Raw genomic sequence first — 66498 nt, 5'->3', positions numbered from 1 at the left:
GGGTTCAGCATGGATGCTCTGACCTCTCTGTGACTACACCCCCATACACAGCGAGCTGCCATGTCCTGTGTCCTGACACCTTTCTATCATAGCCAGCAGTGGTCAGGGGTCAGCATGGGCGCTCTGACCTCTCTGTGACTACACCCCCCATACACAACGAGCTGCCATGTCCTGTGTGTCCTGACACCTTTCTATCATAGCCAGCAGTGGTCAGGGGTCAGCATGGGCGCTCTGACCTCTCTGTGACTACACCCCCCATACACAACGAGCTGCCATGTCCTGTGTGTCCTGACACCTTTCTATCATAGCCAGCAGTGGTCAGGGGTCAGCATGGGCGCTCTGACCCCTCTGTGACTACACCCCCCATACACAGCGAGCTGCCATGTCCTGTGTCCTGACACCTTTCTATCATAGCCAGCAGTGGTCAGGGGTCAGCATGGGTGCTCTGACCCCACTGTGACTACACCCCCCATACACAGCGAGCTGCCATGTCCTGTGTGTCCTGACACCTTTCTATCATAGCAGCAGTGGTCAGGGGTCAGCATGGGTGCTCTGACCCCTCTGTGACTACACCCCCCATACACAGTGAGCTGCCATGTCCTGTGTGTCCTGACACCTTTCTATCATAGCCAGCAGTGGTCAGGGTTCAGCATGGGCGCTCTGACCCCTCTATGACTACATCCTCCATACACAGCGAGCTGCCATGTCCTGTGTGTCCTGACACCTTTCTATCATAGCCAGCAGTGGTCAGGGTTCAGCATGGGCGCTCTGACCTCTCTGTGACTACACCCCCATACACAGCGAGCTGCCATGTCCTGTGTCCTGACACCTTTCTATCATAGCCAGCAGTGGTCAGGGGTCAGCATGGGCGCTCTGACCTCTCTGTGACTACACCCCCCATACACAACGAGCTGCCATGTCCTGTGTGTCCTGACACCTTTCTATCATAGCCAGCAGTGGTCAGGGGTCAGCATGGGCGCTCTGACCTCTCTGTGACTACACCCCCCATACACAACGAGCTGCCATGTCCTGTGTGTCCTGACACCTTTCTATCATAGCCAGCAGTGGTCAGGGGTCAGCATGGGCGCTCTGACCCCTCTGTGACTACACCCCCCATACACAGCGAGCTGCCATGTCCTGTGTCCTGACACCTTTCTATCATAGCCAGCAGTGGTCAGGGGTCAGCATGGGTGCTCTGACCCCACTGTGACTACACCCCCCATACACAGCGAGCTGCCATGTCCTGTGTGTCCTGACACCTTTCTATCATAGCAGCAGTGGTCAGGGGTCAGCATGGGTGCTCTGACCCCTCTGTGACTACACCCCCCATACACAGCGAGCTGCCCTGTCCTGTGTGTCATGACACCTTTCTATCATAGCCAGCAGTGGTCAGGGGTCAGCATGGGCGCTCTGACCTCTCTGTGACTACATCCCCCATACACAGTGAGCTGCCATGTCCTGTGTGTCATGACACCTTTCTATCATAGCCAGCAGTGGTCAGGGGTCAGCATGGGCGCTCTGACCTCTCTGTGACTACATCCCCCATACACAGTGAGCTGCCATGTCTTGTGTGTCCTGACACCTTTCTATCATAGCCAGCAGTTGTCAGGGGTCAGCATGGGCGCTCTGACCCCTCTGTGACTACACCCCTCATACACAGCGAGCTGCCATGTCCTGTGTCCTGACACCTTTCTATCATAGCCAGCAGTGGTCAGGGGTCACCATGGGCGCTCTGACCCCTCTATGACTACTCTCCCCATACACAGCGAGCTGCCATGTCCTGTATGTCCTGACACCTTTCTATCATAGCCAGCAGTGGTCAGGGGTCAGCATGGCGCTCCGACCCCTCTGTGACTACACCCCCCATACACAGCGAGCTGCCATGTCCTGTGTGTCCTGACACCTTTCTATCATAGCCAGCAGTGGTCAGGGGTCAGCATGGGCGCTGTGACCCCTCTGTGACTACACCCCCCCATACACAGCGAGCTGCCATGTCCTGTGTGTCCTGACACCTCTCTATCATAGCCAGCAGTGGTCAGGGGTCAGCATGGGCGCTCTGACCGCTCTGTGACTACACCCCCCAGACACAGCGAGCCGCCATGTCCTGTGTGTCCTGACACCTTTCTATCATAGCCAGCAGTGGTCAGGGGTCAGCATGGGTGCTCTGACCCCTCTGTGACTACACCCCCCCATACACAGCGAGCTGCCATGTCCTGTGTATCCTGACACCTTTCTATCATAGCCAGCAGTGGTCAGGGGTCAGAATGGGCGCTCTGACCCCTCTGTGACTACACCCCCCATACACAGCGAGCTGCCATGTCCTGTGTGTCCTGACACATAGCCAGCAGGGGTCAGCATGGGTGCTCTGACCCCTCTGTGACTACACCCCCCATACACAGCGAGCTGCCATGTCCTGTGTATCCTGACACCTTTCTATCATAGCCAGCAGTGGTCAGGGGTCAGCATGGGCGCTCTGACCCCTCTGTGACTACACCCCCCATACACAGCGAGCTGCCATGTCCTGTGTATCCTGACACCTTTCTATCATAGCCAGCAGTGGTCAGGGGTCAACATGGGCGCTCTGACCCCTCTGTGACTACACCCCCCATACACAGCAAGCTGCCATGTCCTGTGTGTCCTGACACCTTTCTATCATAGCCAGCAGTGGTCAGGGGTCAGCATGGGCGTTCTGACCGCTCTGTGATTACACCCCCCATACACAGCGAGCTGCCATGTCCTGTGTGTCCTGACACCTTTCTATCATAGCCAGCAGTGGTCAGGGGTCAGCATGGGTGCTCTGACCCCTCTGTGACTACACCCCCTATACACAGCGAGCTGCCATGTCCTGTGTGTCCTGACACCGTTCTATCATAGCCAGCAGGGGTCAGGGATAAGCATGGGCGCTCTAACCTCTCTGTGACTACAACCCCATACACAGCGAGCTGCCATGTCCTGTGTGTCCTGACACCTTTCTATCATAGCCAGCAGTGGTCAGGGGTCAGCATGGGTGCTCTGACCCCTCTGTGACTACACCCCCCATACACAGCGAGCTGCCATGTCCTGTGTGTCCTGACACCTCTCTATCATAGCCAGCAGTGGTCAGGGGTCAGCATGGGCGCTCTGACCCCTCTGCGACTACACCCCCCATACACAGCGAGCTGCCATGTCCTGTGTGTCCTGACACCTTTCTATCATAGCCAGCAGTGGTCAGGGGGCAGCATGGGCGCTCTGACCCCTCTGCGACTACACCCCCCATACACAGCGAGCTGCCATGTCCTGTGTGTCCTGACACCTTTCTATCATAGCCAGCAGTGGTCAGGGGTCAGCATGGGCGCTCTGACCCCTCTGTGACTACACCCCCCATACACAGCGAGCTGCCATGTCCTGTGTGTCCTGACACCTTTCTATCATAGCCAGCAGTGGTCAGGGGGCAGCATGGGCGCTCTGACCCCTCTGTGACTACACCCCCCATACACAGCGAGCTGCCATGTCCTGTGTGTCCTGACACCTTTCTATCATAGCCAGCAGTGGTCAGGAGTCAGCATGGGCGCTCTGACCCCTCTGTGACTACACCCCCCATACACAGCGAGCTGCCATGTCCTGTGTGTCCTGACACCTTTCTATCATAGCCAGCAGTGGTCAGGGTTCAGCATGGGCGCTCTGACCCCTCTGTGACTACACCCCCCTTACACAGCGAGCCGCCATGTCCTGTGTGTCCTGACACCTTTCTATCATAGCCAGCAGTGGTCAGGGGTCAGCATGGGTGCACTGACCCCTCTGTGACTATACCCCCCATACACAGCGAGCTGCCATATCCTGTGTGTCCTGACACCTTTCTATCATAGCGAGCAGTGGTCAGTGGTCAGCATGGGCGCTCTGACCCCTCTGTGACTACACCCCCATACACAGCGAGCTGCCATGTCCTGTGTGTCCTGACACCTTTCTATCATAGCGAGCAGTGGTCAGTGGTCAGCATGGGCGCTCTGACCCCTCTGTGACTACACCCCCATACACAGCGAGCTGCCATGTCCTGTGTGTCCTGACACCTTTCTATCATAGCCAGAAGTGGTCAGGGGTCAGCATGGGCGCTCTGACCCCTCTGTGATTACACCCCTCATACACAGCAAGCTGCCATGTCCCATGGGTGCCCATAGATGTCTTCCTGTCTCAGCAGTTGTGCTCTTTATGCCCACTTTTGGTGGGATCAGTGGTGGTTATGTAAGTGCATAAAATATGAGGTTAGTTCCTCCTAGTGGTGAACGTCTGCAAACAAAAGTTTCTCAATTTACTTGCTGTTTAACCTTCCGCACATTGTGGTGATGGATATTTTCCTACTACATTGCATTCAATACCAATAAAAAATGTTTAAAGATTAATAAAATACTGAATTCTCCATTTTTCCTTTAAAAATATATTGACTTGGTTATTATTTCTCCGGTACTAATAAAAATGACAACTCAGCTCAGGGAAAAAACAAGCCTTCAACTGACTCCCTTGATAGAAAAATAAAAAGAATTGCATGACAAGTGTTTTAAGGTAAATAAGACTTCAAAATGGGTCAGAATAGAACTGATTTAGAGATTTAAAAAAACATATTTTTGTTGCACAGTTTTGTAGATCTGCAAAAAATGTGTATTTTTTTTTTAACATCTTCACATTTAAAAGTCTTTTTGTCAATAAGTAAAAGGCACCCCGTCCCATCATGACATCACTACTGACAATAGATGATGTCACAGCTTATCCCCTCCCCCTCCTGTACAATGACCTCTATATAGATAACACTGACTCATCATTACATCACTACTGACAATAGATGATGTAACAGCTTATCTCCTCCCCTCCTGTACAATGACCTCTATATAGATAACACTGACCCATCATTACATCACTACTGACAATAGATGATGTCACAGCTTATCCCCCCCTCCCTGTACAATGACCTCTATATAGATAACACTGACCCATCATTACATCACTACTGACAATAGATGATGTCACAGCTTATCTCCTCCCCCTCCCTGTACAATGACCTCTATATAGATAACACTGACCCATCATTACATCACTGCTGACAATAGATGATGTCACAGCTTATCTCCTCTCCCTCCCTGTACAATGACCTCTATATAGATAACACTGACCCATCATGACATCACTACTGACAATAGATGATGTCACAGCTTATCTCCTCCCCCTCCCTGTACAATGGCCTCTATATAGATAACACTGACCCATCATTACATCACTACTGACAATAGATGATGTCAGAGCTTATCTCCTCCCCTCCGTGTACAATGGCCTCTATATAGATCAGTGATTTTCAACCTTTTTTGAGCCGCGGCACACTTTTTATACTTAGAAAATCCTGGGGCACACCACCAACCAAAATAGCACAAAATGACACTAAAACAGTCATAAAAGGCCTCCCTTTACTAATAAAAAGGCCCTAGCTGCCTCCCTTTACTAATAAAAAGGCCCTAGCTGCCTCCCTTTACTAATAAAAAGGCCCTAGCTGCCTCCCTTTACTAATAAAAAGGCCCTAGCTGCCTCCCTTTACTAATAAAAAGGCCCTAGCTGCCTCCCTTTACTAATAAAAAGGCCCTAGCTGCCTCCCTTTACTAATAAAAAGGCCCTAGCTGCCTCCCTTTACTAATAAAAAGGCCCTAGCTGCCTCCCTTTACTAATAAAAAGGCCCTAGCTGCCTCCCTTTACTAATAAAAAGGCCCTAGCTGCCTCCCTTTACTAATAAAAAGCCCCTGGCTGCCTCCCTTTACTAATAAAAAGCCCCTGGCTGCCTCCCTTTACTAATAAAAAGCCCCTAGATGCCTCCCTTTACTAATAAAAAGCCCCTGGCGGCCTCCCTTTACTAATAAAAAGCCCCTAGCTGCCTCCCTTTACTAATAAAAAGCCCCTACATGCCTCCCTTTACTAATAAAAAGCCCCTGGCGGCCTCCCTTTACTAATAAAAAGCCCCTAGCTGCCTCCCTTTACTAATAAAAAGCCCCTGGCGGCCTCCCTTTACTAATAAAAAGCCCCTAGCTGCCTCCCTTTACTAATAAAAAGCCCCTAGCGGCCTCCCTTTACTAATAAAAAGCCCCTAGATGCCTCCCTTTACTAATAAAAAGCCCCTGGCGGCCTCCCTTTATTAATAAAAAGGCCCTAGCGGTCTCCCATTACAAAGTAAGAGCCCGTAGCGGCCTCCCTTTACAAATTAAGAGCCCGTAGCGGCCTCTCTTTACTAATTAATAGGCCCTAGAGGCCTCCATTTACTATTTAAAAGGCCCTAGAGCCCCCCTTTACTAATTAAAAGGCCCTAGAGCCCCCCCTTTACTAATTAAAAGGCCCTAGAGGCCTCCCTTTACTAATTAAAAGGCCCTAGAGGCCCCCCTTTACTAATTAAAAGGCCCTAGAGGCCCCCCTTTACTAATTAAAAGGCCCTAGAGGCCCCCCTTTACTAATTAAAAGGCCCTAGAGGCCCCCCTTTACTAATTAAAAGGCCCTAGAGGCCCCTCTTTACTAATTAAAAGGCCCTAGAGGCCCCCCTTAACAAATAAAAAGCCCCAGCCTACCTTTACTAATAAAAAATAAAATCCCTTGCTACCTTCCTTATACAAATAATAACCTTATATACTTACCCTTGATGTCTTCTTCCGCGTACCGTCACTCCTAATGGCGATCCGCTCACCTTCTGTAGCTCCTGCACCGCGCGCCTCTGGTCACGTGACTGACGCGACCTGACGTCAGGTCGCGTCAGTCACGTGACATGGGCCGCGCGGTACAGGAGCTACAGAAGATGGGCGGATCGCCGACGCGGGACTTGGAGGTAAGTATGGGGCAGAAATACGGGGGCGCGGCGGCAGCTCGACACCGGGGCAGCCTAGTTCGGGCAACTTTCCCCCGCGGCACACTCAACCTTGTGTCGCGGCACACTAGTGTGCCGCGGCACACAGGTTGAAAATCACTGATATAGATAACACTGACCCATCATTACATCACTACTGACAATAGATGATGTCACAGCTTATCTCCTCCCCCTCCCTGTACAATGACCTCTATATAGATAACACTGACCCATCATTACATCACTACTGACAATAGATGATGTCACAGCTTATCTCCTCCCCCTCCCTGTACAATGACCTCTATATAGATAACACTGACCCATCATTACATCACTACTGACAATAGATGATGTCACATCTTATCTCCTCTAACAGATAACAGGAAGTAAAGGTCAAACCCTGCATGTACACCAATAAAAATGTATTATGTATTAATATATTATATATTTATTTTTATTTGACAATTTAAAATGGCGGCCATTTTGAAGTCAGCCATTTTGGATCCAACTTTAATTTTTTCCAATGAGAAGAGGGTTATGTAACACATAAAACTTATTCAGTTTTAAAGTAACTTTATTATTCCATGAGTTATTTACAAGTGTATGAGCACTTTGGGGTCATCTGAAGGCAATGGTCTATGCTGTGAAGATGTGCAGCATCTGAAACTACGGATACTGGAGAAATCTGCTTACATAAGGTGACAATAAGGTGACAAGGGGTTAATGTACCTAGTCTGCAGCTTCTAGAACTTTATAATTACTTTCTAAAAAATTAGCAGAAACTCAAACAAACGTCACGTGCCAAACACGTGCAGGAGCTCCCGCCTGGCACTATATATACAGCGGCAGCACCCGCTACCGGGTATCCACAGCTGAGGTCGTGTAGTCAACAGCTACATCCCAGCTCCACCATGAAGCCGGTCAGACTTCTCCTCCTCGTGGGCTTCGCCACATTCTTTGGTGAGTTCCGATATCATTGCATGGGTTCTTAAAAGGGTTGTCCACTTTACCTTAAGCTTTTGTAATGTGTGTGTAAGTGTGGGGGCAGGTGACTACCTCATGTTTTGTGCAGTGTGAGGGACAGAATAATAGGTAATTTACCTGGGAGGGTCATGTGATCTCTAACTGTCCATGAGCAATCGCCCTGCCAGGACCTTATGATAGTAGGACAGAAGGTCAGTCAGAGATCACATGACCCTCCATCTGCGGCCATTTTCTGGACAGGAATCTCCGGCTGATGAGGTAAAGGACAGGAGGCTTCACTTTACATATCGAGAAAGAGGAGCAAAACATTTAACCCCTTAATGACAGGACCTAAAACGGCTTCAATGACTGAAGACTATCTACTGGTTTAGGGGCCATTTCTTTTTTTTTTCTTTTTTTTATGCCGTCTACCTTAAAAGTTTTTGCAGTGTTTTTTTTTTTTGTCATGGCATCGGGGCTGTTTAAAATTTCACAAAAGTTGAAGGACGTTTTAAAGAACATTTTTAGTTCTTTTGGGGTTAAATTTACAAAACATAGAGAAAAAGTCTTTTTTTTTTGTAATATATGTATTATATATCATATATATATATATACATACACACCGTATATACTCGTGTATAAGCCTAAATGCAGATGCTATATTCATAAACAAAAGCTTGTCCAATAGTTACTATATAGGTTTATATTTCAGATGACTAGGGGTGCAAGTAGTTGAGCAGAGAGATGAACGCCCCCTGTAAATAAAGCTTTGACGTAAATATGTCAGGGGTGCTGTAAAAGGAAATCTACCATGAAAACTCATAGATTATAAGCTCTTGTGTCACCCCCTCATCCTCATAGACTGTAAGCTCTTGTGTCCCCCCCTCATCCTCATAGACTGTAAGCTCTTGTGTCACCCCCTCACCCTCATAGACTGTAAGCTCTTGTGTCCACCCTCATCCTCATAGATTGTAAGCTCTTGTGTCCCCCCTCATCCTCATAGACTGTAAGCTTTGTGTCACTCCCTCATCCTCATAGACTGTAAGCTCTTGTGTCACCCCCTCATCCTCATAGACTGTAAGCTCTTGTGTCACCCCCTCATCCTCATAGACTGTAAGCTCTTGTGTCAACCCCCTTCATCCTCACAGACTGTAAGCTCTTGTGTCACCCCCTCATCCTCGTAGACTGTAAGCTCTTGTATCAACCCCCTTCATCCTCATAGACTGTAAGCTCTTGTGTCACCTCCTCATCCTCATAGACTGTAAGCTCTTGTATCAACCCCCTTCATCCTCATAGACTGTAAGCTCTTGTGTCACCTCCTCATCCTCATAGACTGTAAGCTCTTGTGTCAACCCCCTTCATCCTCACAGACTGTAAGCTCTTGTGTCACCCCCTCATCCTCGTAGACTGTAAGCTCTTGTGTCACCCCCATCCTCATAGACTGTAAGCTCTTGTGTCACCCCCTCGTCCTCATAGACTGTAAGCTCTTGTGTCACCCCCTCGTCCTCATAGACTGTAAGCTCTTGTGTCACCCCCATCCTCATAGACTGTAAGCTCTTGTGTCACCCCCTCATCCTCATAGACTGTAAGCTCTTGTATCAACCCCCTTCATCCTCATAGACTGTAAGCTCTTGTATCAACCCCCTTCATCCTCATAGACTAAACTCTTGTGTCACCCCCTCATTCTAATAGACTGTAAACTCTTGTGTCACCCCCTCGTCCTCATAGACTGTAAGCTCTTGTGTCACCCCCTCATCCTCACAGACTGTAAGCTCTTGTGTCCACTCGTCCTCAGACTGTAAGCTCGTGTCCACTCGTCCTCATAGACTGCAAGCTCTTGTGTCACCCCTCATCCCCATAGACTGTAAGCCCTTGTGTCCCCCCTCATCCTCATAGACTGTAAGCTCTTGTGTCAACCCCCTTCATCCTCATAGACTGCAAGCTCTTGTGTCAACCCCCTTTATCCTCACAGACTGTAAGCTCTTGTGTCCACTCGTCCTCATAGATTGTAAGCTCTTGTGTCACCTCCTCATCCTCATAGACTGTAAGCTCTTGTGTCACCTCCTCATCCTCATAGACTGCAACCTCCTGTGTCACCCCCTCATCCTCATAGACTAAGCTCTTGTGTCCCCCTCATCCTCATAGACTGTAAGCTCTTGTGTCACCCCCTCATCCTCATAGACTGTAAGCTCTTGTGTCACCTCCTCATCCTCATAGACTGTAAGCTCTTGTGTCACCCCCTCATCCTCATAGACTGTAAGCTCTTGTGTCACCCCCTCATCCTCATAGACTGTAAGCTCTTGTGTCACCCCCTCGTCCTCATAGACTGTAAGCTCTTGTGTCACCCCCTCATCCTCATAGACTGTAAGCTCTTGTGTCACCCCTCATCCTCATAGACTGTAAGCTCTTGTGTCACCTCCTCATCACCATAGACTGTAAGCTCTTGTGTCACCCCCTCATCCTCATAGACTGTAAGCTTTTGTGTCACCCCCTCATCCTCATAGACTGTAAGCTCTTGTGTCCCCCCTCATCCTCATAGACTGTAAGCTCTTGTGTCACCCCCTCATCCTCATAGACTGTAAGCTCTTGTGTCCCCCCTCATCCTCATAGACTGTAAGCTCTTGTGTCACCCCCTCATCCTCATAGACTGTAAGCTCTTGTGTCACCCCCTCATCCTCATAGACTGTAATCTCTTGTGTCACCCCCTCGTCCTCATAGACTGTAAGCTCTTGTGTCACCCCCTCGTCCTCATAGACTGTAAGCTCTTGTGTCTCCGCCTCATCCTCATAGACTGTAAGCTCTTGTGTCACCCCTCATCCTCATAGACTGTAAGCTCTTGTGTCCCCCTTCGTCCTCATAGACTGTAAGCTCTTGTGTCACCCCCTCACCCCCATAGACTGTAAGCCCTTGTGTCCCCCCTCATCCTCATAGACTGTAAGCTCTTGTGTCAACCCCCTTCATCCTCATAGACTGCAAGCTCTTGTGTCAACCACCTTCATCCTCACAGACTGTAAGCTCTTGTGTCCACTCGTCCTCATAGACTGTAAGCTCTTGTGTCCCCCCTCATCCTCATAGACTGTAAGCTCTTGTGTCACCCCCTCATCCTCATAGACTGTAAGCTCTTGTGTCACCTCCTCATCCTCATAGACTGCAACCTCCTGTGTCACCCCCTCATCCTCATAGACTAAGCTCTTGTGTCCCCCTCATCCTCATAGACTGTAATCTCTTGTGTCACCCCCTCATCCTCATAGACTGTAAGCTCTTGTGTCACCTCCTCATCCTCATAGACTGTAAGCTCTTGTGTCATCCCCTCATCCTCATAGACTGTAAGCTCTTGTGTCACCTCCTCATCCTCATAGACTGCAACCTCCTGTGTCACCCCCTCATCCTCATAGACTAAGCTCTTGTGTCCCCCTAGTCCTCATAGACTGTAATCTCTTGTGTCACCCCCTCATCCTCATAGACTGTAAGCTCTTGTGTCACCTCCTCATCACCATAGACTGTAAGCTCTTGTGTCACCCCCCTCATCCTCATAGACTGTAAGCTCTTGTGTCACCCCCTCATCCTCATAGACTGTAAGCTCTTGTGTCCCCCCTCGTCCTCATAGACTGTAAGCTCTTGTGTCACCACCTCATCCTCATAGACTGTAAGCTCTTGTGTCACCTCCTCATCCTCATAGACTGCAACCTCCTGTGTCACCCCCTCATCCTCATAGACTGTAAGCTCTTGTGTCCCCCTCATCCTCATAGACTGCAACCTCCTGTGTCACCCCCTCATCCTCATAGACTGTAAGCTCTTGTGTCACCCCCTCATCCTCATAGACTGTAAGCTCTTGTGTCACCCCCTCATCCTCATGGACTGTAAGCTCTTGTGTCCCCCCTCGTCCTCATAGACTGTAAGCTCTTGTGTCCCCCCTCGTCCTCATAGACTGTAAGCTCTTGTGTCACCTCCTCATCACCATAGGCTGTAAGCTCTTGTGTCACCCCCTCATCACCATAGACTGTAAGCTCTTGTGTCCCCCCTCGTCCTCATAGACTGTAAGCTCTTGTGTCACCCCCTCATCCTCATAGACTGTAAGCTCTTGTGTCACCTCCTCATCACCATAGACTGTAAGCTCTTGTGTCACCCCCTCATCATCATAGACTGTAAACTCTTGTGTCACCCCCTCGTCCTCATAGACTGTAAGCTCTTGTGTCACCCCCTAGTCCTCATAGACTGTAAGCTCTTGTGTCACCTCCTCATCACCATAGACTGTAAGCTCTTGTGTCACCCCCTCGTCCTCATAGACTGTAAGCTCTTGTGTCACCCCCTAGTCCTCATAGACTGTAAGCTCTTGTGTCACCTCCTCATCACCATAGACTGTAAGCTCTTGTGTCACCCCCTCATCCTCATAGACTGTAAGCTCTTGTGTCACCCCCTCATCCTCATAGACTGTAAGCTCTTGTGTCACCCCCTAGTCCTCATAGACTGTAAGCTCTTGTGTCACCTCCTCATCACCATAGACTGTAAGCTCTTGTGTCACCCCCTCATCCTCATAGACTGTAAGCTCTTGTGTAACCCCCTAGTCCTCATAGACTGTAAGCTCTTGTGTCACCCCCTCATCCTCATAGACTGTAAGCTCTGGTGTCACCCCCTCATCCTCATAGACTGTAAGCTCTTGTGTCACGCCTCATCCTCATAGACTGTAAGCTCTTGTGTCACCCCTCTTCCTCATAGACTGTAAGCTCTTGTGTCACCCCTCATCACCATAGACTGTAAGCTCTTGTGTCACCCCTCATCACCATAGACTGTAAGCTCTTGTGTCACCCCCTCGTCCTCATAGACTGTAAGCTCTTGTGTCACCCCCTCATCCTCATAGACTGTAAGCTCTTGTGTCACCCCTCATCCTCATAGACTGTAAGCTCTTGTGTCACCCTCCTCATCCTCATAGACTTTAAGCTCTTGTGTCACCCCTCATCCTCATAGACTGTAAGCTCTTGTGTCACCCCTCTTCCTCATAGACTGTAAGCTCTTGTGTCACCTCCTCATCCTCATAGACTGTAAGCTCTTGTGTCACCCCCTCATCACCATAGACTGTAAGCTCTTGTGTCCCCCCTCGTCCTCATAGACTGTAAGCTCTTGTGTCCCCCCTCGTCCTCATTGACTGTAAGCTCTTGTGTCCCCCCTCGTCCTCATAGACTGTAAGCTCTTGTGTCCCCCCTCGTCCTCATAGACTGTAAAGCTCTTGTGTCATCCCCTCATCACCATAGACTGTAAGCTCTTGTGTCCCCCCTCGTCCTCATAGACTGTAAGCTCTTGTGTCCCCCCTCGTCCTCATAGACTGTAAGCTCTTGTGTCCCCCCTCGTCCTCATTGACTGTAAGCTCTTGTGTCCCCCCTCGTCCTCATAGACTGTAAGCTCTTGTGTCACCCCCTCATCCTCATAGACTGTAAGCTCTTGTGTCACCCCTCATCCTCATAGACTGTAAGCTCTGGTGTCACCTCCTCGTCCTCATAGACTGTAAAGCTCTTGTGTCATCCCCTCATCCTCATAGACTGTAAGCTCTTGTGTCCCCCCTCGTCCTCATAGACTGTAAGCTCTTGTGTCACCCCCTCATCCTCATAGACTGTAAGCTCTTGTGTCACCCCCTCATCACCATAGACTGTAAACTCTTGTGTCACCCCCTCGTCCTCATAGACTGTAAGCTCTTGTGTCACCCCCTAGTTCTCATAGACTGTAAGCTCTTGTGTCACCTCCTCATCACCATAGACTGTAAGCTCTTGTGTCACCCCCTCATCCTCATAGACTGTAAGCTCTTGTGTCACCCCCTAGTCCTCATAGACTGTAAGCTCTTGTGTCACCTCCTCATCACCATAGACTGTAAGCTCTTGTGTCACCCCCTTATCCTCATAGACTGTAAGCTCTTGTGTAACCCCCTAGTCCTCATAGACTGTAAGCTCTTGTGTCACCTCCTCATCACCATAGACTGTAAGCTCTTGTGTCACCCCCTCATCCTCATAGACTGTAAGCTCTTGTGTAATCCCCTAGTCCTCATAGACTGTAAGCTCTTGTGTCACCCCCTAGTCCTCATCACCATAGACTGTAAGCTCTTGTGTCACCCCCTAGTCCTCATCACCATAGACTGTAAGCTCTTGTGTCACCCCCTCGTCCTCATAGACTGTAAGCTCTTGTGTCACCCCCTCATCCTCATAGACTGTAAGCTCTTGTGTCACCCCCTCATCCTCATAGACTGTAAGCTCTTGTGTCACCCCCTCATCCTCATAGACTGTAAGCTCTTGTGTCACCCCCTCATCCTCATAGACTGTAAGCTCTTGTGTCACCCCCCTCATCCTCATAGACTGTAAGCTCTTGTGTCACCCCCTCATCCTCATAGACTGTAAGCTCTTGTGTCACCCCTCATCCTCATAGACTGTAAGCTCTTGTGTCACCCCCCTCATCCTCATAGACTGTAAGCTCTTGTGTCACCCCCTCATCCTCAGACTGTAAGCTCTTGTGTCACCCCCTCATCCTCATAGACTGTAAGCTCTTGTGTCACCCCCTCGTCCTCATAGACTGTAAGCTCTTGTGTCACCCCCTTGTCCTCATAGACTGTAAGCTCTTGTTTCACCTCCTCATCCTCATAGACTGTAAGCTCTTGTGTCACCTCCTCATCCTCATAGACTGTAAGCTCTTGTGTCACCTCCTCATCCTCATAGACTGTAAGCTCTTGTGTCACCTCCTCATCCTCATAGACTGTAAGCTCTTGTGTCACCCCCTCATCCTCATAGACTGTAAGCTCTTGTGTCACCCCTCTTCCTCATAGACTGTAAGCTCTTGTGTCACCTCCTCATCCTCATAGACTGTAAGCTCTTGTGTCACCACCTCATCCTCATAGACTGTAAGCTCTTGTGTCACCCCCTCATCCTCATAGACTGTAAGCTCTTGTGTCACCTCCTCATCCTCATAGACTGTAAGCTCTTGTGTCACCCTCTCATCACCATAGACCAGTGGTGGCGAACCTATGGCACTGGTGCCAGAGGTGGCACTTCATGCACTCTCTGTGGGCACCCAGGCCATCACCCCAGCACAGAGTCTCCAGACAGGACACAAAGCCTCCTCTTGCAGTCCCCGGCCACCCAGGATGTGCTGTGATCAGGGCTATTTTAAAGCTACACATAGTTATCTGCCCAGGACTACAGGAGGAGTAAGGAGGTGCAGGCAAGGCTGCGTTATCATTGGAGCTCCTGCTCTGGGTCCAGCAGTTCTTCCTCTTCAGGGTACCATGGAAGGAAGCTCTTGTGTCACAACCTCTGTATACCTCTGGGGGAGCTGTATACAGTAATTACTGGGGGCTGTATATAGTGATTGAATAAAATGTCCATATAATGAAATGTCCAGCAGCAGTGCCCCCCCAATTATAGAAATGTCTAGAATCAGCAGCCCCCCATTATTGTAATGTTCACAGAAGTCGCCCCAATTATTGAAATGTCCAGCAGCAGCAGCAGCCCCCCATTACTGAAATGTCCAGGTCCAGCAACAGCCCCCCACTATTGAAATATGCAGCAGAAACCCCCCATTATTGAAATGTCCAGATCCAGTAGCAGCCCCCTTTTATTGAAATGTCCAGCAGCATCAGCTCCCCATTATTCAAATGTTGAGGTGCAGCAGCAGCCCCCAATTATTAAAATGTCCAGGTCCAGCAGCAGTATATAGCCAACCTGCCCCCACCTGTATTTAGCCAGCCAGCCATCCATGTATATAGCCAGTCTGTCCCCCTAGTATATGGCCAGCCTGCCCCCCAGTATATAGCCAGCCAGTTCCCCCAAATATATAGCTACCCAGGCCCCTCCTTATACAGACAGCCAGTCCCCCCAGTATATAGCCAGCCAGTCCTCCAAGCATGCAGCCAGCCTGTCCCCCCAGTATACAGCCAGGCTTCCCCCTCAGTGTACAGCCAGCATGTCCTTCCAGTATATAGCCAGTCAGCCCCCCCCCCAGTATATAGCCAGTAAGCCCCTTCAGTATACAGCCAGCCCCACCCTCAGTATACAGCCAGCCTGCCCCCCCTCAGTATACAGCCAGCCTGCCCCCCCTCAGTATACAGCCAGCCTGCCCCCCCTCAGTATACAGCCAGCCTGCCCCCCCCTCAGTATACAGCCAGCCTGCCCCCCCCTCAGTATACAGCCAGCCTGCCCCCCCCTCAGTATACAGCCAGCCTGCCCCCCCCCCTCAGTATACAGCCAGCCTGCCCCCCCTCAGTATACAGCCAGCCTGCCCCCCCCTCAGTATACAGCCAGCCTGCCCCCCCCTCAGTATACAGCCAGCCTGCCCCCCCCCTCAGTATACAGCCAGCCTGCCCCCCCCCCTCAGTATACAGCCAGTCTGCCCCCCCTCAGTATATAGCCGGCATGCCCCTCCAGTATATAGCCGGCATGCCCCTCCAGTATATAGCCAGCTAACCTCCTGGTATACAGTCAGCAAGCCCCTTCAGTATACAGCCAGCCCCACCCCCAGAATAAAGCCAGCCCCCCCCCAGTATACAACTAGCCTGCCCCCCCTCACTATACAACCAGCCTGTCCCCCTCAGTACATAGCCAGCCTGCCTACCTCAGTATACAGCCAGCCTGCCCCCCTCAGTATACAGCCAGCCTGCCCCCCTCAGTATACAGCCAGCCTGCCCCCCTCAGTATACAGCCAGCCTGCCCCCCTCAGTATACAGACAGCCTGCCCCCCTCAGTATACAGACAGCCTGCCCCCCCAGTATACAGACAGCCTGCCCCCCTCAATATACAGACAGCCTGCCCCCCTCAATATACAGACAGCCTGCCCCCCTCAGTATATAGACAGCCTGCCCCCCTCAGTATACAGACAGCCTGCCCCCCTCAGTATACAGACAGCCTGCCCCCCTCAGTATACAGACAGCCTGCCCCACCCTCAGTGTACAGACAGCCTGCCCCACCCTCAGTATACAGACAGCATGCCCCTCCAGTATATAGCCAGCTAACCCCCTGGTATAAAGCCAGCAAGCCCCTTCAGTATACAGCCAGCCCCACCCCCAGCATAAAGCCAGCCTTCCCAGTATACAACCAGCATCAACCTTAAAGATTGTAGAGATGTAATTTAGTTGTAACAAGACAAGGAGGCGGAGAGATTAACACTGAAGTCAAGCTCTCCTCATCTCAGAATGCCGTCTTCACTGTAACCCATGGCCCTGCATCCAGACACATCACTAACCAGATCTCCTGAAGTCTGGTTGATGTTAATCACCGCGAAGGAGGTGTTCAGAAGTGAGGAGAGCTTGACTTCAGTGCTGAGTTCTCCGCCTCCATGACTTTATACAGCCAATTTACATCTCCCTTCCAGGTAGATTTTCTGGATGATGTCACCGCACTGGGCCATGAAAAAAAACTATGTAGAAGGTGATCATCTACTTCACAACATAATGGTGGTGGTCAGGGGCGGACTGGGAATTTAAAATGGCCCTGGAAAAAATTATAAAAGAACCACATCTTATGGGCGGAGTCAAAACAAGTGGGTGTGGTCAGATAATGTGGGCGGAGTTATAACAGACAAATTGTTGGTAGATGGCCTTAATGCAAAACAAGAACATCTTTTGCTAGTAAGTGAATCTAATGTGCAAAGAATGTGACCTGTCGATCAGTAAATTATGCCTTAATTACCTTTCCCCTGTGCCATACATGTAGAATTCAGAGAAAAAATATATTGATACTGCCTCCTATGTACAGGAATAATGCTACAATAACACATTTAGTATAACACATTCAATCTTGCCTTCTATATACAAAATAAAACTACTACAATACCTTCTCCCATTTACAAGCCAACTACTATAATACTGCCCTCTATGTACAGGAATATAACTCCTATAATACTGCCCCTATGTACAGGAATATAACTCCTATAATACTGCCCCTATGTACAGGAATATAACTACTATAATACTGCCCTCTATGTACAGGAATATAACTCCTATAATACTGCCCCTATGTACAGGAATATAACTCCTATAATACTGCCCCCTATGTACAGGAATATAACTACTATAATACTGCCCCCTATGTACAAGAATATAACTACTATAATACTGCCCCCTATGTACAGGAATATAACTACTATAATACTGCCCCCTATGTACAAGAATATAACTACTATAATACTGCCCCCTATGTACAGGAATATAACTACTATAATACTGCCCCCTATGTACAAGAATATAACTACTATAATACTGCCCCCTATGTACAAGAATATAACTACTATAATACTGTCCCCTATGTACAGGAATATAACTACTATAATACTGCCTCCTATGTACAAGAATATAACTACTATAATACTGCCCCCTATGTACAAGAATATAACTACTATAATACTGCTCCCTATGTACAAGAATATAACTACTATAATACTGTCCCCTATGTACAAGAATATAACTACTATAATACTGCCCCCTATGTACAGGAATATAACTACTATAATACTGCCTCCTATGAACAAGAATATAACTACTATAATACTGCCCCCTATGTACAAGAATATAACTACTATAATACTGCCTCCTATGTACAGGAATATAACTACTATAATACTGCCCCCTATATACAAGAATATAACTACTATAATACTGCCCCCTATGTACAGGAATATAACTACTATAATACTGCCCCCTATGTACAGGAATATAACTACTATAACACTGCCCGCTATGTACAGGAATATAACTACTATAATACTGCCCCTATGTACAGGAATATAACTACTATAACACTGCCCGCTATGTACAGGAATATAACTACTATAATACTGCCCCTATGTACAGGAATATAACTACTATAATACTGTCCCCTATGTACAAGAATATAACTACTATAATACTGCCCCTATGTACAGGAATATAACTACTAAAATACTGCCCCTTATGTACAAGACTATAACTACTATAATACTGCACCCTATGTACAGGAATATAACTACTATAATACTGCCCCCTATGTACAGGAATATAACTACTATAACACTGCCCGCTATGTACAGGAATATAACTACTATAATACTGCCCCCTATATACAAGAATATAACTACTATAATACTGCCCCCTATGTACAAGAATATAACTACTATAATACTACCCCCTATGTACAAGAATATAACTACTATAATACTGCTCCCTATGTACAGGAATATAACTACTATAATACTGCCCCCTATGTACAGGAATATAACTACTATAATACTGCCCCCTATGTACAGGAATATAACAACTATAATACTGCCCCTTATGTACAAGACTATAACTACTATAATACTGCACCTTATGTACAGGAATATAACTACTATAATACTGCTCCCTATATACAAGAATATAACTACTATAATACTGTCCCCTATGTACAAGAATATAACTACTATAATACTGCCCCTTATGTACAAGACTATAACTACTATAATACTGCACCTTATGTACAGGAATATAACTACTATAATACTGCTCCCTATATACAAGAATATAACTACTATAATACTGCCCCCTATGTACAAGAAAATAACTACTATAATACTACCCCCTATGTACAAGAATATAACTACTATAATACTGCTCCCTATGTACAGGAATATAACTACTATAATACTGCCCCCTATGTACAGGAATATAACTACTATAATACTGTCCCCTATGTACAAGAATATAACTACTATAATACTGCCCCTTATGTACAAGAATATAACTACTATAATACTGTCCCCTATGTACAGGAATATAACTACTATAATACTGCCCCCTATGTACAGGAATATAACTACTATAATACTGTCCCCTATGTACAGGAATATAACTACTATAATACTGTCCCTTATGTACAAGACTATAACTACTATAATACTGCACCCTATGTACAGGAATATAACTGCTATAATACTGCCCCCTATGTACAAGAATATAACTACTATAATACTGCCCCTATGTACAGGAATATAACTACTATAATACTGTCCCCTATGTACAAGAATATAGCTACTATAATACTGCCCCTATGTACAGGAATATAACTACTATAATACTGCCCCTTATGTACAAGACTATAACTACTATAATACTGCACCCTATGTACAGGAATATAACTACTATAATACTGCCCCTATGTACAGGAATATAACTACTAAAATACTGCCCCTTTTGTACAAGACTATAACTACTATAATACTGCCCCCTATGTACAGGAATATAACTACTATAATACTGCCCCCTATGTACAGGAATATAACTACTATAACACTGCCCGCTATGTACAGGAATATAACTACTATAATACTGCCCCCTATATACAAGAATATAACTACTATAATACTACCCCCTATGTACAAGAATATAACTACTATAATACTGCTCCCTATGTACAGGAATATAACTACTATAATACTGCCCCCCATGACAAGGAATATAACTACTATAATACTGTCCCCTATGTACAAGAATATAACTACTATAATACTGCCCCTGTGTACAGGAATATAACTACTATAATACTGCCCCTTATGTACAAGACTATAACTACTATAATACTGCACCCTATGTACAGGAATATAACTACTATAATACTGCCCCCTATATACAAGAATATAACTACTATAATACTGCCCCCTATGTACAAGAATATAACTACTATAATACTACCCCCTATGTACAAGAATATAACTACTATAATACTGCACCCTATGTACAGGAATATAACTACTATAATACTGCCCCCTATGTACAGGAATATAACTACTATAATACTGTCCCCTTTGTACAAGAATATAACTACTATAATACTGCCCCTATGTACAGGAATATAACTACTATAATACTGCCCCTTATGTACAAGACTATAACTACTATAATACTGCACCCTATGTACAGGAATATAACTACTATAATACTGCCCCTTATGTACAAGACTATAACTACTATAATACTGCACCCTATGTACAGGAATATAACTACTATAATACTGCCCCCTATGTACAAGAATATAACTACTATAATACTGCCCCTATGTACAGGAATATAACTACTATAATACTGTCCCCTATGTACAAGAATATAACTACTATAATACTGCCCCTATGTACAAGAATATAACTACTATAATACTGCCCCTTATGTACAGGAATATAACTACTATAATACTGCCCCTTATGTACAAGACTATAACTACTATAATACTGTCCCCTATGTACAAGAATATAACTACTATAATACTGCCCCTATGTACAGGAATATAACTACTAAAATACTGCCCCTTATGTACAAGACTATAACTACTATAATACTACCCCCTATGTACAGGAATATAACTACTACAATACTGTCCCCTATGTACAAGAATATAACTACTATAATACTACCCCCTATGTACAAGAATATAACTACTATAATACTGCTCCCTATGTACAGGAATATAACTACTATAATACTGCCCCCCATGTACAGGAATATAACTACTATAATACTGTCCCCTATGTACAAGAATATAACTACTATAATACTGCCCCTATGTACAGGAATATAACTACTATAATACTGCCCCTTATGTACAAGACTATAACTACTATAATACTGCACCCTATGTACAGGAATATAACTACTATAATACTGCCCCCTATATACAAGAATATAACTACTATAATACTGCCCCCTATGTACAAGAATATAACTACTATAATACTACCCCCTATGTACAAGAATATAACTACTATAATACTGCACCCTATGTACAGGAATAAAACTACTATAATACTGCCCCCTATGTACAGGAATATAACTACTATAATACTGTCCCCTATGTACAAGAATATAACTACTATAATACTGCCCCTATGTACAGGAATATAACTACTATAATACTGCCCCTTATGTACAAGACTATAACTACTATAATACTGCACCCTATGTACAGGAATATAACTACTATAATACTGCCCCCTATGTACAAGAATATAACTACTATAATACTGCCCCTATGTACAGGAATATAACTACTATAATACTGTCCCCTATGTACAAGAATATAACTACTATAATACTGCCCCTATGTACAAGAATATAACTACTATAATACTGCCCCTTATGTACAGGAATATAACTACTATAATACTACCCCCTATGTACAAGAATATAACTACTATAATACTGCTCCCTATGTTCAGGAATATAACTACTATAATACTGCCCCCTATGTACAGGAATATAACTACTATAATACTGTCCCCTATGTACAAGAATATAACTACTATAATACTGCCCCTATGTACAGGAATATAACTACTATAATACTGCCCCTTATGTACAAGACTATAACTACTATAATACTGCACCCTATGTACAGGAATATAACTACTATAATACTGCCCCCTATGTACAGGAATATAACTACTATAATACTACCCCCTATGTACAAGAATATAACTACTATAATACTGCTCCCTATGTTCAGGAATATAACTACTATAATACTGCCCCCTATGTACAGGAATATAACTACTATAATACTGTCCCCTATGTATAAGAATATAACTACTATAATACTGCCCCTATGTACAGGAATATAACTACTATAATACTGCCCCTTATGTACAAGACTATAACTACTATAATACTGCACCCTATGTACAGGAATATAACTACTATAATACTGCCCCTATGTACAAGAATATAACTACTATAATACTGCCCCCTATGTACAGGAATATAACTACTATAATACTGTCCCCTATGTACAAGAATATAACTACTATAATACTGCCCCTATGTACAGGAATATAACTACTATAATACTGCCCCTTATGTACAAGACTATAACTACTATAATACTGCACCCTATGTACAAGAATATAACTACTATAATACTGCCCCCTATGTACAGGAATATAACTACTATAATACTGCCCCCTATGTACAAGAATATAACTACTATAATACTGCCCCCTATGTACAGGAATATAACTACTATAATACTGCCCCCTATGTACAGGAATATAACTACTATAATACTGCCCCCTATGTACAAGAATATAACTACTATAATACGGATGGAGCGGTGGGACATAGGTGAACACGCACCGAACGCGTTTTCAAGAGCTACTGCTCTCTTCCTTAGGGCGCTGTCCCACGTTGCGTTTGCAAACTCAGACGGAGACAAAACCACGCCCACCAGGGCGGTCCGCGGTCCGATCGCATCGGCGTTTCTATGGAAACGCCTGCGATCGGGAACGAGCCGCCGGTGTAGTGCATTAATTTAACGCAAAACACCGGCGGCTCGTACCCGATCGCAGGCGTTTCCATAGAAACGCCGATGCGATCGGACCGCCCTGGTGGGCGCGGTTTTGTCTCCGTCTGCGTTTGCAAACGCAACGTGGGACAGCGCCCTCAGGGTAGAGTTCAACCTTCTGGGTGCGGTCACACGTCGCGTTTACCGCATGCGTTCAGCTATAGCTGAAGGGAGATTTGCCTAATTAAACAGCTGTTAACGCTTGCGTTTACTAAACGCAAGTGTTAACGCATGCGTTAACATCGCGGTTAACGCATGCGGTTGTTAACGCATTGTTAACACATGCATAGCATCGCGGTTAACGCATGCGTTTTGTAAACGCAGGTGTTAACAGCTGTTTAATTAGGCAAATCTCCCTTCAGCTATAGCAATGCGTTTTTAAACGCATGCGGTAAACGCGACGTGTGACAGCACCCTCTCTGCCACTGCTGTAATTTATCAACTTCCAATAGAGCTCCGCCCACTTGTTCTGCCTTCAGTCTTCTAAGTGCGGTCAGTGAAACATTCATCTGGATGTTGGTTGATATTTATTTGCAAATATCTTTGCGGGGTCTATTCAAGCAATCTATAAGCTATACTTCTGTTTGTGTCAAAAATATCGATGTTTACATAGACTGTGATTAAATAGATTTACACCCATTATTTAATCCCAATCTATGTAAACATCGATATTTTTGACACAAACAGAAGTATAGCTTATAGATTGCTTGAATAGACCCCGCAAAGATATTTGCAAATAAATATCAACCAACATCCAGATGAATGTTTCACTGACCGCACTTAGGCCGCGGTCACACGTACCGCTAGACGTCCGTTCATAACGCGACGCTAGCGCACAGGGGGAGGTCCTCGGCCCGAACGCACATGCGTTTTCAGAGAAACGCATGCGATCGTCTTAACAATCGCATGTGCGTTCGGGCCGAGGACCTCCCCCTGTGCGCTAGCGTCGCGTTATGACGGACGCCTAGCGGTACGTGTGACCGCGGCCTTAGAAGATTGAAGGCAGAACAAGTGGGCGGAGCTCTATTGGAAGTTGATAAATTACAGCAGTGGCAGAGAAGGTTGAACTCTACCCTGAGGAAGAGCCGTAGCTCTTGAAAACGGGTTCGGTGCGTGTTCACCTATGTCCCACCGCTCCATCCGTAACTTAAAGTGATGTCACTATTCACTTCGGACTCATCGTGTGGTCGAGCCACCGGCCGGGGCTCCCGCACTGAATCGCTCTGCTCTTGGACTGACTTCAAACTTGACTCACAGAAAAAGGCATCTACTACATTGGACACCTACTATCCTTGTGGGACTATTCACACTGCGGAGAAACTTCCTGACCATTACCACCTCCTCAATTGAAGACTGTTTTTTAAATCAGGTCAGTTCCCCACTCAGCCAATCCATCTCTGCACTTCATATATCATTGTTTGCATCAGTAGTCACAGTCAGCGCAGGTATATTGTTATTTGTCTTCTATTGTGTTGTACACTTATATGAGCTCGGGCGGCTCATATTATACCAGCAGCGACACCTATGCCATACCATTCATTCATATACCATTCATTCATATAGACCCCCGACTTTGCGCCAACGTCTCCCCTTTGTTTAATTAGTAATAGCAATAGCAATGGTCATGGTGTGGGGTATTATGTGGTAATAGCAGTGGTCATGGTGTGTGGGTATTATGTGGTAATAGCAGTGGTCATGGTGTGGGGGTATTATGTGGTAATAGCAGTGGTCATGGTGTGGGGGTATTATGTGGTAATAGCAGTGGCCATGTTGTGGGGGTATTATGTAGTAATAGCAGTGGTCATGGTGTGGGGGTAGTATGTGGTAATAGCAGTGGTCACGGTGTGGGGGTATTATGTGGTAATAGCAGTGGTCACGGTGTGGGGGTATTATGTGGTAATAGCAGTGGTCACGGTGTGGGGGTATTATGTGGTAACAGCAGTGGCCATGGTGTGGGGGTATTATGTGGTAGTAGCAGTGGTCATGGTGTGGTGGGGTATTATGTATTAATAGCAGTGGTCATGGTGTGGTGGGGTATTATGTAGTAATAGCAGTGGTCATGGTGTGGGGTATTATGTGGTAATAGCAGTGGTCATGGTGTGGGGGTATTATGTGGTAATAGCAGTGGTCATGGTGTGGGGGTATTATGTGGTAATAGCAGTGGGCACGGTGTGGGGGTATTATGTGGTAATAGCAGTGGTCACGGTGTGGGGGTATTATGTGGTAATAGCAGTGGTCACGGTGTGGGGGTATTATGTGGTTATAGCAGTGGTCACGGTGTGGGGGTATTATGTGGTAATAGCAGTGGTCACGGTGTGGGGGTATTATGTGGTAGTAGCAGTGGTCACGGTGTGGGGGTATTATGTGGTAATAGCAGTGGTCATGGTGTGAGGGTAGTATGTGGTAATAGCAGTGGTCATGGTGTGGGGGTAGTATGTGGTAATAGCAGTGGTCATGGTGTGGGGGTAGTATGTGGTAATACCAGTGGTCATGGTGTGGGGGTATTATGTGGTAATGTGGCACACTCTTTATATTTTGCAGTTGCTGTTTGGGGATTTCCTGTCGACGATGAAGAAAATGACGAACAAACTGGCGGAGGTGGACCGGGACAAGGAGGAGGCGTAGGCGGACCGGATCAAGGAGGAGGTGGAGGCGGACCGGGACAAGGAGGAGGCGTAGGCGGACCGGGACAAGGAGGAGGCGTAGGCGGACCGGGACAAGGAGGAGGCGTAGGCGGACCGGGACAAGGAGGAGGCGTAGGCGGACCGGGACAAGGAGGAGGCGTAGGCGGACCGGGACAAGGAGGAGGCGTAGGCGGACCGGGACAAGGAGGAGGCGTAGGCGGACCGGGACAAGGAGGAGGCGTAGGCGGACCGGGACAAGGAGGAGGCGTAGGCGGACCGGGACAAGGAGGAGGCGTAGGCGGACCGGGACAAGGAGGAGGCGTAGGCGGACCGGGACAAGGAGGAGGCGTAGGCGGACCGGGACAAGGAGGAGGCGGAGGCGGGCCTGGACAAGGAGGAGGCGGAGGCGGGCCTGGACAAGGAGGAGGCGGAGGCGGGCCTGGACAAGGAGGAGGCGGAGGCGGGCCTGGACAAGGAGGAGGCGGAGGCGGGCCTGGACAAGGAGGAGGCGGAGGCGGGCCTGGACAAGGAGGAGGCGGAGGCGGGCCTGGACAAGGAGGAGGCGGAGGCGGGCCTGGACAAGGAGGAGGCGGAGGCGGGCCTGGACAAGGAGGAGGCGGAGGCAATGATAACTCTGGTTACCCCTACACATATAACCCTTATGTAAGTGTCCACACTGTAGTGTTGCTATAGTCACTATTATCGGGATATATTCGGACCACCTGCTGACTGAGAATTTGTGGACTATGTCTCATGGATCCAGTCATTTCATGAAGAGAATTGGGTCAGTGAAAACAGGACAGATATGTGACATTATCCCCTAATGTGTGACAATGTCCGCCATTGTCACTTGTGTGTATTAGCCCTTAGGGTGATGCCACACGTGGCGTTTTGAACCCGTTTTTAAGCAGTCCATTAAAAATGCATCAATTTTTCACCATTTTTAATTAAGATAATTGTTAAAACCTGTCAAAAACGGATGCATTTTTTAACGGACTGCTTAAAAACGGACCAAAAACAGGTTCAAAATGCCACGTGTGGCATCGCCCTTATTCTGATTGCTGCTCCTGTGGTGGCGGCGCAGAATCATATATATATATATATAGAGATCCCTGGAATGAATTATATATAAGGTACAACCTCCCAATGTTCACATGTGGCTCAGGAAATGCGATACAAGCGGAGGGGTTTGGGGGGGGGTGCGTTTTTATCTAACGAAACACGTGTCGTCCGTTCCCAGGCGTAAGCGTTAATGTGTGAACGTATCAGTGATCGGGGCGAGTTCCTTCTCTCTGGGTTTGAGTTGGTTCTATACACAATTCGAATCATGTGAACACAGACTGAAGCCCCTGCTATTAGGGATGGATCCAAACTAGTGCGCACGTGCAGTTTTTGAAGCCAAAAGCGGGCGAGGATCATAATGAGGTTGAAAACTTATCACTGAGAGATTCTTCTCCTCCCCTTTTTGACTCCACTCCTGGTTTGGACATCAAAAACTTTATGTGTTACAGCACCCTAAGGGTGGTGACACACGTGGTGTTTTTAGGCCGTTTTTAGTGCGTTTTTAGATCATAAAAAAAGCATCCTTTTTCTGAAAAGCGAATGCTTTTTTGTCAGTTTTTAATTGCGCAAATTCGGAAAACCGGACAAAAACGCCATGTGTGACATCACCTTTAGCTTTGGACTCCTCTGTTTGGCAGTTTCACATAACACGGACATGTTGCTTGAGGCCTTACACCCCTTGCAACTTGGCATGGCTGTGATTGGTTACTTGTGTCTACCAGGTGTCCACCTGGCCAATCACAGCCATGACTAGTTGCTAGGGGCGTACAGCTCCTCAAGCAACATGCAGGATTAGGCGGAGCTTCCAAACAAATAATGCCACAGGGCGCGTTCACACGTTGCGCTTTGGTCGCGTTTCCGTTGCGTTTGAAACGCATTACAACAGCTGAGGAGAGGTGATTTGCCTAATTACATTACTAGTTACATTTGTTAACGTATATGTTAACAAAACACATGCATTAACGTATTGTTAACGCATGCGTTAACATCATGTTTACAATGCGTTTTGTAAACACAAATGTTAACAGTAATGTAATTAGGCAAATCCTCAGCTGTTGTAATGCGCTTTAAAACGCAATGAAAACGCAACCAAAGCGTAACGTGTGAAGGCGCTCTCACGCATGGCATTTTTAGGCCGTTTTTGGTTAGTGCGTTTTCAGATCGTAAAAAATGCATCCGTTTTTAATTGCGCAAATTCGGAAAACCGGACAAAAATGCATGCGGTTTCAAACGCATTGGCGTTTCTATGGTGACGCCTGCGATCGGGAACGAGCGGCCGGTGTTTTGCATTAAATTAACGCAAAACAACGGTGGCTCGTTCCCGATCGCAGGTGTTTCCATAGAAACACCGATGCGATTGGGCCGCGGCCCGCCCTGGTGGGTGTGGCTTCGTCTGTGCTTGCGTTTGCAAACGCAGACAAAGCGTCAGGTGTGGCACCAGCCTCAGGGTGATGTCACACATGGCGTTTTTGATCCGTTTTTAATCAAACCTTTTCATTCCGTTTAAAAACGCATTTGTTTTTCATGCGTGTGGCTGCTTACATCCTGTTTATTAAGATAATTGGGAAAAACTGTTAAAAACGAATGCGTTTTTACACGGGCTGAAAGCGTATGCTTAAGAAAATGACCAAAAATGGCCGTTGCCCGTCCATACCATACCGTAGCGGGCAACGGCAGTGCACGGGGAGAGGAGGAGGAGGTAAGTGCAGCTCACCCCCGCCCCTCTCCATAGGAAGTAATGGCGCACGGCGCCGTATTACGAGTAAAGATAGGACAGGTCCTATCTTTTTCCCGGGTACGGAGCGGTACGGTGCCGCACGTGTGCGCCCATTGCCGTCTATGGAGGACGTATATCGGCCGTATATATGTCCTCCATACGTTAGTGTTAATGCAGCCTTAGGGTGAAGACACGTGATGTTTTTAGGCCGTTTTTACTAAGTACGTTTTCAGATCTTAAAAACCGCATCCGTTTTTTGAAAACGCATGTGTTTTTGTCCGTTTTTAATTGCGCAAATTCGGAAAAGCAGACAAACGGATGCGTTTTCAAAAAACGGATGTGTTTTTTACGATCTGAAAAAACGGCCCAAAACGGCCTAAAAACGCCACGTGTGTCTTCACCCTCAGGGTGATGTCAGACTTGCCGTTCGTTTGCAAGCCGCACCCACCGGGGCGGGCCGCGGCCCGATCGCATCGGCGTTTCTATGGAAACGCCTGCGATCGGGAACGAACTGGCGGTGTTTTCCATTAAATTAACGCCGATGCGATCGGGCTTTGTCTGCGCTTGCGTTTGCACGTGTGCCACCACCCTCTATGTAGCGTCCACAGCAGGGATTCCCCCTCCCCCATTAATGTAATGTCCATAGCAGGGATTCCCCCTCCCCCATTAATGTAACTATTCCCCCTCCCCCATTAATGTAACAATTCCCCCTCCCCCATTAATGTAACGTCCATAGCAGGGATTCCCCCTCCCCCATTAATGTAACGTCCATAGCAGGGATTCCCCCTCCCCCATTAATGTAACGTCCACAGCAGGGATTCCCCCTCCCCCATTAATGTAACGTCCATAGCAGGGATTCCCCCTCCCCCATTAATGTAATATACACAGCAGGGATTCCCCCTCCCCCATTAATGTAATATACACAGCAGGGATTCCCCCTCACCCATTAATGTAACGTCCACAGCAGGGATTCCCCCTCCCCCATTAATGTAACGTCCATAGCAGGGATTCCCCCTCCCCCATTAATGTAATGTCCATAGCAGGGATTCCCCCTCCCCCATTAATGTAATATACACAGCAGGGATTCCCCCTCCCCCATTAATGTAACGTCCATAGCAGGGATTCCCCCTCCCCCATTAATGTAATGTCCACAGCAGGGATTCCCCCTCCCCCATTAATGTAACGTCCATAGCAGGGATTCCCCCTCCCCCATTAATGTAATGTCCACAGCAGGGATTCCCCCTCCCCCATTAATGTAACGTCCATAGCAGGGATTCCCCCTCCCCCATTAATGTAATGTCCACAGCAGGGATTCCCCCTCCCCCATTAATGTAACGTCCATAGCAGGGATTCCCCCTCCCCCATTAATGTAATGTCCATAGCAGGGATTCCCCCTCCCCCATTAATATAATGTCCATAGCAGGGATTCCCCCTCCCCCATTAATGTAATGTCCATAGCAGGGATTCCCCCTCCCCATTAATGTAATGTCCACAGCAGGGATTCCCCCTCCCCCATTAATGTAACGTCCATAGCAGGGATTCCCCCTCCCCCATTAATGTAATGTCCATAGCAGGGATTCCTCCTCCCCCATTAATATAATGTCCATAGCAGGGAGTCCCCCTCCCCCATTAATGTAATGTCCACAGCAGGGATTCCCCCTCCCCCATTAATGTAACGTCCATAGCAGGGATTCCCCCTCCCCCATTAATGTAATGTCCATAGCAGGGATTCCCCCTCCCCCATTAATATAATGTCCATAGCAGGGATTCCCCCTCCCCCATTAATATAATGTCCATAGCAGGGATTCCCCCTCCCCCATTAATGTAATGTCCATAGCAGGGATTCCCCCTCCCCCATTAATGTAATGTCCACAGCAGGGATTCCCCCTCCCCCATTAATGTAACGTCCACAGCAGGGATTACCCCTCCCCCATTAATGTAACAGTTCCCCCTCCCCCATTAATGTAATGTCTGATTTTTGTTGTATGTTTTTATAAAGGAAAGGGAGACAATGAGAACTTTTAGGGATCTTTTTTAGTTACAGTTTTTAGACTCCCTATGTACTTTAGCCCTAGGGGGTCTGATCAGTTCTGGTGTTCTGCCCTTGATCTGTTATGATATGACAAATCTGCAGCAATGGCAAGTCCTGGGGTCTTATAAAGACCCTGTGATGGTCCCTGATGATGTCACAGGGAGTGGCGATCACAGCCAAGATGGCGGCGCCCATGTGCTGCCGGCTGTTACATGCTACGGTGGCACGTTAAGAGTTCACACCCGTGTTCCCCCTTCATACACCCCTTGCGGCACACCAGCGGACTATCATGTTGGTTTGCGACAAGGGGTTAATAACAGAAAAGTGGCAGCAATCATCGCTAACGGCGGTGGAAGTGGTTTTACACCCAGTTCACACCAGTTTTGTGGAGTCTGTTGATATTTTGTTGATATTCCATAAAATAGCGGTTATAGAAAATGGAAGTGACTCCTACACCAAAATCTATAGGGACGGGCGGTAAAAGGAGAGGCTTCCGTGTCCCAGCAGTTTTAGGCACCACTAGCGGTTGTGTGAATGTCGCATCCCACATGGCGAATACACAAGGAAGGCCGATGATTGGGCAGATGGAGGTTACACACGTTAAAAACACATCCCGCACATAAAAACACTCATTAAAGGGACGAATTACAGAAAACGGCAAATCAAAGGAAATCAACCACCAAGATGAAGAATTGTAAACCCAGCACACTGACATACTAGTGTGCGCCCCCTTTGGCAGGATCCGCTCTTCTTTTACCTTGTTATGACCTTGATTTTAAAAAAAGGCTTTAAAATTATGCAAATGAGCCCAAGGGACTCCAAACTCCATAGGTGGTAATGAAGCCTGGAGCCCCTCGGGCTCATTTGCATAATTTTAAAACCTTTTTTTTTTTTGTAAAAACAAGGGCACCAGAAACTAAAAGAAGAGCGGATCCTGCCAAAGGGGGCACACACTGGTATGTCAGTGTGCTGGGTTTACAATCCTTCATCCTGGTGGTTGATTTCCTTTAACATTGTCTTTCTTCAATGAGATGAAGTTCCCACCAAAGACGTCCTGAGCTGAGGCGTCCTCAGGTTTCGCGCTGTAGGTGGCCGGACATTATAATGTCACCGGAGGTTGTGCCAGATGCCAACCTCAGCTCTCGGCCTACAACTAGTGTATATATATATATATGTATACAGTGAGGCTTCCGCCATAGGAGACTAACACCTCATATTGTACCTACAGGTGGGTCCACGCTATGCTCCTCCTCCTAATCTTTATGCCAAGTAGGAGAAACTGGCGACTGTCTTCCTGTAGAGACCCAGGTAAGAGGAGAAGATGTATTTGCAGTTATTATATGAAGAGATATTATATATAGTGATAATAACAGACGTATAATGTAATGATGGGGCTGGTAACAGGTGGAGACCGCGTCCTGGTCCTACTCCAGCATCTACATGGGGTCTGAGGCACGAGGGTCCTACTAACGGGGAGGGCTGCTCCTGGGGGGTCTGGTCCTCAGTCTGGATTACTTTATGTCTTTATATAAAGGGTCCGGAGTTTGTATTAGTTTGGGGGATCTGTTCCAGGAACAGTTTATATTCTGGGAGACTTCTTTGGAGGGTCCGTATTCAGGAGATCTGGTCCGGGGTCTGAGTTTAAGGTTTTTAATAATGAACCTGTATTTATTGAATGGAAAGCATTAGCCACGCCCATTTACATCACCTCCCCTGTAAGCCACACCCACAATATGGCTTCACTGGTGACCCACAAGTCCTATTTTTGTCTTCTAGGTACAGAAAAGAACTATGGACCAGAACCAGATGATTCTTCATTAGTGATTTCTTCTCCAGTGATTTTGTTTCCTCTTTTTCGATGATTTCATGATTTCTGTCAATGAATTTCTCTTCTTTCCTGTCTCATAATCAATAAAGTAGAATTTAGCAGCAAATCTCATCGTGGTCACTGACCCCTGCGCCTCATCTATAACATCTCCAGCTCCAGGCACCAAACCCTAAGATGTCCCCTATAGAGACCTCCATGTCCCCCCATAACAGTGTCACCTACACATCCCCCATAACAGTGTCACCTACACATCCCCCATAACAGTGTCACCTACACATCCCCCCATAACAGTGTCACCTACACATCCCCCCCATAACAGTGTCACCTACACATCCCCCCATAACAGTGTCACCTACACATCCCCCATAACAGTGTCACCTACACATCCCCCCATAACAGTGTCATCTACACATCCCCCATAACAGTGTCACCTACACATCCCCCATAACAGTGTCACCTACACATCCCCCCATAACAGTGTCATCTACACATCCCCCCATAACAGTGTCACCTACACATCCCCCATAACAGTGTCATCTACACATCCCCCATAACAGTGTCACCTCCACATCCCCCCCATAACAGTGTCATCTACACATCCCCCATAACAGTGTCACCTCCACATCCCCCCCATAACAGTGTCATCTACACATCCCCCATAACAGTGTCACCTACACATCCCCCATAACAGTGTCATCTACACATCCCCCATAACAGTGTCATCTACACATCCCCCATAACAGTGTCATCTACACATCCCCCCATAACAGTGTCACCTACACATCCCCCCATAACAGTGTCACCTACACATCCCCCCATAACAGTGTCACCTACACATCCCCCATAACAGTGTCATCTACACATCCCCCATAACAGTGTCACCTACACATCCCCCCATAACAGTGTCATCTACACATCCCCCCATAACAGTGTCATCTACACATCCCCCCATAACAGTGTCATCTACACATCCCCCATAACAGTGTCATCTACACATCCCCCATAACAGCGTCATCTACACATCCCCCCATAACAGCGTCATCTACACATCCCCCATAACAGTGTCACCTACACATCCCCCCATAACAGTGTCACATACACATTGTTACAAAAAAAAGGGTTTTGTATAGAGTATGAGTATATGCAAGTAAAGGAATAGATGGTACCACACTGCGCACCTAAATCACAAGATAAGCAAGTGCAACATCCCTGCCAATGCAAGGCAGAGGAGTTGTTGCGAATAAGCCCCTTATATGTGTGTAAGTAAACAAACCAGAAACTGGTGCACTAAATGCACAAACCGGGGATGCGGGGGATGAAGTAAAAACCTACATTGCAAATAAATAGATTACAAAAGTGGTATCTATAAAAATGTGCAGATCATGTGTATAAAAAAAGCACAAAATTGTATAGAATATACATGAAAAAAGGGGAAAGTACATAGAAAGGTTGTAGAGTGAAAATAGTGTAAGATAACAACATAAAAATCAGTGTATGTCACCCACATTATTGAAAAAAAACTCTATGCCAAAAAATTTTTGGGAATACAAAAAAATTCAGAAACAAGTAAAAAATTATTAGAAAATGGGACATCAAAAAAATAGTGAACTAACCCATAGCATGTAATATACTTAAAATACTATAGAACATATAATATATCCAGGGCCAGATCAAGGTTGGTGGGGGCCCCTGGGCGCAAAATATGGTGGGGCCCCCCAATGAATGTAGTCCAGAGAACAGCAATAACTATATACAGCATCCCCAATAATCACTATATACAGCTCCCCCAGCAATCACTATATACAGCTCCACCAGAAATCACTGTATACAGCTTCCCCGGCAATCACTGTATACAGCTCCCCCGGCAATCACTGTATAGAGCTCCCCCGGCAATCACTGTATACAGCTCCCCCGGCAATCACTGTATACAGCTCCCCCGGCAATCACTGTATACAGCTCCCCCGGCAATCACTATATACAGCTCCCCCAGCAATCACTATATACAGCTCCCCCAGCAATCACTATATACAGCTCCCCCAGCAATCACTATATACACCTCCCCCAGCAATCACTATATACAGCTTCCCCAGCAATCACTGTATACAGCTCCCCCAGTAATCACTGTATACAGCTCCCCCAGTAATCACTATATACAGCTCCTCCAGCAATCACTATATACAGCTCCCCAGCAATCACTATATACAGCTCCCCCCAGCAATTACTATATACAGCTCCCCCAGCAATCACTATATACAGCTCCCCCAGTAATCACTATATACAGCTCCCCCAGCAATCACTATATACAGCTCCCCCAGTAATCACTGTATACAGCTCCCCCAGCAATCACTGTATACAGCTCCCCCAGCAATCACTATATACAGCTCCCCCAGCAATCACTATATACAGCTCCCCCGGCAATCACTATATACAGCTCCCCCAGCAATCACGGTATACAGCTCCCCCAGCAATCACGGTATACAGCTCCCCAGCAATCACTATATACAGCTCCACCAGCAATCACTATATACAGCACCCCCAGACATCACTATATACAGCTCCCCCGGCAATCACTATATACAGCTCCCCCAGCAATCACGGTATACAGCTCCCCCAGCAATCACGGTATACAGCTCCCCCAGCAATCACTATATACAGCTCCCCTAGCAATCACTATATACAGCTCCCCAGCAATCACTATATACAGCTCCCCCAGCAATCACGGTATACAGCTCCCCCAGCAATCACTATATACAGCTCCCCCAGCAATCACTATATACAGCTCCAGCAGCAATCGCTATATACAATGTGTTCATGCCCAAGTGTAACACACATTCGGCTTTAGAGGCGGACGGATTAACACAGCTCGCCCCTCCCCTTTCCATAGGGACACCTTGCAGTAACCTGGGAGCAATGGGCTTGCTGGGTGTTGTGGTGTCACGTGGCAGTATGCAGCCCTAGAGTTCCCAAGTACCACACGGACCGCTTCAGTTCTTCTGAACACCTTTGTGCAGGGTAAATAACTTCTATCACAAAGTTCAGGTGAACCAGGTACTTTTTACTGAATGCAGTGCCAGAAATCTATCACAGTCATGTGCAGTATAACAGTTGTTTAGCAGTGTACAGCGGATAGATTCACCAGTAATCTCCTTCACTCTCTCTCTCTCTTGGGATGGGTAGGCAAGGATTAAGGCCGCGGTCACACGTACCGCAAGGCGTCCGTTCATAACGCGACGCTAGCGCACAGGGGGTGGTACTCGGCCCGAACGCACATGCGTTTCCAGAGAAACGCATGCGATCGGCTTAACAATCGCATGCGTTTCCCTGGAAACGCATGTGCGTTCGGGCCGAGGACCTCCCCCTGTGCGCTAGCATCGCGTAATGACGGATGCCTAGAGGTACGTGTGACCGCGGCCTAAGGAAACAGTCTCTTGTGCAGGTTAGGAAAATGGAGGCTCCTAGCTCAATGACTTTACTGCAACCCAGGGGACTTCCACAGCTTGGCTTACCGTGGGTAATGAGGCGGTCCAGCTCGATTAACGGATCCGTTTTCTTAAGCGTATTGCACTGGGGAACCCATTAAAGGCAACAATACTCGGCAGAGAAGCCCTTGACTTACTGTTATCTTCTCTAACGAATAACTGCAGGAATGTCTTCAAGAAAATTACCAAAATTTCCTCCTGGTTGCGGAGCTGGGCTCAAAAGTGCATGTGGTGTGCTTTGAATCAAAATAGCAAACCTGAGTCTTTGACTCTAGCCACCAGGGCAGCGGCTTAAGGTAGGTTATGGATGGAGAGAGCAGGATCAGGCCTCTGGCCTGGCTGAGGCCCAGCACACACTACTGAGTAGGCCCAGGGAAAACTAACCAAACACACCTCCTAGGGGGTGTTGACCTTGCACAGGGTCTCCCCAGCCAAACAGCAGGGAGCCCTGTGTAAACACACTGGGGGTCATTTACTAAGGGCCCGATTTGCGTTTCCTGACGTGTTTTACCCGAATATTTCCGATTTGCGCCTATTTTCCCTGAATTGCCCCGGGATTTTGGCGCACACAATCGGATTGTGGTGCATCGGCGCCGGCATGCACGCGCCGGAAATCTGGGGGCATGGTCGAACGAAAACCCAGCGGATTCGGAAAAACCGCCGCATTTTTTTTAAAAAAAAATGTGCGTTCCAGTGCTCTTCAGCACAGCGCCACCTGGTGGACATCGGAGGAACTGCATTAATGAATCCCGACCCGAATCCACCGCAAAGAACGCGCCGCTGGATCGCGAATGGACCGGGTAAGTAAATCTGCCCCACTATGTAAGGTCTTCACACAGGGACTTCCGGAGGGTTCCAGAATATTCTGAGTGAATCCAAGAGTGAGAGAAGAGGAGAGAAGATCCCTACAGTGACCTATCAGCTCTTACATAACTGTAGCAATCACATTTCAATCACAATGTCAAGTCAGTATAGGAAGTATAAAACAATATCAATCGGAAAATAGGTGTTTTTGTGCAAACCTGTAAAACCACACAGTGCAATACATCACCTATACAGTGCAACTATAACACCTGCCATCAAAGGTACAGGAAAACCCTAAAACATACCAAAGTGGCCCCTCTGGGTCACTGCAACCTGACCATACTTAGGGTGATGGCACACGCGGCATTTTGAATGTGTTTTTGGCCCATTTTTAAGCAGTCTGTCAAAAACCACATGTGTTTTTGACCAGTTTGAATTAAATTAATTGGTCAAACCTGTCAAAAACGCATGCGTTTTTTGAAGGACTGGTTCAAAATGGGCCAAAAACGCCACGTGTGCCATCACCCTCACAGGAAAAGACAGAGCAAGCTCTTTTTCCGTAGACATTATGGGACAGAGACACACCTTGTGTTCACTGTACTGTTGCCATAGGCGTCTATGGGGAAACATATCCTGCTGCAAAATGTGCGGCCAAATATACACTCACCGGCCACTTTATTAGGTCCACCATGCTAGTAACGGGTTGGACCCCCTTTTGCCTTCAGAACTGCCTCAATTCTTCGTGGCATAGATACAACAAGGTGCTGGAAGCTCCTCAGAGATTTTGGTCCATATTGACATGATGGCATCACACAGTTGCCGCAGATTTGTCGGCTGCACATCCATGATGCGAATCTCCCGTTCCACCACATCCCAAAGATGCTCTATTGGATTGAGATCTGGTGACTGTGGAGGCCATTTGTGTCCAGTGACCTCATTGTCATGTTCAAGAAACCAGTCTGCCCAGCTCGCAGGCTGTTTAAGCCTGGGGGCTACAGGACTGGCTGTGCTCCATACACTAGGAGCGCAGCCCCTCCTGCTGCCCTTTAACCCGGGCCACCGATTGGTTGCCTTTTTTGGCCACTTGGGGGCAGTGGCCTGCTGGGTATTAAAAGCTTGAGCGCGGAGCCAGCCCTTCCTCTCTGGACTGCTCCGCGATCAAGAGATTTGGCCCCGCAAGTATGGCGGACCCTGTTTTAATGTCCCTACTGGAGGAAAAGCTGAGGAGAGAGGGATCCGGCTGGCTGACCCCCTTGTTGGTCCAGCCGGAGCCCTCTGCTCCTGTGTTGGCTGCTCCGCTTACGCCCCCGTCAGCTGCCCGTCCTGCACGGCGCGGTCGTGCGCCGTGCAGGCTTAGCCCATCCCCCATAAAGACGCGGAGCCGTGCGCGGGGTCCGTCGCGGACCTCTGCCTCGGTGCCGCCGGCAGCAGAGCGCACGCTGCGCTCTGCTAAGTCTGGGAGAAGAGCCTCCGCTGCGGCTGGCATCCCCGTACAAGGCGGGGAGGGGATGCGGAGCACTGCTGCTCCCACATCCTCTCATCCGGACAACCTGGCTGTGCCTCTGAGCACAGTGCAGGTTTCAACTGCTCCCCCTGCTGGCCCGCCGCCCAAACAGCCTGGCAGGTTAGCTAGGTGGTTTGGGCTGGGGGCCAGTTCTTCTACTGTAGTATCACCTGCCCCTGCGCAGGAGACAGCCCAGCCCCAGCAAGTCTTAGTGGCGTCACAGTCGCCTACACATAACACCACACTGCCCGTGTTACAGTCATTCACCTTGCCCCCCCCCCCGCCACTTCCCCCCGGGTTATGTGCCGCTGGGGCAAGTGATAGAGATGTTAGTAGTGGGCCCGCGGGTGGCCGGTATGCTGGGGCCGGCGATCCGCGGGGCCGTTCTGAAAGGAGTTGTAGCCGCTCTAGCGTCGCCTGCAGCTGCGCGATATTCCCGCAGCGCGAGGGTCGCTCGAGGGCTGGATCTCGTGCGAGCAGCTCAGGGGAACGGTGTAGACACCGGTCCCGCTCGGCTCGTTCTTTTTCCCGCTCATCCGTTGCAAGCAGGAGGCGGTCCAGGTCTCGGGGTAGAGACAGTAGGTGTTCTGGTAGATCCAGTTGGGGCCGGACATATTCCAGGCGCTCTTCGTCCTCGTCCAGTGGTGGTTACACCCGCTCCAAAGACAGGCGGTCAAGGAGACGGCAGCGCACGTCTTCCCCTCGTGGGGTGGATGAAGCAAGGGTGGCTCCCACGGCTCCTCCGGCTGCGCAACCCAGCGCTCCAATGGCGCCTCCTCCTGTTCCGGTGTCTCAGGTCCCTGCTACGGCTGGTGAGTTACCTTGTGATAATGCATGGCGTAAATCTTCTGTTGAAGGCGATGATGTTGTTGGTGCATTAAGAGCGGTTTTAAATAAGATGGAAGCTGGTTCTGCTGGTGTTGCTCCAGGGGCGACGACGTTGCCGCCTGATGTGGCGGGGTCAGCTGGTGTTCTGTTCAGAGACTCTTATTTTTGTGGTGTAGCCCCATTGGGCACACGGGTAGCGGCTGACCTCAGAGAGAAAATTGTTAAGTTTGACTATGTTGATATTTGGACGCTGATTTGACGGTTGATAAGGAGAGACTTTTGGTAAAGGGTGAGGATAAGAGGCCAAAGGTGGCCAAGACGTTTGGTAACTGGCTGCAGGCTTTTGCGGTGATGGCCAGTGTTATAGTTCGGCAGAAGCCTGAATGTGCACAAGACCTGTTTGTGTACCTGGATACTATATATACTGCCCAGAAGTTACATGGAGGTTCGGCCTGGTGGAGATATGATGAGGAGTTTAGACGCCGGTTGGCAGACAGGCCGGAGGTGGGTTGGGCGACTAAGGCGACTGACGTGTGGATACAATTTATGATGTCGCAAAAGCAGCAGGCTCCCTTTCTTTCGGGAGCCGTCTCGGGCAATCAGTCAGGGGCGGCTTCAAAACGTCCGGGATCCTGCTGGCTTTTCAATGAAGGCCACTGTCGCTTCTTTGCATCTTGTAAATTCAAGCATGAATGCTCCATATGTGGAGGGGCGCATTCCGCCCTCAGATGCTTCAAGCGCCAAAGACCTCCCTCAAAACCGGCTGCGGGTGGCAAAGGGGAGGACGCCGGTGCTGGTGCAAAGGATGCGACCGTGGTTAGACAGCTACCATCTGAGGCAGGAGGCAAAGGTGTTGCTTGATGGTTTTACGCACGGTTTTGTTATTCCATTTGTGCCGAACACGGTTTTGCAGTTGTTGGATAATTTGAAATCGGTTAGGGATAATGAGTCGTTGGTTTTAGAGAAGTTGTTGAAGGAGGTGGAAATGGGCAGAATGTCTGGCCCGTTTTCTACACCACCTTTTGAGAACCTGCGGGTTTCTCCTTTGGGTTTGGTCCCGAAAAAGGAGTCGGGAAAATTCAGGCTAATTCACCATCTTTCTTACCCAGCAGGTGACTCGGTCAATGACGGCATTCCCAGGGAGGAGGTAGCGGTTTCTTACACCTCGTTTGACAAGGCGGTCCTGTTGGTCAATAGGGCTGGCCCTGGGGCTCTTATGGCCAAATCGGACATAGAGGCGGCCTTCCGCCTTCTCCCTGTGCATCCGTCCTGCTTTCATCTGTTGGGGTGCAAGTTGAATGGGTCCTTTTTTGTTGATATGTGCCTACCGATGGGTTGTTCAATATCTTGCAAATTGTTTGAAATGTTCAGCAGTTTTCTAGAATGGGTGGTTCGTTGGGAGTCTGGTTCGAACTGGGTCATCCATTATTTGGATGATTTCCTATTTGTGGGGGCGAAGGATGCGCCTGACTGTTTGCGGTTGTTGAATTTGTTCCGGCATTTGGCAGGATATTTTGGCGTCCCCTTGTCGGCAGAGAAGACTGAGGGTCCTACCCACCAGTTAACCTTTTTAGGCATCTTGATAAATTCTAGGGATATGACCCTCAGTCTTCCGGCCGATAAGTTGGAGCGTTTACGAGTTGACATTGATTTTTGTCTGGTTTCTGACAAGGTGACTTTGCAGCTGGCCTTTGCTTGTAGGATTTTTCCTATGGGCAGGGTGTTTGCAAGGAGGTTGTCTATGGCCACTGCGGGGACGACCAAGCCTTATCATCATATTCGTTTGACGGTAGTGATGAAAGACGATTTGAAGGTGTGGAGGTCTTTTCTTACAGATTACAGAGGCGTGTCGGCTTTTCTTGAACCGGAGATGGATAATGCGGATTTACAGTTGTATACTGATGCAGCTGGGTCCGTTGGTTATGGGGCCATCTTCGGCAAAAGGTGGTCGGCGGAACGTTGGCCGCCGCAGTGGTTGGAGACGGGTCTTAATAAAAATCTGACACTGTTGGAATTATTTCCTATTGTGGTTGCGGTGGAACTGTGGGGTTGTGAGATGGAGAATAAGAGAATTTGTTTTTGGTCTGACAATGAGAGTACAGTACAAGCATTGAACAGCCTCACGTCAAGTTCTTTGCAGGTTTTAGCACTGCTGCGGCATCTGGTGTTGCGTTGTTTACAGCTCAATATTGTCTTCAGGGCCAGGCATGTTCCGGGTGAGGTTAATGTGGTTGCTGACGCTTTGTCTCGTTTTCAGCTGCAGCGTTTCAGGGATTTCCACCCCCTGGCGGACCTGGAGGGGTCCCCCTGCCCCCTTTTCCTGTGGGACCTAGTGGTGAGCTGTTGACTCCTTTGATTCAGACCTCGCTGGCGGAAAGCACGTGGCACAGCCATGGTAAGGCGTGGGGAGAGTGGTATAGCATGCTGTCAGAGGAGCGGGGGGAGCGGGTATCAGTGGCCAAGGTCAATACTTTACGTTATATAGCTCATCTGCGCGCTGAAGGTGTGTCTATCGCAGCAGTTAAGAAACGGCTGGCCGGGGTGTCATTTATTTTTAAATTGTGGGGGATCCCAGATGTTACAAAGGACTTACAGATAAAATTGCTGTTGAGGGGGTGGGAGAAGGAGCCAGTTCGCAGGGACGCTCGCAGGCCGGTTTCGTTTGCTTTACTGCAGCGCTTGTGCATAGCAGCGGGGGATGTGTGCTCTTCTGCATTCGAGGCGTTGTTGTTGCAATGCAGTTTTGCGCTGGCTTTCTTTTGCGCCCTGCGGGTGAGCGAGTTGGTGGCTTCATCGGGCCGCGCTACCGCTAGTTTAGGTGAAGATGACGTTCTTTTGGTGGGGGATTTCATTAAGGTGCATGTCAAGAAGTCAAAAACTGACATATATGGCACCGGGTGTTGGCTTTCAGTGGGTAGGCTGGGGGGCCCCTTTTGCCCTTTTCAGCTCTTGGGCCGTTTTATTGCGCAGCGCCCAAAAGCGCCAGCTTTCCTGTGCCATCTAGATGGTTCTCCCCTCACAAAATTTCAGTTTATTTCGCTTTTTCGGAAGGCGCTGGCGGCGGTAGGTGTCCCAGCGTCGGAATACGGGTCACATTCTTTTCGCATTTGCGCGGCAACAACAGCTGATGCGGCCGGACTTTCGGACGGCGATATCATGCGGATTGGCAGGTGGAAGTCAGATTGTTTCAAACGTTATGTCCGTCCGAATTTGCTGTTGGATTAATTCTTCTTTCTTTTAGGTGGCGGTCGGCCGAAGGTGTGTTTGGTCGGCCATTCATATATTTTTTGGGCAGCGAGAAGGGCAGCCGTGCGTCCAGGAGGTTTGAACCTGGGCTTTACCAACGCTGATTTGTCATGGAGGGGAGTCAGAGGCTTGAAATGGCTTCAGGTCCTGCCGGAGGTCGTGGCGATCAGCAGGTCCTCACCGGGCCCCACGGTGCTGGTGATACATGCCGGGGGAAATGATATGTGCTCCACGCGCCTGGCCGAGTTGATTTCGGTTATAAAATCGGACATTGAGCGTTTCTCAGCTTTCTTTTCAGACTTGGTGGTAGTGTGGTCCGAAATTGTGCCCAGAGTTATCTGGAATGGCGCCCGCAATCCCGATTCCATTGAGAGGGCGCGTCGCATGTTGAACATGCGGGTTGCCCGATTTGTGCGGTCGAGATGCGGGGTAGTCATTCGCCATAGGCAGTTAGAAGGGGACAATAGGGGCCTTATGCGGGAAGATGGGGTCCATCTCAATGAGATCGGCCTTGATATTTTTCTATCAGGGCTCCAGGATGCCATTGAGAGGGCCTTATTCCTTTTGTGTGGGGGTCGGAGCACAGTGTAGGGGTACACTGTTCTCCTAGTGGCCTGTGGTGGAATTTTGACCCTCTCGGTTTAGCCCAAATCACATGACAGACCAACTAGGACATGCCCCCGCGGAGGCGGGGCCCGGCATGCAAGGAGAATTTGGGCAAAAAGGGTCTGGGTTTCATCACAGGTCTGGGATTTGATTTTCTGTTAACAATAAAGCTGTGGCCGACCCCCACCTTTTTTCTTCCAATACGGTGTCTGGTTCTTTTTTGGGTTTGTGGGACAGGCTGATTTTAAGTTGGGGTTTAGTCATTAATACAGCCAGTCTGAGATGATTCCAGCTTTATGACATGGCGCATTATCCTGCTGAAAGTAGCCATCAGATGTTACAGGGGACATTGTGCTCATAAAGGGATGGACATGGGCAGCAGCAATACTCAGGTAGGCTGTGGCGTTGTACCAAGGGGCCCAAAGACACCATACCACCACCACCAGCCTGAACCGCTGATACAAGGTAGGATGGATCCATGCTTTCATGTTGTTGACGCCAAATTCTGACCCTACCATCCGAATGTCGCAGCAGAAATCGAGACTCATCAGACCAGACAACGTTTTTCCAATCTTCTACTGTCCAATTTCGATGAGCTTGTGCAAATTGTAGCCTCAGTTTCCTGTTCTTAGCTGAAAGGAGTGGCACCCAGTGTGGTCTTCTGCTGCTGTAGCCCATCTGCCTCAAAGTTCGCCGTACTGTGCGTTCAGAGATGCTCTTCTGCCTACCTTGGTTGTAACGGGTGGCGATTTGAGTCACTGTTGCCTTTCTATCAGCTCAAACCAGTCTGCCCATTCTCCTCTGACCTCTGGCATCAACAAGGCATTTCCGCCCACAGAACTGCCGCTCACTGGATGTTTTTTCTTTTTCGGACCATTCTCTGTAAACCCTAGAGATGGTTGTGCGTGAAAATCCCAGTAGATCAGCAGTTTCTGAAATACTCAGACCAGCCCTTCTGGCACCAACAACCATGCCACGTTCAAAGGCCACAAATCACCTTTCTTCCCCATACTGATGCTCGGTTTGAACTGCAGGAGATTGTCTTGACCATGTCTACATGCCTAAATGCACTGAGTTGCCGCCATGTGATTGGCTGATTAGAAATTAATTGTTAACGAGCAGTTGGACAGGTGTACCTAATAAAGTGGCCGGTGAGTGTACATCCCCATAATGTTTGTGTAAAAGGGGCTTATTATCTAAGGCCACCCATAACTGAGCACCTTCTTTATTTTGGTGAGATGAGACCTTCAGTTATAGGTGGCATGGGGAGGGTGTCTTTTTACTCAAAGTTTTTTTTGTACTTACAGTTACTAAAAGAAGGACTTCACACTGCTACTTCTCCTCTTTTAGTGAGAGCCCGAATCGCGTTACCCAAATATTTCCGATTTGCGCCGATTCTCCCTGAATTGCCCCGGGATTTTGGCGCACGCGATCGGATTGTGGCGCATCAGTGCTGGCATGCACTCGATGGAAATCGAGGGGGCGTGGCCGTAAGAAAACCCAACGGATTCTGAAAAACCGCCGCATTTGAAAAAAAAAAGTGTCGCTTGACTCGTGCTTACCTGCACCCAGCGTAGGACGGTGAACTTCAGTGAACTCCGACGGAATTCAGCGCAGCAGCGACACCTAGTGGACATCGGGCGCACTACCTTAGTGAATCGCCGGAAGACCCGAATACTCCACAGAGAACACACCGCTGGATCGCGACAGGACCGAGTAAGTAAATCTGCCCCTCTATGTTTGGAGAAGGCGGGCCAAGTGATCTGTGAAGCAACCTAACACGGATTGGCAGTGGCGTAACTAGGAGAGGCTGGTCCCCGTCCCTCTCCTTAGCGATGTATGGCGCATTACGGGAAAAGATAGGACATTAGGACATGTCCTATCTTTTCTCCGGGTACGGAACGGTACAGTGCCGCACGTGTCCTGCATCGTACCACTCTGTACCCTGCCGTGCGCCCATTGCCAGCAAATGGGGGACATATATACATCCCCTAGTGGCTGAGTGAATGTAGCCTTAAAAAATATATATACATACATATTTGTACACGTTTATACATATACACACATTTATACACTTTCATATACACACATTTCTATACTTGTACACACAGACATGCATGTATACACTTATACCTACACATTTATCTACACACGTACATACAGGATATAAAAGACATGCTGCATACACATAAACATAAAACATATACATACAATATACACAGCATATACACACATACCATATTCATACACTCACAGTGCACCCGCACACCCCATACACTCACACAGCACAAATCCATTTCGATTCTGCCTGTAGAAGGGCCGGTATAACATCTCCACCTTGTTAGTATTTTCTCAAGTCAGGGGTAGTCCACCTGAAGACCACGTGGACTACCTCGGTGTCGAGACTACAAATGTTTTGCCACTGAATCTTCCCTTGTCTGGAGTCTTGCTCTGCATTCATAATGGTGGAAACGTGTTTCGGAACCCGTTTCCTGAGTTCTTGTGTCGTTTGGCCCACAAATGGCCATTGTAAGCAGTAAACTCCATTTCTGGAGCGGCAGTTAATGTGGGAGTATAGTCCATGTCCTTCCTGATTGGAAGGATTGAGAAAAATTCTGACCTCGCAAAATCATTTTTTTTTACTTGTTTATGAATTTTTTGTATTCCAAAACATTTTTTGTACTTCATCATTTTTTTCATATTTTGGCATAGAGTTTTTTTTATACAATAATGTGGGTCACATACACAGATTTTTATGTTGTTATCTTACACTATTTTCACTCTACAACCTTTCTATGTACCTCCCCTTTTTTCATGTATATTCTATACAATTTTGTGCTTTTTTTTTATACACATGATCTGCACATTTTTATAGATACCACTTTGGTAATCTATTTATTTGCAATGTAGGTTTTTACTCCATCCCCCGCATCCCCGGTTTGTGCGTTGCATTTAGTGCACCAGTTTCTGGTTTGTTTACTTTTTAGAAGACGGGGACACATTTCTCTGTTGCACCACATTGAGTGTTTGATGCTGGAAGTGAGCTAATTTAGCCCCCTACCAACAAATGGGATCTTCCTTTATAAATGGGCGCACCACACCGTACAGATACGCATGAGGAAGCCTCAGCAGGTGGTGATACTCATGGGGCGGTTATCCCCAGCTCCCATTTGTGTGTATGTTTGCCGCACAGGTAATACTTGCTTATCTTGTGATTTAGGTGCGCAGTGTGGTACCATCTATTCATTTACTTTGGCTTGCATGTACTCATACTCTATACAAAAAAAACCTTTTTTTGTAAAAAAAAACAAAACATTTTTTTGGTAACTTTTTTGCAATCCTCTTGCATTATATATTGGTACCGCATTGGTGCCCTCTGTGTAATTCCTTATGGGATAATATTGTTGTATCTTTCTGTGTTACATAAGGCTTTAGTCTCTAGGGCAGTGATGGCTAACCTATGACACGCGTGTCAGTGCTGACACGCGTAGCCATTTTCTCTGACACACGGCTGCCTGAGAGTTAAGTTTCATCCTACATGACCAGGTGCAGTAGCCGGGAGGCTGAGAGATTGCACTGAGCTTCCGGCACTCTCCCCTCCTCCTCCTCCCCCGGGCCGGCCCCTCCCCATGTGTGAGCTGTGCCTAGTGTCTCCAGCCAGCACAGGTATCAGCATGGGGCACAGCAGAAGAGGTGACCCGGCCATATACCCAGGAGGCTCCTCTGCAGCTCCTGATAGTTGTGGTGGGGGTAGGATGGCAGCACAGTCAGAGGTCACATCGCTGCTGCCTTGTGTGATGTCCCAGCAGCTGCCACCTCTACACTGACCATCTCCACAGCAGGGGCAAGGGAGGACAACCACTCTCATCATATAGTAAGTGAGGTCAGTGCACTGTATGATAGAAGACAGTCATCAGGGCTTGTGTGTCAGTTTTGTGATGTACAAGCCCAGACATTGCGAATCTTTTGCTCCTCACACCTTCTCCATGCCAAGAGGGCATGAGGGAGATGCAGACAGCGGCGCCTGCGCCCTCGCTATAACCTGTGAACTTTCATGACAGAAAGTTCACAGGTTACTAAGCATTTCCACACCTGTCTGATTGTAACCGATCGGTTACAAATGTGCGATTTGCACATAGTAATAGATGATTGGGAAAATCCCCATATACTACCATAATGTAGTATGGCAGTACATGGTAGGATCAATCAGACAACCTACGGTTAAAGTACCCCAGAAGTTAAATAGTTATACTTATTTGTTATTTAAACTATAAATATCACAAAATTATGTTTTTTTTGTCAAGGTGACACACCACCCGAGTTATGCTCGGTTTTTTGGCGAATTTTGACACACCAAGCTCAAAAGGTTGCCCATCACTGATCTAGGGGGCGCTGGTGGTCCCAGGATCACTATCGCCATCACATGTTTGGTTTTCCTGTGGTAGATTATTTTGTAACTCTGTTCACATTTTTTTTAATGGATTTTATTCTCTTGGTGTGTTGTGGTGTTTTTTGATATATGAATAAAGAATGTATTGTCTTGATCACTTGGCATGTATCTTTTCTTTTTCTGGTGGTTTAAGCAATTTTTACATGCATTGACCCTTAGACTTTTTTTACCTGACTTCCTTTTGTGCAGTGCTGGTGCCATTTTTTTTTGTATTCTGTGTCTGCTTCATAACACTTCAGGTGCGGCGGTGAACCTGACAGAGCACCAAAACTAAGCACCAGACCTTCAAAATAAAACCCAACAAAAAAAATATATAAAATAAAAATATAGTTGTATAGATTACTGTAAACAAACATGCAAAATTGTTGAATTTGCTTGTTTCAGTCAGAGTAAGGCCCCTTCCACACTCGCGCTGCAGATCATGTCAGAGTCTGATCAGGGAGCGATCAGGGTTTGGTCAGTGAAAAACACACAATCAGAGTGCAATCAGTTTTCAGTCAGTTTGTTCAGTGTCTCAGTTTTTCACGCGCGTTTTCAATGCAATTTCAATGCGTTTTTCATGCGCAGGTAATGTGTGTGAAATGGACTCAGGACTGAGCTCTATCTTTTCTATGGCAATTGATGCGTGAAAAACGCATTGCACTTGCATTGCACTTGCAAGTGTCTCAGAGTGCGATGCGTTTTTGATGCGTCTCCATAGACTTGTATGGTGCGTTTTTCACGCGCGTGACTTGCAAAAGTAGAGCATGTCGAGATTTAAACACGCGTTAAAAAAAAACGCGCGCGTGTGCGTTAAAAAAAATGCAAGTCTGAAAAGACCCATTGATTACAATAGGTCAGAGTGCAATGCAAGTTCTGCGCGTCAAAAGCACGCGCAGAAAAAACGCGTGAAAAACACAAGTGTGAAAGAGGCCTAAGAAACAAATAATTGCTGAAATGCTTGAAGATTAATCCATGAAGCCTATCATCATGTATCTAACTATTACAGGGAACCTGTCACCACAGAGCAATTTTTTATATCAGGGGACAGGTTGCTATAAACAGTGTACTGTACTTGTTAAATATGTTTTTGTATAATGTCTGTATTATATGGTGTTTGAAACAGTCTGTGAAACTTTACCCGGCTCCCTGCCAGACGCCTCAACCTGAGTCCCAGAGAGGGAAATTTCAAGTGACAAATTCTGTCTGATCTATAATATATTCACTGCTCTGCTCATCACTACTGACTACCGTCCCTCCGTTTCCTGATGGAGTGTCAGCTCACTTCCGACAAGGAGAAGATGTCGGACAGGAAGGGATGAGCAGGAACCTGGAGTGACAAGCAGTAAATACATTGGGGCAAATTTACTTACCCGGTCCATTCGCGATCCAGCGGCGCATTCTCTGCGGTGGATTCGGGTCCGGCTGGGATTCATTAAGGCAGTTCCTCCGACTTCCACCAGGTGGCGCTGCTGCGCTGAAGTTTCCCGGAATGCACTGAATTACACTGGCCTATTCCTAGTGAAGGTAAGCGCGAGCCCTGCGACACTATTTTTTTTTAAATGCGACGCTTTTTTTCCCAATCCGGCGGGTTTTCGCTCGGCCACGCCCCCCCCCCCCCCCCCCCCCGATTTCCGTTCCGTGCATGCCAGCGCCGATGCGCCACAATCCGATCGCGTGCGCCAAAATCCCGGGGCAATTCAGGGAAAATCGCCGCAAATCGGAAATATTCGGGTAACATGTCGGGAAAACTCGAATTGGGCCCTTAGTAAATGACCCCCAATATATGTTATAAAAATAGAACAAAACACTTATTTCAGGTCAGAGCGAAATTCTTGTCAAACTGGTCCCGGGCCGACACGAAAGTGAAAAGAAAATATGATTAACCAAAAATAAACTACTTTTCCCAGAAAACCAGATTATACCAGGTCTTTCCAGTAGATGGAGACAAATAAATCTCAAGGAAATCTGCAGTGTATATACTTCAGAGCAGAATCTCCGAGAACTCAGAATCAGGAATCATCTACCACCTCTATATCTTACATCTATATATAAGTATATACAGGAGATCCCCAGGTTATACCGGCTGTACATATATCATTATATACAGGAGATCCCCAGGTTATACCGGCTGTACATATATCATTATATACAGGAGATCCCCAGGTTATACCGGCTGTACATATATCATTATATACAGGAGATCCCCAGGTTATACCGGCTGTACATATATCATATACAGGAGATCCCCAGGTTATACCGGCTGTACATATATCATTATATACAGGAGATCCCCAGGTTATACCAGCTGTACATATATCATTATATACAGGAGATCCCCAGGTTATACCAGCTGTACATATATCATTATATACAGGAGATCCCCAGGTTATACCGGCTGTACATATATCATTATATACAGGAGATCCCCAGGTTATACCGGCTGTACATATATCATTATATACAGGAGATCCCCAGGTTATACCGGCTGTACATATATCATTATATACAGGAGATCCCCAGGTTATACCGGCTGTACATATATCATTATATACAGGAGATCCCCAGGTTATACCGGCTGTACATATATCATTATATACAGGAGATCCCCAGGTTATACCGGCTGTACATATATCATATACAGGAGATCCCCAGGTTATACCGGCTGTACATATATCATTATATACAGGAGATCCCCAGGTTATACCAGCTGTACATATATCATTATATACAGGAGATCCCCAGGTTATACCGGCTGTACATATATCATTATATACAGGAGATCCCCAGGTTATACCGGCTGTACATATATCATTATATACAGGAGATCCCCAGGTTATACCGGCTGTACATATATCATTATATACAGGAGATCCCCAGGTTATACCGGCTGTACATATATCATTATATACAGGAGATCCCCAGGTTATACCGGCTGTACATATATCATTATATACAGGAGATCCCCAGGTTATACCGGCTGTACATATATCATTATATACAGGAGATCCCCAGGTTATACCGGCTGTACATATATCATTATATACAGGAGATCCCCAGGTTATACCAGCTGTACATATATCATTATATACAGGAGATCCCCAGGTTATACCAGCTGTACATATATCATTATGTACAGGAGATCCCCAGGTTATACCGGCTGTACATATATCATATACAGGAGATCCCCAGGTTATACCGGCTGTACATATATCATTATATACAGGAGATCCCCAGGTTATACCAGCTGTACATATATCATTATATACAGGAGATCCCCAGGTTATAGCAGCTGTACATATATCATTATATACAGGAGATCCCCAGGTTATACCGGCTGTACATATATCATTATATACAGGAGATCCCCAGGTTATACCGGCTGTACATATATCATTATATACAGGAGATCCCCAGGTTATACCGGCTGTACATATATCATATACAGGAGATCCCCAGGTTATACCGGCTGTACATATATCATTATATACAGGAGATCCCCGGGTTATACCGGCTGTACATATATCATTATATACAGGAGATCCCCAGGTTATACCTGCTGTACATATATCATTATATACAGGAGATCCCCAGGTTATACCGGCTGTACATATATCATTATATACAGGAGATCCCCAGGTTATACCGGCTGTACATATATCATTATATACAGGAGATCCCCAGGTTATACCGGCTGTACATATATCATTATATACAGGAGATCCCCGGGTTATACCGGCTGTACATATATCATTATATACAGGAGATCCCAGGTTATACCGGCTGTACATATATCATTATATACAGGAGATCCCCAGGTTATACTGGCTGTACATATATCATTATATACAGGAGATCCCCAGGTTATACCAGCTGTACATATATCATTATATACAGGAGATCCCCAGGTTATACCAGCTGTACATATATCATTATATACAGGAGAGCCCCAGGTTATACCAGCTGTACATATATTATTATATACAGGAGATCCCCAGGTTATACCGGCTGTACATATATCATTATATACAGAAGATCCCCAGGTTATACCGGCTGTACATATATTATTATATACAGGAGATCCCCAGGTTATACCGGCTGTACATATATCATTATATACAGAAGATCCCCAGGTTATACCAGCTGTACATATATCATTATATACAGGAGATCCCCAGGTTATACCGGCTGTACATATATCATTATATACAGGAGATCCCCAGGTTATACCGGCTGTACATATATCATTATATACAGAAGATCCCCAGGTTATACCGGCTGTACATATATCATTATATACAGGAGATCCCCAGGTTATACCGGCTGTACATATATCATTATATACAGGAGATCCCCAGGTTATACCAGCTGTACATATATCATTATATACAGGAGATCCCCAGGTTATACCACCTGTACATATATCATTATATACAGGAGATCCCCAGGTTATACCAGCTGTACATATATCATTATATACAGGAGATCCCCAGGTTATACCGGCTGTACATATATCATTATATACAGGAGATCCCCAGGTTATACCAGCTGTACATATATCATTATATACAGGAGATCCCCAGGTTATACCGGCTGTACATATATCATTATATACAGGAGATCCCCAGGTTATACCAGCTGTACATATATCATTATATACAGGAGATCCCCAGGTTATACCGGCTGTACATATATCATTATATACAGGAGATCTCCAGGTTATACCGGCTGTACATATATCATTATATACAGGAGATCCCCAGGTTATACCGGCTGTACATATATCATTATATACAGGAGATCCCCAGGTTATACCGGCTGTACATATATCATTATATACAGGAGATCCCCAGGTTATACCGGCTGTACATATATCATTATATACAGGAGATCCCCAGGTTATACCGGCTGTACATATATCATTATATACAGGAGATCCCCAGGTTATACCAGCTGTACATATATCATTATATACAGGAGATCCCCAGGTTATACCGGCTGTACATATATCATTATATACACGAGATCCCCAGGTTATACCGGCTGTACATACTATAGATGTAGCTATATGTAACTAGATGTATGTGAACAATAAGACCCCCGTGATGCGGTTACTTCCTATGGATGATCAGTGATCGCTCTTGGTCTGCAGGGGTATTTTCCATTGTCTTTGAATCACTTTCACTGTTACTCTGAGAAATCTTTCAGGATTGTTATAATACACTGGGGCTCATTTACTAAGGGTCTGCGGACCGCAATTCTGTCAGGTTTCCCGAATATTTCCTTTTTGCGCCAAATTGCCCTGTTTTCTGGCGCACGCTATCTGATTTTGCTGCTAGGGCGCCGGCTTGCACATGACAGAAATCGGGGGACGGGCCGCCAGACAACCCAACAAATTCAGACAAACCGCAGAATTTAAAAACTAAATTGTGTCGCAAAATCAAGCACTCACATCCAGCGGGAAGAAAAAGATGAACTCTGGCAGATCTCAGCGCGGAAGCGACACATGCAGGAAATTGGACGCACGAACTTAGTGAATGGCGGCAGCTCCGAATCCTCGTCGGACAACACAGTGCAAGATTGCGACAGGACCGGGTAAGTAAATCTGCCTCAATGGGGGTCATTTACTAAGGGCGTGATTCGCGTTTTCCCGACGGGTTACCCGAATATTTCCGATTTGCGCCGATTTCCCCTGAATTGCCCCGGGATTTTGGCGCACGCGATCGGATTTTGGCGCATCGGTCCCGGCGTGCACGCGACAGAAATCGTGGCCGAACAAAAACCCGACGGATTCGGAAAAACCGCCGCATTTAAAAAAAAAATCTGTCGCGGAGCTTGCACTTACCTTCACTCAGCCCGGCTCGGTGAACTCCAGCGCGTTCAAATGCTTTTCAGCGCAGCAGCGCCTGGTGGACGGCGGAGGAACTACCTTTATAAATCCCGGCCAGACCCGAATCCAGCGCAGAAAACGCGCCGCTGGATCGCGAATGGACCGGGTAAGTAAATCTGCCCCAATGTGTCTGTGATTGTGTTTATGTTCTTGTTAAGTAAAATAATTGATATTTTTTTTTATCAACTGTAGTAACAACATCTGAGCCCGGGGCAGGGATTATCGATGTCCAACCAGACAGGGCCAAATATAAGCCACCCCACCCCAGTCCTACATAGTATCATAGTTTATACGGTTGAAAAAAGACACTTGTCCATCAAGTATAACCAAGGAAGGGAAGGGATTGGATGAGGAAGGGATTTGGGGGAAACAATTCGATATAACATAACAATCGATGTTATTTAGGTATTTTTAGGCATCTAGACCCTTCTTGAAGCTCTCTCCTCTCCCTGCTGTGACCAGCGCCTGAGCTCGGCTATTCCACTATTGACAGTTCTCATAGTAAAAAAGTCCTGTCACCTCTGGTGATTAAACCTTGTTTTCTCCAGACGGAGACAGTGCCCCCTCGTCTTTTGATTTGATTACATCTGGAATAACTTACCACCAGATTTTTTTGTATGGACCATTCATATATTTAGTCGTCTCTTTTCCAGACTAAATAAATCAAATCTTTCCTCATATCTAAGACCCTCCATACCCCTTATCATTTTTGTGGCTCTATGCTGAACCCTCTCCAGCTCCTGGAGCTGTACCATGCAATTAAACTTGTGGCGGAACATTTTCAGGACCTTCAGATTTGTAGATGCAATTTTCATCTGAAGTTAAGGACTTTGGATGATGTCATGAGTTGTAGGTCCTTTAGCCACTGTGAGGGAGACCTGAAAAAAGTGATTAAGATTTGTTGTGGGGTTTACAATTATCTAGGGTTGTTTTGAGTGGGTTAAATGTGGAATTAGGAGTTTATGTATAGGTAGAATTGGAGGGTCTTCTTAACCTATTCTGGAGTCCATATTCAATTACCGATAGGTGTCGGAGCTTAGGGTTATTTATAGACCAAATAATTTGGGACCTGCATTTATTTAGGTGGTCTAGTCTGCAGTCTGAATTGAGGTGGACCTTGGCGATTGGTCTAGGTCAGTGATGGCGAACCTTTTAGAGACCGAGTGCCCAAACTACAACCAAAATCCACTTATTCACCGTGAAGTGCCAACATGGCATTTTAAGGAGTAACTTATTGCTACCTGTCCTTCCACATCATTCAATACAGTTGAAAGAAGGTGGGCAAATTCAGACCATCATTGTAGCTTCTCTTCAGGAAGAATGGTGGGTCCAGCAGGAGGACCTCCTTAGATAATGCAGTTCTGTCAACACCTTCTCACTTTTCGCGCAGTTTTAAACAGCCAATGAATTGTCGCTTTAAAATAACGCTGAGAGCAGCATCCCTTAAATTGCTTGGGACTGCAGGAAGATTTGGTCCTATTTGGTGAAATTGGGGCGATGGCCTGAGTGCCCACAGAAAGGGCTCTGAGTGCCACCTCTGGCACCCGTGCCAAAGGTTCGCCACCACTGGTCTAGGGTCGGTATTGAGGGCATCTGCTTCTGGTTGTCTGGTCTGATGATTGAATTGGAGGGAACTCCAGGATCCAAATTCATTCAGTGGATCAGAGGTATGTTATTATTTTTGGGTATCATTGGTTCTTCTGGAATCTGGGCTCTGATGTGAGATATCATCCTTTGAAATTTAGTCCCAGGTTGACCTCTCTGAATTTGGGTCTGAGAGAGACAGTTAATTCAAACATTAATCAAACCAAGACTTATCTATACTATCTATACTCGCTAGGGTCCTTCATGCCGCCGCCGATGCGCCACAACCCGATCGCGTGCGCAAAAGTCCCGGGGCAATTTGGCGCAAAGAGGAAATATTCGGAAAACCCCAAGTACGGCGTTCGGACCCTTAGTAAATGAGCGCCATCATGTCTCAAGCCTTGAAGGTTACTAGTTCCATGTAAGAGTTATGTGGGCTTCATGTCCACATTACAAGTTTTATGTTAAGATCTAGACTTCTTTCAGTCTTTCGATCCACAACAAACTCTTGGATTCCTTTTTGGCAGTCTGGAATTTTGACAGCATGGTGGTCCCAGGATGTTTCCTGTTAGAGCAGACAGTCAAGACTATGACAGGGTCCTCCATGATCTACCTAGGAAATTACTTGCCGAAAGCCACCAAGATCATTTTATCAATCCCATTAGGTTATTTAAACAGTAACTTAGAGGTGGTAAACCTATTGGATAGTTATGGAAGACTCTTCCTATTACACCACAGTAGAATGACATTTACTATACTGAAGTTCTGAAGATCTATGAACCAAACTCATTCATGGATGGTCTTCGTATCATGAGTCTGAGATGTCAAAGATCAAGTTTCCCCAATGAACCAACAACAACATTATGGATGTCTATCTAAGTAGACAAAGTCCTCTAGTTCCTGTTGTGATTTAAAAGCTGTTCCTCAACTACTCCTCAAGCTGGACAATGAGTGCAGTAGCATCTTCTTACTCCTTCTCTTCTCTGTCACTTGTCTATAGTTTTACAATAAATTGATTTCTTAACCGGTTAAGGACCGGGCCCTTTCCTGTTTTTTCATTTCCATTTTTCACTCCTCACCTTCAAAATTCTATAACTTTTTTATTTTTCCATGTAAAGAGCTGTGTGGCGGCTTGTTTTCTGCGTAACAAATTACACTTCATAGTAATGGTATTGAATATTCCATGCCATGTACTGGGAAGCGGGAAAAAAATTCCAAATGCAGTGAAAATGGTGAAAACGCATTTGCGCCATTTTCTTGTGGGCTTGGATATTACGTCTTTCACTGTGCGCCCCAAATAACATGTCTACTTTATTCTTTGGGTCAATATGATTACGGGGATACCAAATTTGTATAGGTTTTATAATGTTTTCTTACATTCACAAAAATTAAAACCTCCTGTACAAATTTTTTTTTTTTATTTTGCCGTCTCCTGGCGCTAATAACTTTTTTTATACTTTGGTGTACGGAGCTGTGGGTGGTGTAATTTTTTTGCGACATTTGATATTATTTTCAATGATATCATTTTTAGGACTGTACGACCTTTTGATCACTTTTTGTTGATTTTTTTTTAAATATTTTTCAAAATGGCAAAAAGGTGGCATTTTCGACTTTAAGCGATATCTTCCGTTACGGGGTTAAACGCATTGAAAAACCGTTAATATATTTTGATCAGGCATTTTCGGACACGGCGATATCAAATGTGTTTATGATTTATACTGACCATTTATATTTATGTAAGTTCTAGGGAAAGGGGGGTGATTTGAATTTTTAGGGTTTTTTAATTATAATTTTTTTAAAACTTTTTTTATTTTTACTATATTTCGGACTCCCTAGGGTACTTTAACCCTAGGTAGTCTGATTCATCCTATCATATACTGCCATACTACAGTATGGCAGTATATGGGGATTTTCCTCCTCATTCATTACAATGTGCTGATAGCACATTGTAATAAAGGGGTTAAAACGAAATAGCCTTGGGTCTTCAGAAGACCCGGGGCTACCATTGGAGACGGAACGCCACTCCCCGATGATGTCAGGCGCCGCCATCTTTTTGAGGCTGTCGGCAGCGATCGCTATGATAACTGTATCTGTCGCTTCTGCCCCGAGGTCCGCTGGAGTTCACCTTCTTCTTCCTGGTGCTTGTAAGTGCTGATCTTGGGACACATTTCCTTTTTTAAATTCCGCAGTTTGTCCGGATCCGTCGGGCTGTCCAACAGTCTGCCCCCCGATTTCTGTTGCGTGCAAGCCGGCGCTGAGGCGCCAAAATCCGATCGCGTGCGCCGAAAATCCAGGGCAAAACGAAAATCGTCAGGAAACCCGACGAAAATGCGTCTGATGGACCCTTAGTAAATGACCCCCAATAGTTTTATCACGTCTGTAATGTAAGAGATGTTGCGGACTTGCTTTCTCCATAAAGTGACTATCGTCTGCAGCCAGGAAGACATTAGGGCTCATTTACTAAAGGTCCGAGAAGCACATTTTCGTCTGGTTTCCCGACAATTTCCGTTTTGCGACGCATTTAACAGGGGATTTTGGCGCATGCGATTGGATTCTGGTGCATCGGCGCCAGCTTGCATGCGACACAAATCGGGGGTGGGCCATTGGACAACCCGGCGGATTCGGACTACGCGTGGGATTTAACATTTCAAATTGTGTCGCAAAACAATGCACTTAAAGGCACCGGGAAGAAAAAGGTGAACTCCGGCGGACCTGACCGGGGAAGTGACAGATGCAGGAAATTGGGTGCATGAGCTACGTGAATTGCGCCGGACTTGATCTTTGTCAGACCGTCCGAATCGGGGATCGTGACAGGACCAGGTAAGTAAATTTGCCCCATTGTGCTATAGTTGTGTCTAAAATTCTTGTGGAAGCTCATGTCTCAACGACAAGGAAGAACCTCCATTTTTGGTGACACTACACTCTGTGGAGATGACATCATGTATGGAGCATTTCCCCCGATACCTGGGAATAGACCAGATCTATGACCACCGCTTCCCAGCGGGCTCTGCCACCAGCCCCGCCTCTCATTTATGGTTGGGCAGGAGGAAGTTTCTGAACATTTACAGACAATAAAAGAGGAACAACAAGCGGTTATAAAAGTATGTCACGTTCTGTCCATGCAGTCCTTGACCCTAGCCCTGCATCTAGAAGGAATGTTATGTGCATATCTTGATGTAATGATGATATATGAAAGATGTCTACTGGGGAGAACTGTACGGTAGAAGGGAAGCTCTAGGATGTTGGTGCCTCTAGTCATGATACCAGATGTGGATGACCATGGAGAATATAGGTCATGTATGGTATCCACATTTACCACACATCATACAGCTGAGCCTTTAGATAAAGTAGGTTGATGAAGATGACATCCAGGCCAGAGCCTAAAAGCTGGAATTGTGATACATCTATTGACTGGCTGCCCAGGGAAGTGCTGTAATATAGGGGAGACTTCTCTTGGAAATCGAAGGTATCTTGCCGAGACCAGACCATGAGAGGAGACACATGTGGCCTACAGCCTGTCCTGTACATATCAATACTAGGAGTGACTGACTGTAATATGCCATGACTCCACCACATCATCAAATCAGCAGGGGGCAGTGTGTCTTCCTATGACTATTAGGGGTGACTGACGGTCCTATGCCATGGCTCCCCACAACATTACACCAGCAGAAGGCAGTGTATTCTCCTATCACTGCTAGGGGTAATGAAAGTCTTACACCATGGCTCCCCACATCATTACAGCAACGGGGGGTGTGGGGAATTGTATCCTCCTATGACTTCCAGCGGTGATGCAGGTCTTCTACAATGGTTCCCCACAACATCATGCCAGCAGTTGGCATTGTGTCCTCTTATCACTGCTAGGGATGACTGTCCTATGCCATGGCTCCCACATCATCACACCAGCAGGGGGCAGTGTGTCCTCCAGTTACTTCTTCTAGGGATTACTGACGGTCCTATGTAGAGACTCCCCACATCATAACATCAGCAGGGGCAGTGTGTCCCATGTACAAAATTATAACTACTATAAAATTGCCCCTATGTAGAAGAATATAACTACTATAATACTGCCCCCTATGTACAGGAATATAATTACTATAATACTGCCCCCTATGTACAAGAATATAACTACTATAATACTACCCCCTATGTACAAGAATATAACTACTGTAATACTGCCCCCTATGTACAGGAATATAACTACTATAATACTGCCCCCTATGTACAAGAATATAACTACTATAATACTGCCCCCTATGTACAGGAATATAACTACTATAATACTACCCCCTATGTACAGGAATATAACTACTATAATACTGCCCCCTATGTACAAGAATATAACTACTATAATACTGCCCCCTATGTACAAGTATATAACTACTATAATACTGCCCCCTATGTACAGGAATATAACTACTATAATACTGCCCCCTATGTACAGGAATATAACTACTATAATACTGCCCCATATGTACAAGAATATAACTATTATAATACTGCCCCCTATGTACAGGAATATAACTACTATAATACTGCCCCCTATGTACAGAAATATAACTCCTATAATACTGCTCCCTATGTACAAGAATATAACTACTATAATACTGCCCCCTATGTACAAGAATATAACTACTATAATACTGCTCCCTATGTACAGGACTATAACTACTATAATACTGTCCCCTATGTACAAGAATATAACTACTATAATACTCCCCCCTATGTACAGTAATATAACTACTATAATACTGTCCCCTATGTACAAGAATATAACTACTATAATACTGCCCCCTATGTACAAGAATATAACTACTATAATACTGTTCCCTATGTACAAGAATATAACTACTATAATACTGCCCCCTATGTACAAAAATATAACTACTATAATACTGCCCCCCTATGTACAGGAATATAACTACTATAATACTACCCCCTATGTACAGGAATATAACTACTATAATACTGCCCCCTATGTACAAGTATATAACTACTATAATACTGCCCCATATGTACAAGAATATAACTACTATAATACTGCCCCCCTATGTACAGGAATATAACTACTATAATACTGTTCCCTATGTACAAGAATATACCTACTATAATACTGCCCCCTATGTACAAGAATATAACTACTATAATACTGCCCCCTATGTACAAGAATATAACTACTATAATACTGCCCCCAATGTACAGGAATATAACTGCTATAATACTGCCCCCTATGTACAAGAATATAACTACTATAATACTGCCCCCTATGTACAAGAATATAACTACTATAATACTGCCCCCTATGTACAGGAATATAACTACTATAATACTGCCCCCTATGTACAAGAATATAACTACTATAATACTGTTCCCTATGTACAAGAATATAACTACTATAATACTGCCCCCTGTGTACAAGAATATAACTACTATAATACTGCCCCTTATGTACAGGAATATAACTACTATAATACTGCTCCCTATGTACAAGAATATAACTACTATAATACTGCCCCCTTGCTGAGAGGTTGTGTGCAGTGTGAGCTCCTGAGGTCTCCTCATGTCTGGAGCTAGCCCAGGGCGGGGCCACCCTGGGTGGGGAAGGTTCCTATGCAAGGCCCAGGCTTCCAGGCCTTCTCTGGGAACTAATTCCCAGCCACCAAAACCTATGGATGTAAATCCTAAAATCTCCAGTGCAGTGAGTTCTGTGCAGAGTGTCAGCAGTTCTGGTGTAGTCAGAGTTTGTGAAGAGAAGAACATGAATGCAGTAAAGAAAGCAGCAGCAGTAAGTACCTCTATGGTGAATCCATCTGCCAGTGTGAGTGTGAAGCAGGAACCTGTGAGTGAGAGCAGAGTGTTGGGAAATCCGCTGGGGAAAGGTGTGCAAGAGCAGAGGCAGCCTCCATCACAGGCCTCAGCTGTGCCCTCTACACCTCCATCATCCAGGCACAGGAGGACATCTCTAGAGCGCCAAACAATCCTGGAGAACCTGCAGAAGCCTGTCCTGATCCGGACTGAGAGAACCAGGTCTGGGAGTGGAGGAAACAAGACTGTGAGGTCCATGGAGGCTGAGGTGAGACCAGCAGGGAGGCCTCAAGCTGCTACCAGCGCTGTCACTGACAGGAAAGTGGGACCCAGTCCCCAACATGGACAATGTACCCCCTAGTAGTGACAGCCGCAGCGCCCCAGAGCCCACCAGCGGCACAGAGGCCTGGACCCAGCAGCAAGTCATTACCCTCAGCACGTAACCAACCTGCAGCCTCTCCCAGTCTTGCGGCTGAGCGTGCACCTGCAGCCTCTCCCAGTCCTGTGGCTGAGCGTGCACCTGAGCTCCTCCTGGCTGATCAGATCCCAGCGCTCGTAAAAACACTGGAGAAGCTAAAAGAAGAAAAACTGCTGCTGCAGAAAAAAATAGACTGCGCATATAAAATGAAAACCGCGAACCCTGAACGACATGAACTGCTCGACAAAAAGCTGGCTACATTGGCTAAAGACCTCGCTGATAACGTCACCAAGACAGAGGCCATACTGGAGCAAATGGGACCCCTGGCCGAGACATACAGGAACCAGGAGCGCTTCCAGGCTCAAAAACATCATGGAGGATCATCATATCCTGTACCGGAGACCAGCGCTAATGGCGTCCAGCAGTCCTGTGCAAAACCTGTACTGCAGCCGGTGACTTTCCCCTATAAGGAAGGAGAACTATACAGGAAAGACTTTTCCAGGAATCAGCAGCCACTTACAGAGGCACCACAAGTCCCAGCAACCTGCAATCTGCAGAAGGATCACAGCCGTCCCTCTGATGTTACCAGAGCAGAGCAAGCACCACATGTCCCAGCATTCAGCGTGCAACGTGGATATCTGCCTGATGCTAGTGGTGGAGAACAAGCACCACAAGTCCCAGGTGACGGCTCACTGCAGCAGGACTGTGCACCTGATCCTGAAGGTAACACTGTGGCATCTAAGCAGGATCATCAGGAATCTGCAGGGACTGATTGTACTGACATTGATGGGACTTCAGTGCCTGATACTGCTCATACATCAGTGCCTGATGCCTATGCCCCTAATGTGTGTGATACTGCTGCCCCCAATGTGTGTGATACTGCTGCCCCCAATGTGTGTGATACTGCTGCCCCCAATGTGTGTGATACTGCTGCCCCCAATGTGTGTGATAATGTTCCAACAGGGGAAGGGCAGTCTGTGTGGGATGTTGCCATAGAGCAGGCAGAGCAGTGTATGGAGGCTGATGGTGGGGAGGGGGTAGTACAGTCTGATGCTCAGGACTTCCCCCCTCTAGTTGCTGAGGTAGTAGACCCTCAGAGTGCAGGAGCCCAGCAGCCCCCGCAGCGCCCCCAGACACAGCAGGGTACTGGCCCTCACCAGTCTTCTGGCAACGTCTGGAGCCGGGGTGCACCATCTTTTTCATCTGGCTCTCATTACACCGGTCAGGCGTTTAAGAGGAGAAATGTGGTGAGATTTAGGCACAGAGGGGCCAAGGAGAACCTACCTGACAGGCGGTTTGTGGTCAGATCGCTATTGTGTGACCAGATGGGTTTTTCGCCAAGTGACATTTTGGCAGTAATTAACCTCCCCGATCGCCAGGGATATGACGTGAGCTTTAAGCTGATGTGCAACCTGGACCGCTTTTGGGCCATCTTCCCCAGGTTTAGAGATGCAGAGGGGTGGAATAATTTCAGCTTCATCCCCATCTCTAAACTTGATACAGTCACTGTCACAGTCATCTTCTGGAATGAGTCTGTTCCCCAGCAGGATATTGTCATTTGGCTCAAGAGGCACTGTGACCTTATGTCAGAGCTCACCAAGACCCGGGATGAGGACGGGATCTGGACAGGAGGGTGGAAGGTCCTGGTGAAATTAAGACAATATAATAACATAACCCAGCACCTGCCCAACTCCTTCTTCATTGGCCGGGAGAAGGGGGTATGTTTCTATCCGGGTCAGCCCCGTAGATGCTTCAAATGTGGTAAAGTCGGTCACATCGCCAGTAATTGCTCTGTGGTCAAGTGCAGCCTGTGTGGGGATATCGGCCATGTGAGTGCGGACTGCCAAAACATCAGGTGTAACCTGTGCGGTAAGATCGGGCATGCCCACAGGGATTGTCCCAATGCCTGGCACAACATATGTAAGACCTTCCCTGATGAAGACCTATTGGCAGGGGCAGATGACCTGGGGGAGGAGGAGGCATTGTTATTTGGGTCAGATCAGGCTACGCCAGAACCTCAGCAGGTCCTAGAATCAAGTGATGCTATACCAACACCAGACCAGCCTCAGACCCAAACCACAGAGGGAGATATGGAAGTTGTCCAGCAGGTTGCACCACCCTCAGTGCTCATTCCCTCTCCAGCCACAACATCTGCCAATAAGAGGAGAAAAAAAGATAAGTCCACCCGGAAGCCGGAGGGTGAGTGGACCACAGTACGCAAGTCATCTAAGATCAGAGTGGACAGTGGAACAGACACGACCATGACTGTGAATAGATTCAGTGTCCTCTCAGAGTCAGACGCAGAGGAGGAACTAGAAAAGGAATTGCAGAGGATGGTGGCAGAGTATGATGAGGATCCCGATGGTGACCCCCCCTCAAAACGGAGACCCCATAGGGTGGGGCCAGAGTCTGAATCAGACATGGAGACGGGTGGTGAAGGGGAGGGATCTGATCCAGATTTATGATGATGGGGACACTCTCTCTGCTTCTTGTTATAGCTCTAATGGCGAACTTCAACCTGAAAATAATATCTAGCAATGTCAACAGCATTAGGGCAAGAAGGACAAGACATGCGGTGTATGAACATCTACATTATCTCGATGCCGATGTCTTTTTCCTACAGGAGACTCATCTTAATAGTCTTAGTTTGTTAAAAGAAGCAGAGAGAGAATGGCGCTCCGGGCCGTCCATCTGGTCACTGTCTGTGGAGCCATGTGCCGGGGTCTCCATACTGTTTAATACCCACGATGTCACCATTCACAGACTAACCGAGGTGTCGATGGGAAGATGTTTGGTGCTGGAGGTTACTATCCGAGGTAGAAGGCTCCGGCTTATCAATATCTATGGTCCACAGACAGTGACTGAGAGAGTCAATCTATTTAATGACGTGAAGCCCTATTTATTTACATCTCTCCCAGTCATCATGGCCACTAGGACATTGAGTGACAGACCCACTGGTAGACCTCTTGCTAGGGACTCTAAAGTCTTAAATGATATTATCACACAGTCAGGTTTATCTGATGTTTTTGTGCAGGGTGGTAGGAAACCCAAATTTACCAACTCCTGTGCTGGGAGGTATAGCAGAATAGACTTGGCACTGGTGAGTCCCATGGAGGTCATTGGGGATAGAAGTGAGAAGTCTGTCCCATACTCGGATCACCTGGCCCTATACTTCTACTTGGGTAATACAGAACTGCCAGATATAGGAAGAGGCTTGTGGAGACTAAATTCTACCCTATTAGAAGAGGTCCACTCTCTTATACAGGGGGAATTGGAAAGATTGTATTTCTATAATCATACATCTGACTGGTGGGAGGACGTCATGGAGTAGATCCGGTCCCTCTTAAAGAGACTGTCAGTGAAGAAGGGTAAGAATAAGTACAGCCAGTATCTCAAGCTGCGGAAAGAATTGGAGTCACTGTATTTGGCGGGTGGGGATGTAAAACAAAAGATAGACCGACTGAAAGCTGAAATAAGCAGTATCAGTACAGCAGCTACACGTCCCTGGTTGTGGAGCGTGACTATGGAAACTTAGTCACGCCAGATCCATATGAGAGTTGCCGGGAACGTGTGGCTAAGAAATCGATCACAGGTCTCACTGACTCCCAGGGAGTTTTACAGGAATCTCGGGAGGGTATCCTGGGGGTAGTGAGATCCTACTATACTGAATTATTTCAGAAGAAGGTTTTGGACAAAGACAAAATGGCTCAATTCTTGGAGGCAACTCCAGGCCCCGACACTAAAGATTTGGATTTCTCTCCTTTCACAGCAGAAATAACAGAGGAGGAGGTTAAAGAGGCCATTGATAAGTTACATCTGAAGAAGGCTCCAGGTCCTGATGGTATTACAGCTGAATTCTATAAGAAGTTCAGAGACCTCTTGGCTCCAATCCTTGTGGATGTGTTTACCAATTGTCTAGAGAATCACCTGATGCCTCCATCCATGAGAGTGTCCTCCCTTATTCTATTATCTAAAGGTAAGGAGCCTAGTGACATCAAGAACTGGAGGCCGATCGCCCTCTTGAATGTCGACAGGAAAATTCTGGCAAAAATTCTGTTTTCTAGGTTAGTCTGTATGTCCCCGGCACTGTTGGCAGGCTCTCAGTACGGCACAGTAAAAGGGCGGAACATCTCTGGAGCAGTCATCTCGATAAGGGAGATGTTTGAGAGATGTAAAGCTCTGAGGTGTGGGAGATATGTTGCAGGTCTGGACCAGGCTAAAGCCTTTGACAGGGTTGATCACGATTATCTATGGGCCACTTTGTCAAAGTACGGTATTCCAGGACAATTTATAGATTGGCTGAGAACTTTGTACAGAGGCGAAGAGCTTTCCTCTGATCAATGGTTGGCAGGGGGACACTTTTGAAGTAGAGGCCGGGGTGAGACAGGGCTGCCCCCTGAGCCCACTGCTGTATGTGTTTGCCATAAACTTGTTTCTGCGATCACTGCAGCGGTGTGATTTTCAGGGGGTGCCGGTCCCCCATTGCTTGCCCCTGGATGTTGTTGCCTACGCGGATGATGTGACTGTGGTGATATCTGAACCTCATGAGGTGGAGATGTTGTCTGCAGCCATCAGAAGTTACTCAGGGGCCTCTGGTCAACCTAGAGAAGAGTCAAGCTTTCTGGACATTGGATGCTGCTCCTGGTTTTGATCTGCCACAGTTCGCCAAGGCCTCCACCCATATTAAAATCCTTGGGGTTAAATTCGGGAGGGAAGATAATGCCAAACTAAATTGGGAAGAGAAGTTGGATACCGGAAATACAAAGGTTCAGCGATGGAAGAACTGGAGGCTGACCTATAGAGAAAGGGTTACTCTGATGAAGACTTACCTGGTCCCTGTCTTCCTCTACGTCTCTGTCGTCTTTCCTTTGCCAGAATCTTTCTCCGCTAGGCTCTTTAGCCTGTTCTTCCAACTTTTATGGGGGAACAGGTTGAACCCAGTAAAAAGAGGGATCACCTACCTGCAGAGGAGAGAGGGTGGGCTGGATATGTTAAATCCAAGGGTTTTCTTTGACTCCATGTTTCTGAAATTCAATTTCGGTTGCCTGGACTCAAACAATGGTCTCCTGTGGGTAAGTAGTGTCAGGGACTGGATATTGCCTTTTGCAGAATCTTGGGTGCGAGGCGGCAGTCTCAAGAGGGGCCGGTGGACTCCTGGCTTCATCCCCCAGTATCTGGAGTATGGTCTGAAGTGTATCAGGATGTGGAAGCTGGAGAAGTCCTACATTGTCAGTAACACCAGGAGAGATCTCTATACTAGGATATGTCGGGCTTTCTACCACTCCCCACTCGCTCTCAGAGACTGTGTGACCACCACCTTACAGAAGAGTCTCAGGTTCCTCAATGGGAAGCGACTTCCCCCCAAGTTGTTTGATATTTCTTGGTTGTCACTACATGGGAGGTTATTTGTGAGAGGGAACCTAAAGTTTGTGAGTGTGGCAGATAGGAAGTGTCCCCTGGGGTGTCAGCAGGAGGAGACGATGGAGCATTTCATCTCTGAGTGCTGGGGAGGGAGGAAGATCTGGAAGGA

At 46.8% G+C, this 66498-nt stretch overlaps 1 long non-coding RNA gene across 1 annotated transcript; it reads left to right on the top strand.

The window, feature by feature from the left end:
- The first annotated feature begins 7680 nt into the window (after positions 1-7680).
- On the top strand, positions 7681-25878 carry LOC140065095 (uncharacterized). Its single transcript, XR_011847860.1, has 2 exons — positions 7681-7801; positions 25657-25878. It is a non-coding gene; the product is annotated as an uncharacterized lncRNA (long non-coding RNA).
- The last annotated feature ends 40620 nt before the right edge of the window (positions 25879-66498 follow it).

Source organism: Engystomops pustulosus, chromosome 6 (genome assembly GCF_040894005.1).
Source record: "Engystomops pustulosus chromosome 6, aEngPut4.maternal, whole genome shotgun sequence".
Classification (NCBI taxonomy): Eukaryota; Metazoa; Chordata; class Amphibia; order Anura; family Leptodactylidae; genus Engystomops; species Engystomops pustulosus.
This window is presented reverse-complemented; position numbering and strand designations above follow the sequence as displayed.